The sequence below is a fragment of the Cupressus sempervirens genome, chromosome 6 (genome assembly GCF_028749045.1).
Source record: "Cupressus sempervirens isolate cs-2001-9-10 chromosome 6, ASM2874904v1, whole genome shotgun sequence".
NCBI lineage: Eukaryota > Viridiplantae > Streptophyta > Pinopsida > Cupressales > Cupressaceae > Cupressus > Cupressus sempervirens.
In genome coordinates, this window is record NC_143123.1 from 696,964,431 (window position 1) to 697,036,519 (window position 72,089).

A 72,089-nucleotide genomic window follows, 5' to 3' on the forward strand; every position below is an offset into this window, starting at 1 on the left:
CAACAAATGTGGACATTATTTTCTATGAAGCCATATTCCAACAAAAAGTTCACATACATTTTAAGGTACCTATGGTCTTAACTTTTGCATAACTTTTCCATAGTAGTCTTGCCTTGCTATAAAAATTTCTTTATGACCATGTCACACCAATTGAATTAGATCAACAACTTTAATCTTTGTTAAGTCTTTAGGAATGTGAACCTAAGGCTTTATTATGGAATCATCAATTCTTAAAACATATGACCTTTCTCTTTATATTTAGTTTCTATGGGTTTTATTGGGATTTCTTTTCTTTTCTTCATTTAATTTCAAATGGTTATACTTTTAATGTCCAGTGAATTAGTGCTAACATCACTGTTTCTATTTTTCTTCTTTTTATGTAAATTTTTTTGGAGATGATTAAATAATACTTCATGATTTAGAATGAGTTAGTACTTTGTTACATTTTTTTGTCATTTCATGCTATACTAATAATCATCATATCAAAAAGAAGGGTAATTCATTTCCTAAGGATTTTGAACTCTTATTGTTTTCATAAAGTTAAGTTTCTTTAATTATAATTTTATTGCTTACCCATTTGAGAAGCTAGAAGTCTATTGCCATGATTTCAGTCCCCCGTATTTTTCAAGCATTCAAGTCAAGTGTTAAGTCAATGTTTCATGTCTTGTCTTGGTATAGGTTGCCATTAGGTTTTCCTCTCTCATCTTTTCCTCTGAGTTGCCTAGGTGGAAATACAAGACAAATGCAAATATTTTTAGTCATGCTGGGTGATTAGGATGTTTAGTCATGCTAGGTGATTAGGATGGGAAGGGTAAGTTAATACATTCCCTAGATGAGAAAAAGAAATAGTTCTATTCATAAGAAATCCTAACTTATGATCAAGCGTTCCATTAACAACATGATGCAGATTGAATGAAAAGATTATGAGCATATCCAGAGAAAAATGGAAGTGGAGAATACAAGGACTCAAAATAAATAACATGTTGCAAATGCTTTAAAAAGCTAAAGAATGATCAATTGACTTCAATGTGGAATAAGTACTGAAATATGTACAAGTATGGAAGAATGTAGTCGAAGGTGGTGAAGACCAAATGTGCTCTCAGATTAATGACACAAATCACATTTGAATGTCCACGTCAAAATCTGAAAGGATTGCATGATCACACTTGGCTTTGGCTTAGAAGAATTTTAAGTTGCAATGTAGTGAAAACCTAAAGATCGCATGTTCGCATGGTATTCAAATTAACTCAAGTTCAAGGTCACAAAGATACAAAAGATAGCTACAGTTAAATCAAATAGCTTCTCACACCATCATAGGTGATACAAACAATTGAGTTTTTTAAGTTGCAAGCTTGTGAATGAAGTCAAGGTCAATCTTAAGGAAATAATCATAACATCAGAGGTAGTAATATAGTCAAGAAAAATAGCTGTGAAGATGCCACAAAGAAAATAGAATGGCACATGTTTACAGGGTCCTGTCATATTCTATAGACACCAAACTCTCCAACCAATGAAATAGTGTCACTTGTCTCCCACAATGTAGATAAGTAGAAGATGGACCCACATTCTAGAGCAGAACAAAGAGTTAAGATCTTCTTTTCCTAGCCATCAGATCTTAAATATCAAAATCCGTTGCATGGTCACAAGGGGTTAAACGAAACCTAGAGTTAGCATGGTGACAAAGTGAAAATAAAAGAGTTGCATGGTCGCGGGTGGTTAAGTGAAACCCAAAGTTAGCATAGAGACAAAGAGAAAATATATGAGTTGCATGGTCATAGGTGGTTAAATGAAACTTAGAGTTAGCATGACGATAGAGAGAAAATAGAAGAGTCACATGGTCATAGGTGGTTAGATGAAAACCAAAATTAGCGTGGCAACAAAGAAAAAATAGAAGGGTCGTGTGGTCATGGGTGGTTAAATGAAACCCAAACTTAGCATGGTGACAAAGCGAAAAAAAAAGAGTCACATGGTCGCAGGTGGTTAGATAAAACCCAAAGTTAGCATGATGATAGAGTGAAAGCGTGTATTTGCATCGTCATAGGGTTAAATTTTGAGTTAAGATTTTTAGTTGTGTCCTAATGAAAAATGGTAATAGTTAAAAATTAAAAGATCATTGTAAAGTCATATATGGTTAAACTTAACCTAGAGTTAAGGTTGCAACAAAGATAGAGAGAGATGACAATGGTTAAGGTGAATAGTTTTTGCAAGGTCTCCATTTAAGAAGCATTCAATACATTTTAAATTGTGACCTAGAAAAAGTGTTAATAGTTAAACCTTAAAACAAATAGTCGCATGGTTGTTGGTAGTTAAATGAAACCTAAACTTAGTAGGGGGGAGCTATGAATAGTAAACTAGGATAGTGATCGCATTGTCACATTGAAAGAAGGTATTGTATAAATGACAGTTGTGAAGAAGCGATGAGGGAAAAATAAAGAGTATTGTTATGCTTTAATCATGATCAATGACTTCAGATCGATGGTGAAAATTCAAACTTATAGTAACTATTGAGATATGAAATACAAGTTTTGGTGCCAAGGTGACTATTACAGATTAGAGAGGAATATGAATAATTTTGAAGGTTTCTAATCATTTCTACTTTCTATCTCTAATGTATTTAATTGTACTGATGAATGTTGGATTTTTGAGTGATTCAAGTGCTTTGTTAATATAACTGATGAACTATAGCTGGCCAAGAACCCTAAGAGGGGCCCTATATATGTAATTTTCAAAGTTAATAGAAAGGATCGACAAGTTCCATGGATTTTTTCACCCTATAGCAGAGACTATTGACTAGGAATTGAGAGATGTATAGAATGAAGGATTAGATTGATTTCTATAACTAGATAATGTGATGTTATAATTCCACTTAGAACTAGCATGGCTAGTTTTCTTTCATTATCTCCTTTAGCTGATCTAACATGCATGTAGATTAGTCTTTCTGGAATTGTAGGAAAACTACTTGTGAAGCTGTTAGAATTTGGGATAATTAGAGTATTAGAACAATGTTAATAGTATGGGTAGTCAAAGTGTTATCTTTCATAGGTATTTCTTCTCTTTTCTAGAGCTGCATAACATCTTGCATTTGTAATGTGAAGTTAGGATTGAAGTGTGGTGGGCATTTGCCACTGGGTAACCTTGATTGGTTAGAGAACCACTTAGGGCCATAGATGTCCTTCTTCCATTACATCTCCTTGCATCCTATAGTCTTAGATGCATTTAGGAGTAGAGTTAGTGTTACACCTAAAATGTCACCTAGGTTTCTTATGTCTATGAGTAATCAGGTTAGCCTCTTTTGCTCTCTAGTTAAGAGCATACCCATAGTCACCCTTTTAATCACATACAAACATTATTCCTCGTATATCTTGCATATAAGAGAGTTGTACCTTATAATTTAGAGGGTAGTGATATAATAAATACATTGACCCATTTGTTGGTGACACCCTTTTGTTTCCTCGCATTTGGGGCATCTAGAGTCAAGATAAAGCCAAATTGGAAAGAAGGACAAACTATTAACCAACAATTTTTTGTGACTCTATTGTGGATTGGAATAGAAGACCAATACTTTGGTGTTATTCTCAGAAAGCTAAAGGTTCCTCCTTGAGGATGGATGATGGCCACTCTCTTTAAAGGACTCTACATCTATTGGTTTTAAAGGTCCTACTTGTATTCATGGATTTGGTGATAGCTCAACCCTCTCAATTCCATTTTAGCCAAATTTCTCTATCATCCTATGCAACCCCACCAGAAGGATCAAGAAGACGCTTTCCTAAGTTTTTTAGGAGAAAAGAATGAGGATCCTAAACATAATATCAGAGCCTTGATTATTACATGTGAATTTATTGGAGTTGTGGAAGATAATGTATTTGTAAGGCCCTTTTTTGAGTCTCTTATTAGCCAAGCTACTACATGGTTTCAATACTTTAAAGACAGGTGCATCACAGGAAGGAAGGTGTTAGAAGGAAAATTTCTTGCAAGGTTTAGAGCAGTAGTAGATGTGTATTCATTTCTATGAAGCTTCTTCTGAATCAAAAAAGGAGATGATGAAGGAATATGGTATTTTATAGATCATTTTGATAGAATACTAGCTAAAATCCCTTAGGTTGATAAGACCAACCCAACAAATCAAGTTTCAGTTTTCATCAAGGCTATTTGCCAAAAGTTGGACATTATCTTAGGCATAGTAGGGTAACCTTGAAACTTCCAAACAATAAGCCATTAAGATTGAAGATGAGTTCGTATTATCAAGATGGACTCCATTGAGACCTGTATACGTCATGGAACCAATTCCTATAATTACAAAACCCATATGAGATATTGATGAATAGGCTATCCTTCTTTTCAAATTGCGTCTCTCATATAGAAAATGTTCAAAGTTTTGTCTCTCATTTCAAAAAAGTACCAAAGTCTATCTTGTATGACTAAGAATATGAATGTAGCAATTTTTTATCATGATTATCTTCAAAGTAGGATTGTAAATACTAACCCTCACATAGTCAAAGCATATCATTTTTCTTGTAATGAGGATTCAGACGAAGAGGAAGAAAGTCATGGTTATCTATTACCTCAATCATCTCCTATTCTTCAAAGAATCTTAGTAAGCGAGGAGACTACCATTCATGGTAAACTTTGAGTTCTGGAAATTTCATCCCTGATAATGATTCTTTTATTTCTGATGATGATCATGAGAACTCCAAGACATAAGGGAAAATGAAAATACAAAAGAGTAGATAGCTTCTATCTTGTGTTATGAAATCAGAAGTTTCATTTCAGAAGATGAGGATGAGTTTGCAGTTAAATACATGGCTATGAACAAGAGGTCTGGTGGCTGGTGTAATTTCTTAAATCCTTTGTTTGTGGTGGAAAATGGAGAGAAGGAGTTACGCATCAGAGATAATCTTTTATTTTACTTTCATGGTGATACGAACTATCAAGAAGAAGAGTATGTATTTCTAATAGTTTTTGAAGAAAAAATGGTCTTTGACAAGGATGATGGCATTGGGAGCTCAGTTCATGATCCAAAGATAGTAATTTCAAACCCTACTTTGCATTAGCCATAGTGGATGTGTCTACCCAAGGAGGGCACTCTGAGTCATGAAATGGAAGAAAATCATCCCCCTTTCCTTGCTGAAGAAATCATAGAAAGCTACGATGAAAAGTGGTTTTTTGGGTAGAAATGGATTTTCAAAGAATTGATGCATGCTATTACCAAAATGTTTGGAGTTGTCTTAATGCAACTCTTCATAGGAGCTATGCCATGGAGATGGAATCAACTATTGAGAAAGGGCTCCTATTTTGATGAACCAATAAATGGTAATCTTTCAACTAGTTTCTTTAGGTAGGATTCATGCCACCTCTGTAAGTATGTTAGGCTAGGTGCATGTTTAGTTTAGTTTTTCTTCCTTCCTTTCCTACTTTCTGTGTGTTTTCTTTCCTTTGTGTTGGTTGTCCTACTTCCCCACCGCCCAAATGCATAGCATCTCACTATTCTACTTTAAAGTCTACAAGCCTATGGACTAAAGCAATGATCTTTTTTTTTCTAGTATTTTCTATAATAAAGGAAGTAGGTAGCCTATTGCTTTGTGTGTTTTTGCTGAGATTTTTGCAAAATCAGAGATTGCTAGGTTCTTGCTTAGGCACTAACTTGCCTAGTTTCCTAGTCAGTACTAGTTGTTGCCATGATTATAGTCCCCCATATTTTTTAAGCTTTTAGGTGAGGTGTAAATTTGGTGTTTCATGTCTTGTCTTGGTATAGGTTGCCATTAGGGTTTCCTCTCTCATATTTCCCTCTGAGTTTCCTAGGTGGAAAATAAGAGAAATGCAAGTATTTCTAGTCATGCTAGGTAATTAGGATGGGAAGGGTATGTTAATACATTCTCCAAATGAGAGAAGTAAACAATTCTATTCATAAGAAATCCTAACTCTATGATCAAGTGTTCCATTAACAACATGATGTTGACTGAATGAAAAGATTATGAGCATATCTAGAGAAAAATAGTAGTGAAGAACAGAAGGACTAGGAATAAAGAACATGTAAATGTGTGAACAAGCTAAAGAATGATCAAATGACTTAAATGTGGAATAAGTACTGAAATATGTAAAAGCATGGAAGAACATGCTCAAAGGTTGTGAACACCAAATGTGCTCTCAGATCAACAACATAGATCACATCCAAATGTCTATGTCCAAATTTGAAAGGATAGTATGATCACTCTTGGCTTTGGTTAGAAGACTTTTAAGTCATGATGAAGTGAAAACCTAAAGATCACACGCTTGCATGGTATTCAAATTGACTCAAGGTCGAGGTCACGAAGATGCTAAAGATAGCTACAGTTAAATCAAACATGTTCTTGTACTATTGTAGATTATACATGCAATTGTTTTTTTCAAGTTGCAAGCTTGTGAATTAAATCAAGGTCAAACTTAAGGAAATCATCACAACATTGCAGGTATTAATACAGTCATTTGACAAAAAGTTGTGAAGATGTGACAAATAAAATAGAATGACACATGTTTACATGGGCCCATCATATTCTATACACACCAAACTCTCTAGCCAATGAAATAGTGCCACTTATTTGCCATGATGCACACAGCTAGAAGATGGATGTACATTCTTGAGTAGAAAAAAGAGTTAAGATCTTCTATTCCTAGTTATCAAATCTTAAATATCAATGATTGTCACATGGTCGCAAGGGGTTAAATTAAATCTAGAGTTAGCATGGTGATAGAGAAAAACCAGAAGGGTCACATGGTTATGGGTGGTTAAATAAAATCAAGAGTTGGCATGGTGACAGAGCAAAAATAGAAGAGTTCCATGGTCTAAGGTGGTTAAATGAAACCCAAAGTTAGCATGACAATAGAACAAAAATAGAAGAGTCACATGGTCGTAGGTGGTTAGATGAAACCTAGAGTTAGCATAGTGACAAACTGAAAATAGAAGGGTCACATGGTCATATGTGGTTAAATGTAACCTAGAGTTAGTGTGGTGATAGAGCCAAAATAGAAGAGTCGTATAGTCACAGGTGATTAGATGAAACCCAGAGTTAGCATGGTGATAGAGAAAAAGTGTGTATCCACATCATCACAAGGTTAAATGATGGGATAAGATTTTAAGTTGTGACTCGATGAAAATGGTAACACCTTGACATTAAAAGATCGCTACAAGATCATAGATAGTTAAAGTTAACCTAGAGTTAAGGTTTCAAAAAAGAGAGAGCTAGTAGCAGTTAAGGTGAATATTTTTAGCAAGGTCACTAGCTAAGAAGCATTCAATACATTCTAAGTTGTGACTAGGCAAAAGTTGAACACTTAAACCTTAAAAAAATAGTCGCATGGTCACTGGTGGTTAAATGAAACCCAGAGTTAGCATGGAAAAGTTGCGAACAATAGACCAAGATAGTGATCGCATCATTGCATTGAAAGAAGGTATCGCTTGAATCCTAGTTGCGAAGAAGAAATAATGGAAAAACAAAGAGAATTTTTATATTTTAATCATCATTGTTGACTCAAGATTGATGGCAAGAATTTAACCCTATGGTAACCTTTGAGATATGAAATACAAGTTTTGGCAGAAATGATTGATAAGTTTCATGCATTTTCTACCCCTATAGTAGAGACTATTGAGTGAGAATTGAGAGGTGTATGGAATGAAGGATTAGATTGATGTCTCTAAATAGGTAATCTTATGTTATTATTTCACATAGAACTAGAATGCCTAATTTTATTTCATTTTCTTCTTCGGCTAAGCTAACACGCACGTAGATTAGTCTTTCTAGAATTGTAGGACAAGTACTTGTTAAGTTGTTAGTATTTGGGCTAGCCAGAGTATTAGTATAGTGTTAATAGTATGGGTAGTTAGAGTAGGTATTTCTGCTCTTTTCCAGAGTTGCATAAGATCTTGCATTTGTGATGTGAAGTTAGGATTGAAGTGTGCTGGTAGTTTTCCATTGGGTAACCTCAACTAGTCAAAGAGCCACTTAGGGCCATAGATGTCCTTCTTCCATTACATCTCCTTGCATCATGTTGTCTTAGATGCATTTAGGAGTAGAGTTAGTGTAAGACATAAAACTTCATCTAGGTTGCTTATGTCTATGAGTAATCTGGTTAGCCTATTCTACTCTCTAGTTAAGAACATACCCATAGTCAACCTTTTGATCACATAATTTTTTTTTCGAAGTATATCTTGCATATAAGGGAGTTGTACCTTATAATTCAAAGAGCACTGATATAACACATACACTGATGCATTTTTTGGTGACATCCTTTTGTTTCCTCACATTCTAGGTGTCTATAGGCAAGATAAGGCCAAGTTGGAAAGAATAACAAATTGTTAACCAAAAAAGTCAGAGTTTAGTGTATCGTTTGTTCTAAAGGGGTTAGGCTTTGGTAATAAAGACCTTTCTATAAAATTCATTTGTACTCTTGAGTTCCTAATTATGTCTAACTACATGCATAATAATTTCAAATGAATTACAACTATGTTGGAATCACTTGGACATATTGATGCTAAAACCTTAATGAATTGATAAGGCAAAGAAATGTTAGGATTGAACCTCAGATAGAAATAACAATTACATGCAAAGATAAACAATATCAAAAAATAATATAGATCACACAGAAAATAACACAATACACCAATATTTAACGTGGTTCACCCAAACCTTGGGCTATGTCCACCAAACAACAAGTCCAATATTATTATGATCTAATGATTACAACCTGATTACAATCTATAATCCCTTATAGCTCAATACTATCACAAGAACCAATTTTTGCATCAGCCACAATAAAACAATCCCTAACCCTAAGCCCTTTTATACAAGTATTTTTATTGGTTTAGGGTTATAATTAATAATTACATGTTGGCCCAAAATCCTGATAAAATAGGGCCCAAATTTTTTTTTGGGCTAATGTCCCAAGCCCCAAAGAATTTATGAAGTATGTATAGTACTTCCCTAATCAATCACCACAAACTAGAAATCTCCCTCTTGGGCACTGATTAGACTCCACAGTAGACAACAACCTCCCACTTGGAGACTAATCTTGAAGCAATACTACTAACACATGAGGCTTCCACTAGATCAAACCACCTTGGATTGTGTTGTTCATTTGTTCCTATTCAGTCTAGAAGACAAATCAAAGTTGAAGAGAAATTCAACTTCTCCCTTGTCACTAGCTTTATGAACAAATTTGTTGGATTGTCATCTTATATGTATCTTGTCTAGCTTTAACTATCCATCATCCAAAATAGATCGAATGAAATGGTACTATAACTATATGTATTTATTCTTTGAATGCCGAGTCAAATTCTTCGCAAGATGAATGGCACTCTGACTATCTATAAATAAATAATTATCCTTTTGAAGGTGTCCCAATTCTTCCAAGAAGAACTGAAGCCATATAATCTCCTTAGCTACCTTTGTAGTAGCAACATACTCTTCCTCTAAAGTGGATAAAGCATTAACCTTATGTAACCTAGAAACCTAGCTCACTACTACCCCACCAATAGTAAATACATAACCTATAGTACTCCACTTGGTATCGATATCCCCTACCAAACCTGAGTCAACATAGCCATGTAAATTAGTAGTAGAGCCCCCAAAGTGTAATCACTTACTAGATGTTCCTCTCAAATATCTGAGAATCCATTTAACTTCATTCCAATGCTCAATTCCAAGATGACTCATATACCTTCTATCAACTCCCACTGCATGTGCAATGTCTAGCCTTGTACATACCATAGCATACATCAAGCTACCTACAACAAAAGAATATGGTACCTTGGACATCTTATCCTCCTCTTCTTGTGTCTTTGGACACATATCCTTAGTCAACTTCAAATGACTAGGTAAAGGTGTGCTGACAGCTTTAGCATTCTCCATAGAAAAATGTTGCAACACCTTCTCAACATAATTAGCCTAAGATAGGATCAATTTTCTATTCTTCATATCTATGTAAATATTCATACCAAGGATTTGTTTTTCTGCCCCCAAATCCTTTATAGCAAATTCATGTGGTAACTAGTGTCTCAGTCCCTTAATATGATCCATATTAGACCTAGCTACAAACATATCATCAACATATAAACATAAAATAATGTAGCTACCATGATCCAACCTCTTAAAATAAACACAATGATCTAAATGACACCTATTGTATCCATGCTTATGCATAAAACTATCAAATTTTAGATACCACTATCGAGGTGCTTGCTTCAAGCCATATAAACTTTTCTTCAATTTGCACACTAAGTTCTCCTTACCCTTGACCTCAAATTCCTCTGGTTGTGCCATATATATCTCTTCATCTAAATTGTACAAATTTGCCTTAGGGAAAAATGATACCAAGATCAAGAAGCTCAAGAATGTAGCACAATATGGACCATTAATGTATTATCATAATAACAATATGAAAATGAATAACTAATTTACATGCACACTAGAAGTGCCTACATATAAAGGCATCTAGAATGACTAGGAGTCAGCAAAGTGATAAGTATGACAACTAAGCACACATCCACCAGAAGTAGAATATCCTCCATTGACCACATAAGTTTGTACGATGATGAGAGGATAAGCTTGCATAAGTGTATCTCATGAAGAGATGTTGTAGATACCATGTGCTTAAATTAGTTGCTAACTCCTATGTTGTCACTACGCATACTCCTAGGTGTCTAGATAATGCATTAACCTAAGTAAACTTAAGTAAAGTGTAAATAGTAATTAATTATTTAAACTAACATCCTCCCTTAAGTGCAACCTAGGGGAATGCACTTAAGCTTACAAAAGCTATGATGGGTCCCAACTACTAGGCCATATTAGGTACCCATGTACAAATGGAATGCTATACATACAATGCAATGCAATCTCTCTGAAAATGGAGAAAGAGGGAAAACCTCATTGGAAAAACCCTCTCCCAAAAAGAGAGATATGTACAATAAATAAGAGAAGAGTCATGTGACCCCCCTAGTAAAAAGTCATACACCCCCAAGAGATCTCACAAATGAAGATAGTTTAGCTCAGTGAAGGGCTTGGTGAAGATATTTGCAATCTACTTCTCTGTAGGACAATACTATAATGCAATGACCTACTCATGAATCAGCTCTCTGATCTATTGCAAATGAACCTCAATGTGTTTTGTGTGTTGATGTTGCACTAGTTGTTTTGAGATTTCAATGTCACTAATTATCACAATGTATGACTATGGGTCTAGGTATATCAAAACCAAACTCCTTCAGAATATGCTATAACCAATTAGCTTCTATAGCTGCATTGAGAACTCCTCAATACTCAACCTCATTTGATGAAAGAGTGATAGTGTTTTTCTTTTTACTCTACCAACAAATGGGGCTAGAACCAAGATGAACCATATATGCCGAAGTGCATTTGTGAGAATCAAGATCCCCTATACAGTTTGGGTCTGTATAGCCCACTAACTATAGTCCAATACTAGCTACATAGCATATCCTATATGTATGTGTGTTGGCGCTCAAAATTGCATTCCCATTTTGAGCATCCATTTGAAATTTTCAGAAAGTCAAGCCCTATGAATGACCATAATTGAATGTGTACGCAGCTATCCATTTGAGATCCTTAAGGTGTTCAATGTTTTTGACACTTTTCATTCAGTTTGCCTAAGCCTTCCATGATGATAATTTGTCATTCTAAGTTATATGACAAAGTCTTATTTTGAACAAATCCTAAATCTTCTTTCTACCCCAATTAATATGTAGAATTCAGTCAAGAACTTATTACTTTATACAAATTTACCACGTCCTTTGAAATCCTTTAGCCCCTTCTCATTTTCTTGCTCAGGGCATGCCTTTTTTAAACCTTAGCCAAACTTGAAATAATGTTTTGATTAAATCTATTTTAAGTTTAAGGTAATCATGGTTTACATGTTTTTAAATCCAAAAAGTTGCTTTTCAAACTTACCATGCAAGTCTCGGCGATCGTAGATCTTGTTCAGATCAACAGACCATGCATTCTCGCATTTTCAAAATGTGAGGAAGTTACAAAATGCGGGGAAGTGTGAAGAGGGTGCGTAGAACAGTCTGATTACGTGGATCCAAGATATTTCAAAAGGTTGACTCACCGTTGATCTTGGATAAGATCACCGGATGCCGCTTGCCACCAAGATGAAGATGAGCATGGTTTAAATAAAGCGGGCAAGCACATAAGTGACATAAGTCCCTTATGAAGACACAAGGAGCTGTTTGTACGAGTGAAGAGGACAAGTTATGAACATCGTCGATCTATGAGAGATCGACGAATGAGGCATACCCGCATTTTCAAGATGAGAGGCAAATAAATATTGTCGGCGTGCCACTTTGCGACACGTGGTATAGTGGGACCAAGCGAGGAAGTAATGATCTCATGGGCGCCAAAGTTTTGAATGCCGCAGTCAGGTTTGTCAGAGCGCGTGCAATAAAAGGTGATTTCTCATTGGTCAGGATCATTGTGATGGGCCGCCTAATATTGAAATTCTGAATCACCGTCGATCTAAGCCAGCATCAAGGGCTAGCGTTTGCCCGCATTGTTTTATCTCAGTATGTTTTTATAATGCGGGTAAAAGGATTGTGGACACGTATCGCAATTAACCGAATCATGCCATTTTGAAATGCCATGTGTTTTGTGATGAAGGAACAGTGCAATGGTTATTGAGCAGTTTTTCATCAACCGTTGATCTTCTTTAGATCGACGGAGGGCGCTGGCCCGCTATATCAACATGCAAGGAGATTAAAGAAAGTAAGAATGCGTCGTAAAGACATGTCTCCCCGATGATATCAAGTCCTGCCTTATGAGCTTTCACAGATCTTTCGCGATCGTTAATCTTAGTCAAATTAACGGTCAGCGCATTCTCGCTTTTTGAAAATGCTCGCAAGATAAGAAGTGTAAGAGTGTGCAAACCTGATGCATGGGGCAGACTCAGGTCCTTGATTCAATTCAGATCTGTGGTTCTTGCACGTTTGCATTTCTTAGAAGCAAGAAGTGCCAACTAAAAGATAAATTGCACACATGGCTAATAATGATTGGGTTATTTCGGACCAGCTTGCCTAGTGGACTTTGAAGTCATCATGCTCACAGTTTCAACTTATAAGATCTTCAAGATCGACGATGCATATTTTACTATTGAAGGTGGTATCATTATGCATATTAATGAGACTTGAAAACCTTCACATGTGAAAGTGAAGAACAGAGTGTAACAGCTGAGATTTTCCCAATGTCAACTTGTGTGAGTAGATATTCGTGAGTCACCTCTGAATAGAAACAATTACTGCTAGGATTGAGATAAATTTGGCACGAGTGTCAAGTAGTTGGCTCAAGGATAAAGTGCAGAAGGTACAGAGATAAAAAGAAAAGGCTTCAGGTAAGTTTGTATACCATAGTCTCTGCATTTTTTCAGTCCTGGTGATTTATTCAAAAGATGTTTCTAAAGATTTCACTAAGTCTGACGGTATGGATAGCGGAAGGATTGTTCGTTAAGAGTAGTTGGTTTTGGGACACTGATACTTTGAAAAATGATTTATTTATTTTCAAAGGATGGTTCAGAAAAGGAAAATGGTTAGCTTTGTATGCTTGTGTATGGTTTTTTGATAGAGAAAAGCTAGTAATCAGGTGTCGTAGTCAAGTCACCAAGGTGGTAAGAAGAACAAGGAATAGACTTTGTAAGCTAACAACCTTTTCAGCAGTAACATCATCTTTTAAACAAATTTTCAAAGCATCTTAGTTTGATGCCAAGGTAGCAGAAATATTTGAGACCCTATGCATAGTTTTGGAAGAGGGCGAGGAAGATTTTATACCTTTGGGTATAGTCTTTTTCACTTTTTGTGCGTGTCCCCCCTTCTTGTGTTAGTAGATGGCAAATTTTGGCAAGAACTTGGTTAAGGAAGCAGACATGGATGGGGATCAGAGCATCCCTATTTTGTTATTTTTAATAACCACATTGTTTTCTAGCTTCTGCACTGCATGCTAAGTAATGATTCTATTATTTTTGAAGCCTGGCATGATCAGTAAAGAGTGGGAAGTAAAGATGATTCTCATTCAGTAGTCATCTTGACAAAACCCATGGGCCTAGGTTGGTGCGTATTTTTCAGAGTTGATTTTTTCATTGATGGGGCGATCTTAGCAATTGCGCACACAACAAATCAGTGGTAGAGCCGAATCAGAAAAAAGTGGTAACAGAAAAGGAGCTTACAGGAAAATATCTGATCTACGTGATGTTCTTTTAATCATTTTTCTTCTTTTTTCTGTTACAAAATTGTGATATCTTTTGTAAGGGACACTTGTCAGTTCTCTATGCCTAAAGCTTGTTGCATCTCACAAAATTTAAGTGAGATCCCAGGGCTAGAGAAAGGGTTGTTGGTTGGTTTTCTATTCTTCCAGTTCTTAGAGCTCTGCTCAGGCTGTGAAAGCCACATACCCAGCATATCTTGTATGAACAACATATGGATTTCATAGAGTTCTGATATAGTAGTGTGATCTTTTATCTTGTTTTATGCATTCCTAATGTACTTATTTCAAGGAGATAAATACAATGTGCAGAAGGTTTTGAATTCCAATATAATTCTGTCTCCTTTCTTGTTGAATTTGTAATTTTATATGTTCAAGAATAAAGATCTTGAACCTATTTGCAATTGCCTGGTTGTATGTTTGAATTTTGCTTGCCTTTAACTCAAGGAGTCATATAATTGCTTGTGGATTCAGACAAGGTTGCAGATTCAATTAAGAAGGATGTGATAAAGTATGGGGTTATATTGGATATTGTTGTCTAATTCATGAGGTGAACAGACTGAACATGAATGTCTTAACGTATGCCATATGTTGATTGATGTTCAAGGATGCATAATTCTGGAGTATAGGATTTCCCTAATGGATAAGGCACTGGTCGTTTGTAGGATCATTAAAGTTTTTGCTGCATATTGAACATGTTGTCTTTTCTCAATATAAATCAATCATTTTCCCTTCATGTTGAAGTGGACATAAAAATTTAAACCCTCACTCAGTTTATGAATAATATAGGTTTGCACCTAGCTAATGTAGAATCTATGTTGTTTCATAAACCACTAGGAGATATTAGGGGTTTCATCTGCTTTTCTAGATCCTGAATATGGTTATTGCACTGGTCACATAGTTAGATCTAAAGAGGTTCACCCGCCTAGGTTTTGTAGAGCCTAAAGTGCAGAAGGAGTATAGCCTTATAGTTGGCCTAGTGTTTGAGTGGGCATGTTGATAATGGGAGTTAGCTTCCCCTAGATGTGTCTTGTTCTCACCAGGGTAATTGGAAATGGGTAACGTTTTCAAAGACCAACAAAATGGTGACTCTGCTGGGGACTCTATGAAGAGATTTATTGTTGGAACTACTAGAATCTCTGGTATAAATAGCAAGGTCATGAAGTGTTTTCCATTTCTTTGCTCAAGATTCATGTCCCCCAGTGTTCTTATTCATTGACAGCAGAAGTTTAATTGAATTGAATAATTTGTAATATCAAAGTCACTTGAAGTTTTGATAAGTTGCTGTCAAAATTTAGAGTTAATGTCATGTTCTTTTAGTATGTCAAGAATGTGAAATCCCCCTGTTGTTAAATACAGTTTGCAAATACCAGTTGTAAGTTCTGGACCATCTTGTTTTGTTTTGCAAGTTGGTTACTCTTTTCTCACTAAGTGAGTGGCGACTCTAAGTATACCTCTACACCAGTGCTTCAAAATGTGAAGGTATTCTGAAGGAAACAATAGTGGGAAGGCAAATTTAAAGAATTCATTTCAAGTTCTTGACACTCGGTAGAAGAATCAAATGAGATGTTGTGCAAGGGTTACTAAATCAAGCATGATTTGAATCTGCTATTATTTGCAGGATTGAAATAGTTGCAGGCATCCATATTGAGAGGTATTTTCCACTTTCATGTGTTCTCATTTACATGAAAGTAAGATTTCAAAATTTTCTCCATCAAATGGTTTATAGCATTAAATAGGAGATTGGTTTAGTACAGTTCAACATGCTTTGTGGAAAGTAGATTCAGAAAAAGTGTTTTATATGTCAAAGTATGTTTGAAGTTTTGAACTGGTAGAAAGAACTGCAGATCTGCTATAATTAATAAATTCTGAAAATGTCTAATGGTGAATGAGTCTTGAGTTTGAAGAATGTCAAGTTTCGTCTCACCTAGTATGCAACCTGTTAGTGAAAGTTTTAGATCTATTTCTACCAAGAGGTATATGCCATTAAATTTTAATGGTATCCATGGTTTCCCAAATACTATGCCTTGTAACCTTAGAAAGTATTTGCCTAAGTTTGGTGGAAGCCATAAAAATTCAACTAGTCATCATGTTTAGCTGTTTAGTGACTTGATTGGTGATTTTGAAATTGCTCATGAAGACATTCAGATGAAATTGTTTGTTCAGACTTTAGAGGATGATGCTAGGGACTGGTTTTCATTCCTACCAGCATGTTCAATTTCATCCTGTGATGAATTAATGTCAGCCTTCATGATGTAGTTTGGGGAAAGAGTGAGCATCTCTGATTATTTTGATAAGTTTTTGAAAATGCAAATCAGGAATGGTGAGTTAGTTCCTGAATTTAATATCAGATTTGCAAAGATTTTTAATGAAATTCCTGAAAGCTACAAGCCGGATGATCAAATGTGTTTAGTGGTTTATCTCGGTGCATTTGGTAAGAAGATGAGCTATTTGTTGAGAGATAAAGAACCTAAGATGTTGCATCAAGCATTCATGATAGTGATAGAGATTGAGAATAACATAAAATATGGCTTAACCAAGAGTCACTTCTCTAGGAATGTTTTGCCGGCAAGATGAGGTGCAAAGCACAAGTCAATGTCATAAGGAGTTTTTGATTTTAGATCAGCAAATAAGCACCCCTGCTGTTATAAATAGTTTTGTTGAAGATTCAAAAATAAAAACATGTGAACATGAAATCTGTTTGTTGCAAAAAAGAAATGTTTCCATTCGTGCTGAATTGAATGCACATGTTTATGGTGTTACAACAATGAATGAGAGAGTTGATTCACTTGATGAGTTATGCATGCAAGATATAAATCCAGTCATTCATTTTACCATCGATTATTTGCATTGTGTTGAAAACATAATAAATCAGGAAGAGGAAAGGTATTTATCTCAGTATGAGGATGAAGAACCTGGAAGTGATGTATCAAGTGATAATGATGAAATGGCTGATCCGACATATTGTGAAGAAGCATCATGTGAAGACAATGGCGAGAATTTTTGCTCAAGTCAAGAAGAGGATTGTGATAGTGCATATGTGTCTTCATGTGAATTAGATGCTGATTGGGAAGAAGAAAGTAATGACAGAAGTGAGTTCTCTTTTGCTAGTAAAGGTATGAGTACTATTTCTAAATCTAAAAGTGAGTTTCCATTTCAAAATTGTCTAAATCAGTTTGAGATTGAAAGTGGTGAAGAAGATTTGTCTACACAATATGAAGACAAAGAGATGATCCATAAAGATAGATCACCTAATTGTGTAGAAGAGAGTCTTGAGGATGAGTGCAGAGATGATCAGTATATGATTGATCCTGAGATTAACGCACTAGCACCTATAGTTAAGATAAATGATGATTTTCTTGCAAGACATTTGAATCACCAACATGAAGACAATGAAAGTAACATTGATTTATATTCTACTTGCTTCATTGTTGGAGTAGAAAGTGAGTCCACATGTAGTTATGACTTTTCTTTACATCCTGAAAGTCTCCACGAAGACAAGATGGGTAATGGTTTTAAAGTATATACTAACCCTTTATATGATGATAATATTGATGATGATCAGCCCATTTTTTGTCAAAACGTTCAAAGAAGGTCATTGCATGGAGTTATCAATCCTTTGTTTGAAGAGCACATGGAAATTTCAGATTTGGTTGAGAAATAGTTTAATTATGATACTTTATCCTACTACTATGAGAAATCAAATTGTTCTTCTTCCGAATTTGATAGTGAAACTAATGATTATGATAACAAGGTGTTTAATGAGATGGTTATTGAAAATCTACCTATACCATGCTATGATTTTTATGATGAACTCCCTGATGTAAAGACTAATCTGTTCACTGATTGTGAAGAACCATTTGAAGGTTGTCGATTAGCTTCAGATTCTGACATTGATGATATTTGTGAGTACAAGTTAGAATGTTCATTTGAATATCATCCGGTTATGCATAAGGAAACACATTTTCAAGATATGTGTGATCCTTTTCCCCAAGTTGAATATGAAGCCTTCGTATTCGAAAATGATAGCATGCATGAGTCATTAAATGAAGAGGGTTTTCAGTTTTGGTCTGATATGTTTAAGCATGCTAATAAGAACTTTCGTAATGAGCAAATGTTTGAGGACAAAGTAAGTTTTTATATGCATTATGAAAGTAAGAGTGATGATTTTGTTTTGCCAAGTGATTTATTATATAATGATAATATGATTGGTGAAACTGATAGGAGAAGAAATTTCAGTATACCTCATGAAAGTTTAGATGAGAATCATGTTTATGACAGAGGTAAACAATTTTGTTGAAGTTCGGTGGCCTGGGGTCATCATTTGTAAATAGTAGAAGTATTGTTTCCTTGCTTTCAATAAGCTATTTGAGAGAAGTTTTGTTGTTTCAAGTATGTAGTCTACTTCTCCCAAAGATCTGGAATCTTACCATGCCCACAAGGGACATGCATCCCAAGACAGAGCCACTATTGGCACTCAAAATTGCATTCCCATTTTGAGCATCCATTTGAAATTTTCAGAAAGTCAAGCCCTATGAATGCCCATAATTGAATGTGTACCCGACTGTCCATTTGAGATCCTTAAGGTGTTCAATGTTTCTGACACTTTTCATTCAGTTTTCCTAAGCCTTCCATGATGATAATTTGTCATTCTGAGTTATATGACAAAGTCTTATTTTGAACAAATTCTAAATCTGCTTTCTACCCCAATTAATATGCAGAATTCAGTCAAGAACCTATTACTTTATACAAATTTACCGTGTCCTTTGAAATCCTTTAGCCCCTTCTCATTTTCTTGCTCAGGGCATGCCTTTTTTAAACCTTAGGCAAACTTGAAATAATGTTTTGATTAAATCTATTTTAAGTTTAAGGTAATCATGGTTTACACGTTTTTAAATCCAAAAAGTTGCTTTTCAAACTTACCATGCAAGCCTCGGCGATCGTAGATCTTGTTCAGATCGACGGACCATGCATTCTCGCATTTTCAAAATGCGAGGAAGTTACAAAATATGGGGAAGAATGAAGAGGGCATGTAGCACAGTCTGATTACATGGGTCCAAGATATTTCAAAAGGTTGACTCACTGTTGATCTTGGATAAGATCACCGGATGCCACTTGCCACCAAGATGAAGATGAGCAAGGTTTAAATAAAGCGGGAAAGCGGATAAGTGACATCTGTCCCTTATGAAGACACAAGGAGGTGTTCGTACGAGTGAAGAGGACAAGTTATGAACATCGTCGATCTATGAGAGATCGACGAATGAGGCATACCCACATTTTCAAGATGAGAGGTAGATAAATATTGCAGGCATGCCACTTTGCGACACATGGCACAGTGGGACCAAGCGAGGAAGTAATGATGTCATGGGGGCCAAAGTTTGGAATGTCGCAGTCAGGTTTGTCAGAGCATGTGCAATAAAAGGTGATTTCTCATTGGTTAGGATCATTGTGATGGGCCGCCTAATATTGAAATTCTGAATCACCGTCGATCTAAGCTAGCATCAAGGGCTAGCGTTTGCCCGCATTGTTTTATCTCAGTATGTTTTTATAATGTGGGTAAAAGGATTGTGGGCACGTATCACAATTAACCGAATCATGCCATTTTGAAATGCCACGTGTTTTGTGATGAAGGAATAGTGCAATGGTTATTGAGCAGTTTTTCATCAACCGTTGATCTTCTTTAGATCGATGGAGGGTGCTGGCCCGCTATATCAACATGCAAGGAGATTAAAGAAAGCGGGAATGCATCGTAAAGACATGTGTCCCCGGTGATATGAAGTCCTACCTTATGAGCTTGCACAGATCTTTCCCGATCGTTAATCTTAGTCAAATTAACGGTCAGTGCATTCTCGCTTTTTGAAAATTCTCGCAAGATAAGAAGTGCGAGAGTGTGCAAGCCTGATGCGTGGGGCAGACTTAGGTCATTGATTCAATTCAGATCTGCGATTCTTGCACATTTGCATTTCTTAGAAGCATGAAGCGCCCACTAAAAGATAAATTGCACACATGGCTAATTATGATTGGGTTATTCCGGACCAGCTTGCCTAGTGCACTTTGAAGTCATCATGCTCACAGTTTCAACTTATAAGATCTTCAAGATCGACGGTGCATATTTTACTATTGAAGGTGGTATCATTATGCATATTAATGAGACTTGAAAACCTTAACGTGTGAAAGTGAAGAACAGAGTGTAACAGCTGAGATTTTCCCAATATCAACTTGTGCGAGTAGAAATTCGTGAGTCACCTCTGAACAGAAACAATTACTACTAGGATTGAGATAAATTTGGCACGAGTGTCAAGTAGTTGGCTTAAGGATAAAGTGCAGAAGTTATAGAGATAAAAAGAAAAGGCTTTAGGTAAGTTTGTATACCATAGTCTCTGCATTTTTTCAGTCCTGGTGATTTATTCAAAAGATGTTTCTAAAGACTTCACTAAGTCTGACGGTATGGATAGCGGAAGGATTGTTCATTAAGAGTAGTTGGTTTTGGGACACTGATACTTTGAAAAATGATTTATTTATTTTCAAAGGATGGTTCAGAAAAGGAAAATGGTTAGCTTCGTATGCCTGTGTATGGTTTTTTGATAGAGGAAAGCTAGTAAATAGGTGTCATAGTCAAGTCACCAAGGTGGTAAGAAGAACAAGGAATAGACTTTGTAAGCTAACAACCTTTTCAGCAGTAACATCATCTTTTAAACAAATTTTCAAAGCATCTTAGTTTGATGCCAATGTAGCAGAAATATTTGAGACCCTATGCATAGTTTTGGAAGAGGGCGAGGAAGATTTTATACCTTTGGGTATAGTCTTTTTCACTTTTTGTGTGTGTCCCCCCTTCTTGTGTTAGTAGATGGCAAATTTTGGCAAGAACTTGGTTAAGGAAGCAGACATGGCTGGGGATCAGAGCATCCCTATTTTGTTATTTTTAATAACCACATTGTTTTCTGGCTTCTGTACTGCATGCTAAGTAATGATTCTGTTATTTCTGAAGCTTGGCATGATCAATAAAGAGTGGGAAGTAAAGATGATTCTCATTCAGTAGTCATCTTGACAAAACCCATGGGTCTAGGTTGGTGCGTATTTTTCAGAGTTGATTTTGTCATTGATGGGGCAGTCTTAGCAATTGTGCACACAAAAAATCAGTGGTAGAGCCGAATCAACAAAAAGTGGTAACAGAAAAGGAGCTTACAGGAGAATATCTGATCTACATGATGTTCTTTTAATCATTTTTCTTCTTTTTTCTATTACAAACTTGTGATATCTTTTGTAAGGGACACTTGTCAGTTCTCTATGCCTGAAGCTTGTTGCATCTCATAGCATTTAAGTGAGATCCCAGGGCTAGAGAAAGGGTTGTTGGTTGGTTTTCTATTCTTCTAGTTCTTAGAGCTCAGCTCAGGCTGTGAAAGCCACATACCCAGCATATATTTTATGAACAGCATATGGATTTCATAGATAGTTCTGATATAGTAGTGTGATCTTGTATCTTGTTTTATGCATTCCTAATGTACTTATTTCAAGGAGATAAATACAATGTGCAGAAGGTTTTGAATTCCAATATAATTCTATCTCCTTTCTTGTTGAATTTGTAATTTTATATGTTCAAGAATAAAGATCTTGAACCTATTTGCAATTGCCTAGTTGTATGTTTGAAGTTTGCTTGCTTTTAACTCAAGGAGTCATATAATTGCTTGTGGATTCAGACAAGGTTGCAGATTCAATTAAGAAGGATGTGAGAAAGTATGGGGTTATATTGGATATTTTTATCTAATTCATGAGGTGAACAGACTGAACATGAATGTCTTAACATATGCCATATGTTGATTGATGTTCAAGGATGCATAATTCTAGAGTATAGGATTGCCCTAATGGATAAGGCACTAGTCGTTTGTAGGATCATTAAAGTTTTTCTACATATTGAACATGTTGTCTTTTCTCAATATAAATCAATCATTTTCCCTTCATGTTGAAGTGGACATAAAAGTTTAAACCCTCACTCAGTTTATGAATAATATAGGTTTGCACCTAGCTATTGTAGAATCTATGTTGTTTCATAAACCACTAGGAGATATTAGGGGTTTCATCTGCTTTTCTAGATCCTGAATATGGTTATTGCACTAGTCAAATAGTCAGATCTAAAGAGATTCACCCCCCTAGGTTTTGCAGAGCCTAAAGTGCAAAAGGAGTATAGCCTTATAGTTGGCCTAGTGTCTAAGTGGGCATGTTGATAATGGGAGTTAGCTGCCCGTAGATGTGTCTTGGTCTCACCAGGGTAATTGGAAATGGTTAACATTTTCAAACACCAACAATGTGTACCCTAGATATAGTGTAGTATGCATTTGGCTACCTTCTAGTGAAGTTCATGTGGCTCTTACATGAAGCAAGAAGCCATGCCAACTACAAAAGATATGTCAGGGGGTGTATGTGTCAAGTAGATGAGACTTCCAGCCAAATGTCTATACAAAGTAACATCAACAAGTGGAGTGGAACACTTTGCTTCTAACTTAACTCCTAAAAGAAATGGAGTAGATGCAGACTGTTAGTCACTCATGAAAAATCAAGAAAGTAGATCAAGAGCATACTTGGGTTGTGATAATATGATCCTTGATGAAGACTGGTTTATCTCGATACCAAGGAAATGATGAAGTAGACCAAAATTTGTCATAAAAAATCTGTCCTACAAAGTAGCCTTGACAATATCAATGATGGATGTTGTACTCCCTATAATGATCAAGTCATCAACATAAAGCATAAGTACCAAGTGAGAATCATCCCATTGAGGCATGTAGACATTCGGATCGAATGATATCTGGTGAATCCTGCGAAGAGAAGGAGGGAAAAAGCACAGACCTGTGTCACCCTTTTGCAAAGGAAATGGCTAACAAAAGTATAATTGTTCACCTTCAATGATATAAAATTGGTATTATTATTTAGAATTTGAATATAATGTAAACTAATGAAATGTGTAGAAATGGTTGAAGTTTAGGATTAAAATTTTTAATAATTATTTGGGATAAGAAATGATATATTTTCCTAAATTTTATAGATAATTTTTTAGTTGCTGAAAAATGCTAAAAATTAAGGTTTTAGTTCCCACCACAAAACTATATGGAAATAAACATGTTTCTATTTGAACTCAGATTATGCTATAGATAACACATAGCTAGAAAAATCAAGAATAAAAAATGACTTTAGACCTATATTTTCTCTTTTATAGTGATTCAAATTTCAAGTCAGCCCAAATCGATAGTTTTCATCTCCCACCACATTTTTAGAAACAAATATATTCTAAATAGAAGATAAATTATACATTTTGAAAGAGGACTCTCTCCTCTAGAATGTCATATAATGTTTTAATTTTTTTGATATGACTTAATATTTTTTTATTTCTCAAAATTGACATTTTTCGAGTGTTAAAATACATGCTTGTAGAACTTTTTAATTACAATATACTATATCTAATTAAAACACTATAAACTCTATATGAGAATATTCTTGACTATGAGCTCTATAAAATGGTGTTTTTATTTTACTAAAAAAATATTGTAAAAAATAGTAAGAGATATTGAAACATTAGTTTTCTAAAATAATATTATTTCTTCAGTAATTGGATAAAAACTAGTATAAAACATGCATTTAATAAACATTTCTAATTGGAAAAGTGTGAGACCATATATAACTTAGCTATAATAAATTTTTCTAGATCATATGTTTGAGAAAAATTGATGTTTTGATAGAAATACTCAAATTCAGCTGTTCTAATAACTTAGCTTGAAAGGTGACATAGCTTTGTACTTTTACCCAAGAAAGAATCTATCTTGACATGCCAAGCTCTTGGAGCTTGTTTTAGTCCATAGATAGACTTTTTCAACTTGAAAACCAATGTAGAATCTTGAATGAACCCTTGTGGCTACTCCATATAAATATCCTCATAAAGATCACCATTCAAGACTGCACTCTTCACATCCATCTGATTAACAACCCATCTCTGAGCTATAGTTGTAGCTAGTGTCAAATGAATGCAGTTCATTTTTGCAACTGGTGCAAAGGTCTTAGTGTAGTCAATGTCAGGTACCTAAGAGAAACCTTTTCCAACAAGTCTAGAATTATGCTTGTCCACACTTCCATTTGCTACAAACTTGGTCTAATAGATCCACTTACATTGAACAATTTTTCTTCCCTTAGGAAGAGAGACCAAGTCCCATGTATCATTTCTCATAAGAGAATTATATTCTTCCTCCATTGCTTGATCCCATGCTGGAATCCTTGAAGCTTCTTTGTATGATTAAGGATCAGAAGTAATTGCTATATAAGCATGAGGGAGTGAGTTGTGTTGTGATCTTGTCCTTGTAGTATTTGAAGGATTCCCTACCATGGTCCTACCACATCCAATGTCTGCTGAGCCCATTTAGGTCTAGTGGAAGAAGATGTAGAAGGGATATCCCCAACCTCATCTTGATAATGCCTTTTTTTGGGTTGTGGATGAACATCTTCTAAGTCACTATCATTATTTTCACTCTCTTCAATGAAGTAGGAAGAAGGAGGAGTTGTAGAAGTAAAGTCAAGAAAACTTTCTTCAAAGTATACACTCCTCTCATAGAAAATGCCATGTGTCTTTGGATCCATCAAGTTGTAGGCTTTATGAGAGTCCACATATCCAACAAAGATTCAAGGTTTACTTTGAGGTTCCAATGCCTTGCATTTCTATGGAGGCATTCATGCCAATGCTGGACAACCAAAGACTCTGAAGTGCTTTATAGAAGGTTTCCTCCTAGTCCAAGCTTCAAAAGGAGTTACACCATCCAAAGCTTTATGAGGACTCCTATTTTGGATGTAGTTAGAATAATTCATTTCTTTAGCCCAAAAGACTTGATCAAGAGACTTATGTAGTAGCATGCAAGTGGTAATCTCCTTGAGGGTTCTATTCTTCCTTTTGGCAACACCAGTTTGCTATGGCATGTATGGTACTGAATGTTGAAGGTCAATTCCCTCTTAAGTACAAAATTCTATAAGTCTTGAGTTAACATACTCCCCTCCATTATGTTTTTGAAGGACTTTGTTGGCTTTCTCTGACTACTTTTCTACTTGAGCCTTGAAGATGAGAAATTGTTCAAACACTTCACTCTTATGAGCCATGAATAATACCCATGTATAGAGAGATTTTTCATCAATGAAGGTGAGTGCATGGCAAGATTTTCCAAATGATGGCACTGGAAATGGGCTTTCCACATCTCTATGAACTAGTTCAAGAATACATTGTGCTCTCCAAGACTTCTCCTTGTCAAACATTTTTTCTAGATACTTCCCAAGTGTGCAACCTGAACAAACACCATCTGAAAACTAGACTTGAGGTAGACCATGAACCATGTTCTTACTGATAAGTTGTTGAAGATACCTATAGTTGAGATGTCCAAACCTCTCATGCCACAGTTTGTTTTCTATATTGGAATGCATTAACAAGGCTTGTGCATTAGATTTAGGCAAAAATGAAGAGAAAGTGTAAATCCTTGAATCATGATTATCTTCACCTATTGCAACCATAGAGTCATCTTTGATGCTTTTCACTACCACTAAATTTGGAAGAAATTCAACCTTGTTTCACCTCCATAGTGAGTGATTTGGTAGACTGAAAAAAGGTTGGAGGTAAGATTAGGAACATAGAGAACATCTTTCAATGCTCCATTTTCCATGTCAGCTTCACCTTTTCCTTCAACTTTTGTTTTAGTATCATCCCCTGCAAAGATGTGAGGTACCTTTGAAGGTGTCATGGAAGAAAAATCTCTCTTTGAAGCACCGATATGATGTGTGGCACTTGAGCCAATAATCCATTCTCCCTAACTGACATTGTTTATGAGTAAAACTTGTCTTTTGCTCTTAGAATCTAAAGATGAAGACCCTTTCTCCTTATAAGCATTAGATAATGGAACATTGTGCTTCTTCATGATGTTTTTAAATTGATCAATCTACTTGTGATAACACTGATGTTTTTCATCACCAATTTTTTTACAATAGGCACACTTCTTTTCCTAATTAGTGTCCCCCTTTTTGTTGATATTAGGTGAAGACTTGCCTTGTTGATTTGATGTTGGTGGTGACTTTTCTGTGTCCTCTTGTTTGTTATCTTTCCACTTCTTCTTTTTGCCCTTGTCTTTGTTTGAACTTTCACTAGTTGAATTTTTAGAACTCTCATTGTTAGCCACCAATGCCTTAGACTTTGAAGACTTTAGAATCCCCATTGTTGTCAACTTATCTTTTTCATCCTCTAACAATTGAGCATAGTCATTAAAAGTGATTTTCTGATAAGAAGATCCTAGACTAGCCTTTCTGGTGTTGAAAGAAGAGACAAATGTGGAGTATTTGGATGACAGTTTATTATGAATAAAATAAATCAACCTATCATCCTTAATGGGACTACCACAATCATTAAGTTTTATTCTCAACTCATTCACCTTAATGATAAAATCTTGGACAGAATCAAAGCTCTTAAGATCTAGGGAGATAAGCCCATCTTCAATCTTGTAGACATCCTCCTCAATCACTTTCCCATATAGGTTTTTAAGTGCATCCCAAGTTTCCTTGGATGTATTATATTTTATGATCTAATAGAGGAACTTTTCATCAACCCCTAACCTAATGAGTCCTAGGGATTTCTTATCTATTGTTTCCCAAGCACGAATCTCACCTTGAGATATTTGATCACCTGTTGCTTTTAGATAGGATCCATCTGCATATTGAGAAACTCCATTCATCAATTCACACCATTTTTTAACTGACCATGTGGCATAGTTATGTGGTGTTAATTTTGGAATTTTAAGGTTTACCATAATGCAAGGAAAGAAAGATAACATCAAAAAAAGAGGAACACAACACCAAGAGACACCCCCCCCCCAACAAATGAATGATTTTGGCACTTTATATTTAGTGCAATTACAATAGCCACTTACCAATTTAGGCCTAATTGGACTTTTGATTTTGCTATTTACAACCTCCTCTTGTAGTTCAAATTTGGTACTTAGCAATGTAGCTCAGATATACAACAATTTTGAAGTTTGATCAAAGTAATATAATGCAAAAAAGGACCTATTTCTGAAAGTGGTATTTCTACCCACACAAGCCTATAATTTGATTGTAGATCTAGAAAGTAGACAAAAAATTATGCACTTTCAAAAAAAATCTAACTTGATTATGTGTTCAAATGAGCCTATATAGAGCATTTGAAGTTGCAAAATGCAAGATTAGATAGGTATAGTTACCAAAAATTGACTTTTTTGACAAATCCATGCACCAAAACTAGAAAATTATAGCACCACTAATTTTTTAAAAAAAATTTAGCAATTTTTTTTTTTAAATGCACTTGATTTGGAGTTAGGATGATTGAGATAAGGCCTCCATAAGTTGGATTGCCAAATAAAAACTACATACGATGAGGGGTCTATCCTGATGACATCAGGAAACTCTGGGGTTAAATTTGATGTCCAAATGGCCATCACAATAGTGCAATACAACCTGTTGGTGACAATCAAATGATTGCCAATTTTAGAACCATAAAATGGTGACATCAACCAAAAAACTAATCGATAGGTTGACATGGAAGTAAAGATTGTATAGATGCTGACGTGTCTAACCAAATGAATGACATAATATTTGTGTTGTCAGATGATGTGGTGGAAGGTATAGTGCTAACATAGATGTTGACCTGTCACCATGGGTGACTGATGTGGCTCTAACTAGCGGGTTATGTGGCTACCAAAGGTTATTTTCCTGTCAGTCGTGTTAGAGCTGATGTGGCACCGCGAAGGATGGATGGCAGTGATGGAATATTTCAGCCACTAGGAGTGGAAGACATGATGAAAGTTTCCAACGGGAGGTTGAAGAAGCTGATAGTGAAGTTGTGGTGGCCGATAGTGACAATGATCACTAGCAGGTGGGGGATGTTTAATCCCACATCCGTGGTGTTCTTGAAATTTTTTTTTTTTATAATACCACGGGGCCATAGAAGGTGATTCGGCATTGAGACCATCAATATTGTTGAAGTCATTACTAGATTGTTGGGAATTTTACCGCTATTGGAATGTAAACACCAATTTGTTGTGGTTTCATTGGTGAATATAGAATATTTTGTGGAATATACTAGTCATGAGTGTTGGGGTTTGATCACCTCATTAGCCTACAAAAAATGCTCTCCTATAGCCCTGATGGCCAAATTTTTTTGAAAAAAATGCAGCTCTAAAAAATGCAAAGATGAAAATGAAAAAAATATAGATCTAAAAATCAATTGCACAGATCTAAAAGATCATACCAATTTCACAAATCAGACCTTCGGCTTCCAGTTTGCAAAAAAAATTTCCTCAATTTTGACTATGGCCTAGGGTAAGCAAATTTAAAGTCAAAATTCATTGAATCGACACTCTAGACACAATGGTGAAGTTTTCTTTAGCTCTAGACACTCCCAATAGTTGTAGATACTTTGGAGCTGAATCATGGTCCTCTGAGAGGTGAAGCAAAAATGGTCTCCAATGGCTATGAAATGAAGCTCCCTCAGCTTTGATACCATGTAAGAATTTTCCTAAGGGAAAAATTACACCAAGATCAATAAGCTCAAGAACTTAGCACAACATGGACCAAAAATGTATGATCATAATAATGATATGAAAATGAATAACTGATTTACATACAAACTAGAAGTGTCAGTATATAAAGGCATCTAGAATGACTATGAGTCAACAAAGTGATAAGTATAACAACTAAGCACACATCCACTAGAACTAGATTATCCTCCATTGAGCACAGAGGTTTGTACAATGATGAGAGGATAAGTCTGCATAGGTTTATCACATGAAGAGATGTTGTAGACACCATGTGCTTAAATCAGTTGTTAACTCATGTGTTGTCAACAAGACAACTCATATGACTACACAAACTCCTAAGTGTCTAGATAATGCATTAACCTAAGTAAACTTAAGTAAAGTGTAAATAGTAATTAATTATTTACACTAACATAAATCACCATGAAGGAAGGTTGTTTTAACATCAAGCTACTCCAAATGCAAATCTTCAGTTGCCATAATACTTAAAACAATATGGATAGAACTCATTTTAACAATAGAATAAAATATCTCATCAAAATCGATGTCTTTTTTCTGTGCAAATCCTTTTACAACTAACTTGGCTTTAAATCTTTTCTTACTTCCTTCCTCTTCTTTAAACCTATAAACCGACTTATTTTGTAAAGCCCTTTTACTTGCAAGCAACTTGCATAAATCCCTTATCTTATTTTTCAACAAAGAGTCCATTTCATCTTTCATTGTAGACTCCCACTGAATCTTAGTATTTTCTTGCACAGCTTCATCATAACATTCGAGTTCACCAGCATCTGTTAGTAAAATAGAATACAAAGAAGGAGAAAATCTTTCTAGAGGTCTACTCATCCTTGTTGACCATCTAACATTCATTGGGGTGTGTGGTATTTGTTGTTGCAGTCATTGCACATCATAAGGAATGGCTAGAATATCATCTTTTGGAGTATCATCTAGCACTACATAATTATTTTCTTTCTTCTCATGTTACTGCAATAGATCTTTGTACAACACTTTCTTGTTGAATATGACATCCCTGCTTCTTACAATTTTATGATTTTCAATATCCCAAAGCCCATACTTGAATTCATTAATGTCATATCCAACAAATATACATTTCTTTAACTTAGCTTCTAACTTGGTTCTATTTTCAGAATCTATATGAGCAATTTTTTCACAACTAATTTTTTTGAGAAAAGAATAACTCACCTTCTTACCAGTCCTTGCTTCCTCTAGAATACCATAGCCCAGAGGAGTAGAGGAACCTCTATTAATCAAATATAAAACAATATTGACACCCTCTTCCCACATGTGTAAGGGAAACCCAGCATGCAACCTCATGTTCCTTGCATGCTCCATTATAGTCCTGCTCATGCATTCAACCACTCCATTTTCTTGTGGAATCTCTGGAACAATTTTTTGTCTATGAATGCCATTAGTGGAGCAATAATATTTAAATTCATGACTGTAATACTCACCACCATTATCAAATCTGAGATATTTTAATTTCTTATGAGTCTCATTTCCAACCAAGTGTTTCCATTTCTTAAAAGTTTGAAATACATCAGATTTTTGTCTAAGTAAATAAAATACTTTTCTAGTTTCATCATCAATAAACATAACATACTAATGAGAGCCACCAAGGGAAGATACCTGAGCCGGTCCCCATACATCTGTATGCACAAGCTCTAATTTCTCCTTTTTATTTTCCTTCCTAGTCTTCACAAAACTCACTCTTTTTTAGTTTCCATACACACAACTTTCACAAAAATCGATATTAACACATTCCAGACCTGGTAAAACTTTTTTTGAATGAAGTATTTTCATACCTTTCTCACTCATGTGCTCAAGTCTGTTATGCAATAGCGCTATATCAGAATTTATAGTAGCTATTTGTTCTCCCTACTCAACCGCAGCAATTGTTCTCGAATATTCATTTCTTTTTGAAACAATTAAAGTAGAAAGAACAATATGACTTATACAAAGATATAAGGTGTCTATTTTCACACCTTTTGCTACTATAAGGAAACCTTTTGAAACCTTCTAATTTTTATCATTAAAAGTAGCTACACAATCCTCATCACCAAGTTACCCTATTAAAATTAAATTCCTACTCAGCCTTGGAATATGTCTTACCTCATGTAGTAGCCAATGATTCCCATTCTGCAACTTAATCTTAATTTTTCCCTTTCTACCAATTTGATAGGGTTCATTATCTCCAAAATAAACAAGTCCAAAATCCCCTTGGACATAATCAATGAAATATCCTCTATGAGGTGTAGCATGAAATGAAGCACCAGAATCTAAAACCCATGAATCATCAACACTTTCTAAAGATAGAAGCAAAGCATCCTCTTCGGATTTGTTACTTACCACATTTTTCTCCTTTTCTCTATCTAGTTTATATCCTTCATTTTTCTTTCGAGTCCAACAATCTTTCTTTTTATGCCCTATTTTAACGTAGTACCAACAATCGTTTGGTCCTCTCAATTGAGACCTCCTCTGATTTGACTTTCCTCTTGATTTCCCATGATTTTTGGAATTACTTCCTCTCTCAGTCATTCTACCTCAACTTTGTGTGTTCAAAGCACTTCCTAATGTAGATCCACCTGAGGTTTTCCTACAAAATTTCTTACTCAAAATAACACCAAACACATCATCATATTTTAGGGTACTAGATCCAGATATAGAATTACTCACAGCCCTTACCAAGCCATTCCATCTTTCAGGCAAAGAACACAAAATCAAGAGAGTCCTAATTTCTTCATCAAAATTAATACTTACAGAAGATAACTAAGTAGTAATAGTATTAAACTCATTTAAATAATTAGCAATAGATCCACCTCCTATCATTTTCATATTAAATAAATGCTACATGAGAAATACCTTGTTTGAAGCAGAGGGCTTTTCATACAATTTCTTTAGGGTTTCCATCAGCTCTTCTGTCATCTTTGCTTTTGTAATATTAAATGCCACCAATGGTACTAGGCATAATTTAATGCTTCCAAGTGCCTTTCTATCTAAAAGATCCTAGTCGTAATTTGACATAGATCATTGATTATTGGTTTTTCCTTCCAATGGCTTACATAAATCCTTTTGATAAAGATAGTCCTCCATTTGCATCTTCCATAACTAAAAGCTTTGCCCATTAAACTTGTCAACCCTCATCTTACCCTCGTCTTCCATCACTCCCACTCAACTGTGAGACTTTCCTATAGAGGATAATTGAAAAAACATCCTCACTCTCATACCACTTACTAGGATTAAACCTCAGACAAAAATAATAACTACATGCAAATATAAACAATATTAGAAAATAATAGTGCACACAGAAAAGAACACAAGACACCAAGATTTAACATGGTTCACCCAAACCCTAGGCTACATCCACCAAACAACAAGTCTAATATTGTTACGATCTAGGGATAACAACCTGATTATGATCTGTAATCCCTTACAACTCAATATCGCTACAAGAACCAATTTTCACATCACCCATAATAAAACAATCCCTAACCCTAAGTCATTTTATACAAGTATTTTTACTGCTTTAGGGTCATAATTAATAATTACATGTTGGCCCAAAAGCTTGATAAAATAGGGCCCTAAAGAATTTATGAAGTATGTATAGTACTTCCCAAAGCAGTCACCACAAACTAATAAGAAACTATAATTTACCACCTACTAAAATTACTAAGGTTCTCTAGTGGTGTTCAACCACAATAAATAACGGTCACAATAGTAATGTTCTCTAGCGGTGTTCAACTGCAATAAATAATGGTCACAACTAAAGAATTTCTTGGGTTTCTCCTTTAAATAGTCATATTATCACCATGATATAAATATAATTCATGACTTATTATACAATGCACAATGATTTCAATAAAAAGGTAATTGTTCCAAGATACCTCAATATTTAAAAGAACAAAGGATATAAAGAACATGTCGTGATGAACTTTACATTGACACAAAATAAACTACTACTATTGTAAAGGAATGTTGTTTCAATGCATTTATAACTCCAAATTAAAAATAATAATTACTTGAACTCAACACTTTCTTTCCCTAGTCCACATCACTACAACCATCACAAATATGGCAGGAACTATGATGCTTTGCATTTCTTGTTATGACTTTTTCTCCTACATATATTTTCTTTTAATATATAAAAAGGAATGCTATTATAATTTATATAATTTTATACATTTACTTCCAAAATTCTTTCTTGTTGTCGATGGTTTGTTTGTATTGGTAAATGTGGTATATATATCACCCATGTACCGCTACGGGTCATGCCTTTTGACCCATGGGCCATTCATGTATTTAGAGGATCTATATTTGATTACTTAGAATCAGAAGTAATCACTTTATGCATAAATGGTTATTAAATTATAATTAGCTGATATTAATATTAAATGTTGATATAAGTTTATAAATGTTATGAATATATATATATATATATATATATATATATATATATATATATATATGTTGACTAATTCAATTAGTAATATTATTTGATCCAATATCATTTAATGGTATATTAATAATTTATATTAATTATTGTTGTTTGATGTTATTTTGTTATATTAAAAATCAATTTTTGTATGGATTAATAGATTTAATAATGAGTATTATTTTTCTTTAAAGAATGCATTATTAAATAATTTGTTAATATTTTATTCCTAAAAAGATATATTACCATGCATATTGAGTCATCGTGAAAAATTAAAACAAATCTAGGATTATCATCATCATCGGACTCATCTATTGCACTAACAGATAAAATCCCTCAAAAACTAGAGAGACGAACAATATTTCATCGAAACAAAAAAATGGAATAAAAGAAATGGCTAAAATTAAATCATAAGAAAAAAGGAACTAACAAACTCAACCATGTACCATTGTAACTGAACCAAGCATTCAACTGCAAGATTTCCTTCTGTATCAGTTCTCATTGGATTCTTGAGAGTTTTTGTTGAGCTGGAAAAATGAAAAGTTTAAATTTGATTTAAATCCAATTCTAATTTCAATTCCAAGTCTAAAAATCTTCATTTCGGATCAAATTGAGAATTTGAAACTTATATTCCAAATTTATTTTAATGCATCCAAATTGAAGATTATACTTTTTTAAAATTTGTTCCTTCCAAATCCAATTCAATGCCAACAAACAAATAGGCCCTTCTGGGTTCAAGAGGTACCATCTAGGTTCAATAACCCCAATTTAAAAGTGTCATTCTTTGAAATTATTGTCTGATTTTGAATAATCAAGGTACCTAATGAAAGAGTATCCATACCCTCGACTGGACTGGGGCAACGTCTATACAGGCACGAAAATGCACTTCCTTATGAAAGAAAGGACTCTAGAAATTTTTTTTAAGAGTTTGAAAAAGCAATATAAAGGAAGTGCATTTTCGTGGCTGTATAGCCACGGGCCTCGACTGCACCACCACAACTTTATATTTGAATACACAGTGCAGATACCAAAAATAGAGCGAAGAAAATCCCCTCTCATTTCGTACATCCCTAAAGAGAGGCAAAGAATGTCCTAGTAGCGTGAAAACTTAAATAGGTGGTAAAGTGGAAATTTAATGTTGTTTGAGCGTAGGAAAACTTCGTTTCATGTGATAGTTGCGGAAAGGCGTGGAAAAATGTTACACGACAAATGAGTTTAGATAATTTAATATACATCTAAAACTCAGTCGACGTAGATCGAAAAGTAATAAATAATGAATTCAAGCTATTAGTTGATATAGAGAAGAGATAGAATGATGAATGGTCAACGCAAAAAGAGCTTCAAGGCGTTAAATTTTTTAACTTTTCGTGCCAGCTAACTTTTGTTTTTTCCATTCCACAGCGCTTGAGAAAATCAATTTATTAAATTTCTATATATATATATATATATATATATATATATATATATATATATATATATATTTTTTTTTAATAAATGGATTTTCTCAAGCGCTGTATATATATAGAAATTTAATAAATGGATTTTCTCAAGCGCTGTGGAATGGAAAAAACCAAAATTAATATTTAATTTATATATAAAGGTACATAATATTTAATTATGAATTATTTATGTATTCAAGAAAGATGATAAAACAAAAATTAATATTTAATTTATATATAAAGGTACATAATATTTAATTATGAATTATTTATGTATTCAAGAAAGATGATTGAACCCTATTTATTTTGTATAAAGTAGTATAATACGTAGATATAATGTTTGATGGTATATTTTATTAGATAAATTATTAGAGTCTAGAATACTATTGTATTCATTCTACCTAACTTATAATATTGCTATTACAATTCAATTGTGTGGTTTCTAAATCAAATTCAGTGAGAACTATTTTGCGAGTAGTGATTAACAAGAATCCATTTCTTGCATAGGGGTGGATCACTCAGGTTCTTGTGAGGTCACAAATTCTTGTATTGCTCCTACTCAAGCATGTTTAAGTAAATATTTTTCTCCAAGGTTAAATCCGCTTGGTTGTTGTCTTGTTTTCCAAACTTTCATCAAGTGTTGTATCTTATGAAACATTCAATACAAAGCTCATTTATCTCATCAATTGATAAATATGAGGTATTAACATAACAAGTTAGATTGTGATATTACTATTATGATTCAACCATGTAGTTTCAAGTTAAATTCATTTGCCCACTTTTCATAAGTAGTGAATCACAGGAACCCATCTCTTGTAATAATGAATGGAACACTTACCACTCATTACATCTAGATGATGCTCACAACACATACAACATTTTTTTAAATAACATAACAAATGATTGTTAAAAAGTAAAATATATTTTATTATAATTTATTTATTTTTTAAATCTTAATTTATAAAATATCATTTATCTTACTTTCTATTAATTTAGACAAGAAACAAACATTATATATATATATATATATATATATATATATATATATATATATATATATATATATATATATATATATATATATATATATATATATATATATATATATATGTATATGTATGTGTATGTGTATGTGTATGTGTATGTGTATGTGTATGTGTATGTGTATGTGTATGTGTATGTGTATGTGTATGTGTATGTGTATGTGTATGTGTATGTGTATGTGTATGTGTGTATGTGTATGTATGTATGTATTTTATTTTGTATACATTTAATTACTCTAATAGAAGGCTAGCATAAATTTTTATTTATTAAAGGAGGCAAGAAAAGGGTCATGAATCCTAGAAACAACAAGAACAAATAACTTTGCTGCCTTGGACCATTACAACCAAGCAACACTAGAGAAAATACCATCACTAACACAAACTATTTGAGGAGCTCCACAAACCAAAACTTAATAAAAAAACATAAGTACTACTAATACTAGAGTCTAACTTATTGACCAAAACCTTGTTGATAACCCCAAAAGATAACTGAGTCTAAGAGTACTCCGAATTAACTTAAACCAATTTAAAGATAACAATATTTAAATTATGTCTCAAAACTACAAGCAGGAGCACGATAACCTATAAAAGTACTATAGTAAGTGTCTTCTTCATTAAAACAAAGGGGAAGTCAAGGTGTAAAAATGCTAGGCATGTTTAATGTTCTCCCAGTCCTCGACCAGGTACTTGAGATCCTTGGTCCAATTGTGAACATCCTCCATGCTCTTCATTTCCACATGAATGTTGTTGTTTTGCATACTAGCTTTCTTGAGTTTTCTATGACCCATGATTTTTCCAAAGATGGTCTTCCTTGTCATCTCTTTCTGGACCCTACACATAGTCGAGATGGCCACACCCAGCTCAATACTAGTAATGGCAATGTCAAACTTGTTGTTATGAGATAACATTTTTTCATTGAGGACCTTGATCTAATCTTCTAGGTCTTTTTTTATCTTTATAACCTTACTTTCCTCATTAGTAACCACATTTTCCAAGGCTTTGATTTATTCTTCAATAGGGTTGTCGACATTGGGGACCTCAACATCAGGCCCTATAACAACCTCAATATGGACTTCCCAAGATTCCTGCTCAACCTCCTATGACTCTTCGCCATTTTCTTCATCTTCAAAATACTTCTCAATGGAACTATTCTCAACTTTCTCTAGAGTTTCTTTGACCTCAATATCATAGGTATCCTACTCATTTTTGTCTTAGGTTTCCTCTCTACTTTCTTCCTTATAGTTCTTACCTTTTTTCACCCTCAATCTTTCTAATATCCTTTCTCTGGAGCTAGACTCAATAAACTAACCTAGAGCCTTTAATTTCTTGTCTCCTTCATCCCCATTAGACTCTTCTAAGTCCTAGTTATCCACCTCAATAATTTCCTTTTAGATTTTTCTCATCTTATGGGTTCCATCTGGGCTAGTTTTGTTGGAAGCATTTTTATGTTTAATTGGGGTTTCCAACAATAAGGACACTTTTGATTTGGTTTCTCCCTTAGAGTTTTTTTCATTTTTTCTTGGGACTACCATAGTCTCCAAGCTCAACAGGAGGGGCTTCTAGGTCATTTTCCAACTTAATTTCTTCAATGACAACTAAGTTCCTAGGGGGCTCCAAAGAGCTCTCTTTACTAGTAAGACACCTACCAAAACTTGGGTGATGTAAAAACATATGGTGTTAAAGAACAAAAATCAGACCCTAGTGTATGGATAGGTTGTCCCCATATTTAATACTATTGACCAAGGAAGAGTACAAAAAAAAAGGAATGTCAATCTTTTCAGCATGTCTTAACATATTAAGAAGCGAGAAGTGGTAACCATGATAAGTGGAAAATGATTCTTCCAATATATATTAACACATAACCTAAAGGAAAACAATGGAAAAGGGATGAGGGAGGGAAGTACGATCATGCCCACTTCTAGACTTAATCCTAACCAACTAATATGTGCCTTCAAAAATATTATGCTTGAATTTAATGTAATCTCATGTCCCCTTCCTCCCAAAATTCTCCCCTTTGCATTTCAATCTCGTTGCCTCACCAGTCAACTGGAGAGTTACAACAAACATAACACCACTGATGGTGACCTCACCTCTATACCTAGAGTTGGCAAACTTAGCTTAAAGCATAAAATTGTGACCTTCAATTGTCACAATGAAACTAATCATCATTACCCTCACAAAGTAGTTCCATATTTCCTCATTCTACAAAAAATATGTATAGCTTCTTGACTCAACCTACTTCAGAGGAATCCCCATCGTATAAGCCTTTTCAAAAGCTTGGGCTTCTTCAAATAGAGCAGTGTTAAACTTAATAGTTCCCTAACTCACAATGTCTTTTTGCATTATAACTTTCCTCCTAGAACAACCAAAGGAAACAAGACAATAAGATTTTGTAATAGAAGAGAGTCAATCACTACTACATCTGATGCCATTTTTCGACCATTATTGGTCAAAAATTTGACCCAATTTTCGACCAAACTTCAACCAACTTTGACCAACTCATTGGTTAGAAATTTTTCGATCGAAATTTTGACCAACCTACTGGTTGGTCAAAAAACTCCCATAGCCATAGTGCAAGTTTTGCCTGGAATTGGTCAAAATTTTGACCAATGAAGATATAAATTTTGACCAATAAAAGTAGAAATTTTGACCAATGTAGGTAAAAAAAATTGACCAAGAAAGGTGGAAATTTTGACCAATAAAGGTAGAAATTTTGACCATTGAAGGTAGATAATGTTGACCAAGAAAGGTAGAAATTTTGAACAATGATGGTAGAAAATGTTGACCAAGAAAGGTAGAAATTTTGACCAATGAAGGTCAAAAATTTTGACCAATGAAGGTAGAATTTTCGACCAATGAAGGTAGAAATTTCTACCAATGCCTGGGTGTAATTTTTTTTTTCAGGCATTCTATAAAACAGTTCACATGCTTTGCATATGATATGACATTTTGCATGCATCCTGCATTTTGCGTAATCCATCATCCGACTGATAATGGATTACGGAGAGTGATCTGAAACGATGATGCTAAAAAACACACAATCAAATCCAAAATGAACTTGCATTACAAATGGATTGTGGAAATCTGATATTGTTGATTTTGCATGCATGTCTACCAAGACAATCACAACTTAAACATATATGTTTAAGTTGTGATTGTCCTGGTAGACATGCATGCAAAATCAACAATATATGTTTAAGTTGTGATTGTCCTGGTAGACATGCATGCAAAATTAACAATATTAGATTTCCACAATCCATTTGTAATGCAAGTTCATTTTGGATTTGATTGCGTGTTTTTTAATATCATCATTTCAGATCACTCTCCGTAATCCATCATCAACCAGATGAGAGAGTGCAGGATGCATGCAAAATGTCATATCATACGCAAGACATGTGAACCATTTTATAGAATGCCTAAAAAATATCGACAATAACTAATCAAACTATCATAAACACTGATACTAACTAATATGCTTCTTCATTAATATGCCCGATACAATAAGCAAACCTGGCAACTATGCACAACAAGTTATACGCTAAAAGGAAATCATTTAGGAGATACAAAATTTGAACAACCATATGTTAAGATTCTACAATTTGTATCACTTGCCTAAGTCTGACAGTTGAGAATAAGTTTGTCATCCTCCCTACAGTATGTTTCGATGGCCTGCACATCCACAAAAGTTCCAGCATCTCGAATTTGTAGAATAAGAATTTTTTGGTAGCGAATGGACATGATTGACAATAAACCATCATATAAAAAGACTCCCATGTGAAGCATGAATAGAAAAGGAAATGAATATGGGTGATAGGAAAGAGAATTCAACAATAGAGGCTTTTAACTTTAGTTATATATAGTCATGATATGGGTAATGCACAACTGCCTCCTGGATTCACGTTCCATCCAACTAATGAAGAGCTCATAACACATTATCTCATTAGAAAAGTTTTAGACAGCAATTTCATAGGAAGGGCCATTACTGAAGTGGACCTCAACAAGTGCGAGCCTCAGGGACGGTTCAATTCCCTCCTTTATTATTTACTGTGCATATAATCCCACACACCCATTTGATCTCAAATGATATGTACTAAATGCTGAGTGTTTGTGCTGAGTGCTTGAAAGCCATCCATTTCATGCCTACATCTGTACACAATGTCTTTCTAGTTTCTTTCTACTCGCACACCCATTTTATTTCATATGATCTTCTAAAAATTATGTCACTTTAAGCTCTCAACTATTTCCTCTTGATTGATCATCTCATAATTGTTGAATGAGAGCTTTAGGATAAGCTATAGGCATCCATCAAAGCATAAAGGATTTTGTCAGATAGTGTAGATGAAGTAGTAGCATTTATCTTGGGAGACATGCTTGCAAAATGGAAGCATAGATAAGTCATGTGAACTGTTTGACAAGATGCCTCAGAAAGCTCAGAATAATACTTATTCTCCTTTATCTAATTTTGCATGTAAGAAATATGTCTTGTAAAAGGAAATACCAAAAATAGTTCTAAATAAATAAATCACTTAGTTTGTCCCTTATATGCTAGTCATATAATTTTTTGGTTTGCAAAGTAAATACATAAACAACAATACTTAAGAATGTTGTCAAACATTGAGAAGATTTGAATTTTTTTTTTAGAGCTATGACATGCAAAAGCTACTCATGCTTAATAAAGATACTATAGGAGAAAATGATTGATTTCCTCCTTCAAGTAGGACAATCTTCCTCACAGTAATCTAAGTAGTGATATAGAGAGGATAGTGGATATAAATCTTTCCTATAGGACCTATGTGTATGTTTCCTAAGTAACAGAATTGTATTCATTATTATATATTTAAATATGCAAAGAAATATACCAATTTATATTTGGGTCAAGTAAACACACTGCATGGCAAACACTAATTAACAGTAATTAAATTTCCTAGTAGTAAATAAAGTATTTGTAAAGAGTAGAGAAAGTGCTAATGGTGCAAGGGATTTGCTGAGAAAAATGCCCAAGTACTTCTAAACTATAGGAGTGACCAAGCTCAGGGAACTTAAAGCAATTCATTTAGCTTCAAAAGACTATATCGATCCTTGATTCTCGTGATCAAATAGTTAATATCAATGGTTCAAAATCTGACATTGGCAGCAAAAATCTAAATTGCTATCAATGATTAAGTATGCACCAGTGACCACCCAACTAACCTTGGCAAGGAGCTTTTCAAAATGCATTCTTCCCCCCATACATTTGCAACCCTAATGAATCAAATCTAGCAAAGTAAATAACTGAAAATGTTTTTCATGAGGTCATCTCAGGTTCTACAAATGAATTTCATCTACAGTTCTGGGCATGCATATTAATACACCATAAATGGAACTCTCTGTGGAAGATTTCTATGTCCCTATGGTTACAGCAACACATGATCACCACAGGGTGGATGGTTCATCTAGACATAGTCTAAGTATGTTGAAGTTTAGTGGGCAGTAGCTTGTAAAGGGAAAACCTCTGCATAAACATTTTAAATGACAAATGAATTTTTTTTTTGCTTTTGGGCATTTTTTTTGGGATGTGCTTCCTATGTGCACCAAGAGAACACCAACATCTCCACTCATCTGCATCTGGGAGGTCTAGGAAAGCATCTAGTAAATAAGATCATATCTATATAATAAGTATTATAAGGCAAGTAATCCTTCCCATTAATCACCAATTCGGTTATTTTATGATGATTATAAAAAATCCTATAGATTGCTCACTTGAATTGCTCTTTTGAGTTGGTACTTGCAGATTTCAGGATTGAACTGAAGACTACAATATATAAACATACTCTCCTTGGATGAGTCATCCTCATCATGCTCCAATGTAGCCTAAAACAACATATTAGGCTAAGTTTCATAGGTGGTGGTGGTGTTGTTCCAAGCAGTTAGGACTTCCATGGGCCTAGAAAGTGGAAGCCGGTTAACATTGATCCTCGAGTTGCATGAATCCCTATCAAAACTAGGATTGGTATTGTTATTATTTCACTCATAATACATGCCCTCCATGCTCAGAGGCACTGAATCCCTATTGTTGGAGTACTATCCTAAGAATTCCTCCAGTTTAGGGCTCACATGCCCTCCTTAATTCTTCTGAGACATGCCATATTGTGGTGCAGAGCACCTAATCAATTTTTTTTTAAAAAAATTATGCAATGTAATAAGGCCTTAGGATTGACAAAAACGTCCTCAAGGCCATCCACCATTTTTGATGGACACAGAGACCCCAAGGTGACAATATGAACCTGGGCATCGATTGGTCCAAAGGTGGAATTTGATTTAGATTTTGTTTTCTAGGTTGGTTTAGTAGTTTTGAGTCTTAGAATGATCACTTGGAATGGTTAGAACCCATTTAGGTTGGAGGTTAGTTGGAATTCCAAAAATGCATAAAAATTGCAACTTGCATTAGCAATTTTTGCAACAAATTAGCAACTTTTTGGAAATAACCATAAAACTATCATTGGTCGGTTAAAACTATTGGAAAATGCCTTTATAGGCACTATACACTCGAATGAGAGGGCAAGAGAAGTTTTCAAATGTATTTTGCTTCCAAAATCTAATAGAAAACCTGTTGTTACAACATTTTCACTCTGATTTTCTGTACTGTATGGATTTTTAATGGTTGTAAGGTTGCTATTTTGCATTGTTCAGTTGGAGGTTGTATTTTAGAGAATTTTGGCATTGTTTTGGAGGATAGATCAATCTCCATTTGAAAGTTACACATTTTTCTTGCTCACTGCCTGTGAAACCCTCAAAATAAGGGTTTGGCCAAAGAAATGGCTCTAGTTTGAACTCCCACTATTGGAAATCCTTCCAAATTTGTATGGGGCAAGCTAGGGCAATGGACTTCCATATTTTGAAGGTTTGGAGGCAGGAGGTTGCAACAAGGATTTATGGGAGCAAGCCCTAGGTCTAATATGCCCATGTATTAGACCTTATTTGATGCAATTTGATGAATCAGTGTGAAAGAGGGAAGTTGGGACTTGGTGTGAAGAAAAAGAACCTTTATTTGGACTAGAAGCACACTCTAAAGTTGGGAGTTTGATCCATGAATCCATATCATGGCCATTTTCCTTGTAGACCAAGCCTAAACTTGCTAATTAGGCTTGAGTGCACAGTTGGGTTAATGCATGCTGGAGTGGAGTCAAGGTTCCAAACTTTGGAGTCTTTTAGCACTTTGAAAAGGGTATTTGAAACTAGTCTTAGATTGCCAAGTCCTTTGTAACAAAATTAAGTGGTTGGTGAAAAATAGTGTTGAGAGACCTAATTGCCTACTAGGTCTATGGTATCAATGTTCATTATTTGCTGGCTGTAGAGATTTAATCAGTGGTATTCCTTTTTTGGATCATTATGAATGTGTCTTAAACCATCTTTGGTGTTTGGAAGTCGTGAGGTGTCAAAATCCCACTTTTGCTACTTTGTGAAACAAGCCTAAATGTTGCATTCTTATTTGGGTGCTAACAACAATCAAGCTGCTCGTAAATCTGATCACTGTTTGGTATAGTTTTCTTTTGTTAGATGTTTTCTAGGCCCCTGCTATTGTTAGAAGGTTTGAGGGGGTTGAAACCACTTTGTTTTAAGTTGAGTGTGGAGGGAGTCTTGCTTGGTGCAAGGGAGAAGAAGTTGCGGTTCAGCCTAATGTGGAGTATTGGGTTGTGAAACCTTTTGGACAGTGGTGAACAACAATATAGTCCCTTTTGATGTGAGCCAAACACTGAATAACCCTATGGTGTTAAGGAAATTTGGAGTAGCAACTTGATTTTTCTTGATACCTCCAAGGTGCTTAGACTTGTTTAGTGCTTCCAAAGTGCTGCCTCTGCATCATATTGTGTAGCCTGTACTCTTGAAAGCCTCTCATCCACTGTGTTTGTCGACTGAAGGCTTGTTGGTTGCAGTCAAGGGGGCTTCTAATCATTCCAATCTACAAAACCAAAAGATAGGAAAAAAATATGGTTTTGGCAATACATAATATTTACAAAACCAACTCCAAATAATCACTCTATAATCCTAAACTAATCCAAGTTCATGTTTAAAAGAACTATTCATTCCTACTAGCTTTTTCAAGAGCATTAGATATTCATGAAGATAACCCATAGGTTTTGGTTATGGACTTGTTGGCTACCGTTTCTTTACCTTCAGTTTGGGACCTACTGAGAACCTCCATGATAGAGAGAGAACCATCAGACCTCAAGGGCATAGTAGTATAGAATGGCCCCCCTCCACCTTGTCTGTAGCTGTGATGAGTTATACTTGAAAGAGGATCCCTACCCCCTAAATGGGGTGAGAGGGAGAATGCAAGCCAGCTATTATTGTTAGTGTTATTCATGGATTTCACTAGGTCTTATCACACAAACCACAATGCTTCAGCACCAGTGTAAAGAATATAGCCAATATGCTTATGATTTCATTGCAAAAACTTCATCTAACTTAGAGAATTTCATACGTTAATCAATGCAGGTTAATCAATGATTTCATTGCCAATATTGTGTCAATGCAAATATAAGACAATTCTATGTTAAGAATTTATTTATATGTCAAGTTAAAATTATAAAAAACATGCATCCAATACATGATACAAACCTGCATGGCCAATACAAGGAAATAAAGAACATAATGATATTTTCCCAAGATAATCGACTTCATGTCCAAACACGCATGAAGCAAAGTTATAATACCAGCTATTGCAGAGCTACAAATCAATTTAGGTTTTTGATTAGCAAGACACGAAACAAATAAATAGAAAAAGAGTGCAAAGAACCTGGTATGCCAATTATATAGATAACAAGCTGGTAAAGTCCCAACATATCCAAATCAATATAAAACAAGTGCAAAGAGTGAAGCAAATTGAATACAAGCAGATGGATTCAAAAGTTTGCAATTTTAAAATGCTGCTTCAGGAATGCAATATGTAGGTACTTACTATGACAACAAAAAGTGGTCTAAATGATATGGACTCAGTGTTAACAACCCTTTTCCTAAATGAACCAAACCTTGAGGAATGTAGACCTGCAATATATCTATTTATGTCAGATTTCCTGAATTAAGATTTGTTAGACATTGTTAAACCTAGAAAATAAAATTACAGCATCAACATTTATAATTGGCAACATAGCATACACTGAATAGAAGGTTGAGATCTTTGTAATAATAGTTCGATAGATTTTGTAGCATGCCAGCTATTCGAGCATTATTTGTTCTAGCATCAATTAATCCTAGAGCCACTCTTCCAGCCTATAAATACACATTGTTATTTAGATTGTCAAATTTTAAGCAGATTCATAAGAAAAACCTTTCTGGTGGAAATTGGAAAGATTACAAAGAAATATTATAACAAATACCACTCACCATAGCAACTTCTGAATCGGTATCATGACTAAGCCTACTCAAAGTATCCATCACATTGACCTAATATAGATGTTTACATGTCATATTTCAACAGTAAACTTCTATCACATAAATAATCAAGAAAATTAAGGGGCCAAGAATTGAGTATTTAAGAAAACGGAAGGACAAAAAAATGAACATTACTTTTGGATTGGATATTAACAATAGGCATAGAGCCAATGGGACTGCTTTTGAATGTGACAATCCTTCGTTTATGTTGGTAAGGTATATTTGTGAAATTGTGCATTGAATAACAAATCTCAGACTTTATCACTGTTGTCACGTTGAAATACACAGTTTGCATTGTTTTCCATGGAGAAATGAGAGTTCCATCCTATTTGTGTACAACTAATCCATAGGATAGAACCTATAGTGCTAACATGTCTAGCTAACCTTTAATATGCAAGAAGAATGAAGATTTTTAGGCTAATATGAAGAATATGCAAGGTTGAGTGGTGGAAGGATTGATTTGGGTACCCAAATGAGTGCTAACTGTTACACAGTCGTACATCTGGCTGAATGAGGTATATATTTTGTTTGATATTCTTTGTAGACATGATGAATGCATGGTGAATCCTCAATTTGGAGTTCTAGAAGTGAGAGAGAGTAAAATTCAATCAGAAAGCCGCATGTATTGCTTATCCAAACTAGATATATACATATGATAGAGCTTTTACATATAACTCTCAAATTTGCATTCAAAATAATAGTCATGAACTATTTCAATGTACATTTGGCAAAAATCAATTACATATAGGAACAGTGTAGTATAGTTGTACCAACCACCACTAGAATGAAATCAAAACTAATTTGGTAAACGGAGAATAATGCAAATTAGTACATCAATTATAACACACACAAAGCAGTTAAAACATATTTTGACTTTCAAAAGTATATTGGGAGCTTTTTAGACACATTTCATATCACTTATTCTACTCTTTCAATTCCCAATATAGAAAACAGTTGAATGCATAAGATATTTTGGACTCTAGATTGGTAGTACATTCAAAAATGGAGATATTTGAAACAAAATTTTTGACTATCAAACAAAGTAATAATAGAAGATTCATCAGCAACTTATACCTCCAAATTAATGACTCCTCTAAAATGCCTTTCTTCTAGTTTTCTAGTGTAACCATGCTATGAGAACATCAAACCCAATTCATTAAGATGTATAACTTTAATTGAATAAATTACAATTCTATTGTACACATCAAATGCAACAAACCTTTCCGGATTTCTCATTCAAAACAAACCACTGCCGACTCCAACCATTTGTTTTTGCACTTTTCTTCAGCAAATACCCTGACATCATCAATCAATCTTATTTAAAACCTCATATAAAATTCAAGAGTAGATTACCATAGTGATGGGAAATTTCTTTTGATTCATACAATTGTACATAAATTTATACTTCTATAAAGAATCAGATAAACAAGCCCCAGCATACCAAAACTACATTACTAAAAGTAATTTTCATAAAACACATAAAAATATTAGAACTTTGATGCTTTATAATGTTTCTAGACTACTTATAATCCAATGCATCTCTCGTTTGCATCAGAAATGTAGAACCAAAATTCAAAAAACTAGAATATTCTAAAAGCAAGCTTTACTCTGATTTGGTTTTCAATCAACTATTTCCTTGTAATTCAACTTTTTTTTTGATTGCATGTCTAATCAAAGGTTAAGTTAGACAATTTATGTCAAACCCTAGAGTGCAGAGTCTACATACCATACGCTAAAGTTTAACATAAATGAATAGACAAATCTTACATTGTGGCTATCAATGACCAAGAAATAAACTTGAAATAACAAGGAGCTTCTGGATATGGATACTTAAAAAATGAGTAAACAAAGTTTTCAGCTAGGCATTGGCCTACAATTTGAGTTATTAGCACATGTCTCACACACGTCTCAGTTTGAATGTGCTAGCTAGTGGGTTACGCTATTAAGAATTAGTGAGAATGAAACCTAATAAGTAATAATGTTGTGCATATGAATATGACTTATCAACCAAAACAAAAATGTTATTAATGAATATATTCATCATAAGGTTAACCACTAAAAGAGACGATAGAGTCCTCAAGGCGGAAAAAGGATATTAATTCTAAATCAGTTGAACATATCAAAAAAATTGGACCTTTTAATGCTATTTAAAGTACACATGGATTTCCAAGCTAGAATTTATTCTCGAGCATGATCATGACGAAAAAATCTAGGAGTATAAAAAATTTCTAAGTCAAGACGGAAACATTTCCCCTTTAGACTTCTACCTATCAGATTAGTAATATCTTGCATTTTTACCTTAATTTTTACATTTTTACCAAGGAATTGACCTAAAATTATAGTTGCTCACTTTCTAGAAGCATCTCTTTGTGATCAGTTTTTGGGATTTGGCATCACAAAAAAAGATAATAAATAAACTATTTTGTGTCATCCTAGTGTATGAAAAAAAGAGTCCAAATTTTCCTTCTCATATTCTATTCAACCAAATAGTTAAGAATTATGGGATGGAAAGGAGGAGACATCATCAACATAAAATAATAGAGCACAATTACATAGTTTGATTTACTCATGTTTAATAGAAACAAACCCATGGGAATTAGGGCATACAACAAAATCTACTAGCAAGGATCCCTTACTGCTATTCCCTTCTTCCACAATAATGACCAATTGAGAGCACTCCTTTTTGATGAACTAGGCTCCCTCTAAGAGTAATAGGGTCCCCTCAATAGCTTGTTTGAATGTCCTAACTATTGACACAACAATATATACTCTAAGAATATATCTTTTCCAATTCATAATAAGTGATTTGAACTATCGAGTTTACTCTATGGTTAAACCCACTTTGCTTGGAACCCTATTTGCAAAACCTTCACCAAGTGTCGTGACTTATGAACCATTCATTAGAAATACCCTTAAGCTCATCAACTGATAAGTAGGAGATATTTTTCCACAACAAGTCAAATTGTGATATTGATATCAGGATTTAACTATGTTTTTGAGTCAAACTCATTGACCCATATTTTACGAGTAGTGGTTCACTGAACCCATCTCTCATTAGAATGAATGGAACACTTAGCACTAAATGGATCTAGGTGATGCTCATAGAGGTGAAGCACCAAGACTTCCTAGGAGGTCACCCATCCTAGTATTACTTTAGCTCTAGCGCACTTAGCTATGGAGTTTCCTCCATGGTTAAACCCACTCTACTTGTGACCCCATTTGCAAAACCTTCACCAAGTGTTGCACCTTATGAACTATTCATTAGAAAGCCCCTTAAGCTCATCAATTGATAAGTAGGAGATATTTTTCCACAACAAGTCAAATTGTGATATCACTATCAGGATTTAACTGTGTGAGTTTTGAGTCAAACTCATTGACCCATATTTGATGAGTAGTGGTTCACCAAACCCATCTCTCATGAGAATAAATGGAACACTTAGCACTTATTGAATCTAGGTGACGCTCATAGAGGTGAAGCACTGGGACTTCTCGGGAGGTCACCTATCCCAGTACTACTGCAGCTCGAGCACGCTTAACCATGGAGTTTCCTCTAGTTAAACCCACTTTTCTTGCAAGGTTCCCCATTTGCAAAATCTTCACCAAATATTGTGCCTTATGAACCATTCATTAGAAAGCTGCTTAAGCTCATTAATTGATGAGTAGGAGATAATTTTCTACAACAAGTCAAACAAAGGAAAGATACTCTTACAATGTATGCATAAACCCACAAGAGCAAACAATGCTCAAGATGGGGCCATAACATAAAGAAATAATTTCTCAAAGATTGTTTACTTAAAATCTAAGTTACTGGCCTTTGTAGTGGTTTGGGTTCAAGTTCATAGGTCTTGTTTGAGGAGTTTATAAAAAAGAATCTGGTGTTGAGTTCGTCAATACAAAAACATATAAAATAAAATAAATGTATATTTGCAGCAATATTTCAGTTTAAAATACTAATGATATATTAGTGAAACTCAAATGTTATAATATATATTAAAATTAAATTATAATAATGTCAATTGTCAACAGTGAGTCATCATTTTTTTCAAAAAAAATATGGGACTTACAAAACATCATCACCATCTATATTAGATGATATAGGTAGTGGTAAATTAGAAGAACCACAAATAGGGCTCCACTAGCATTGGCATTGGCACTAGCACTCCAATGCCCACAAATTTTCCCATAGTCATCATCAACATCAAGTGCAACAAAGTGGGAAGTGGAAGATCCAAGTCAATATGTTATGGGTTTATTATCTCAATCCCTTGTGTCCCCTCTTAGCCACTTTTTTTAAGGAGCAGTAGATTTGAATGCAAGTAAACCAAGTCCTTTTCCTTTTTTCAGTGTAGCCAACTGCACTTTACTAAGCAAATCCAAGAGTGTATGATCCAATTCCTCACAAGTGTAGATGAACTAGCAAGCTATTGTGACAAAATATAAGGGTTAAGAATTTTTTTAAAAAATTATTATATTGCTATCAGGAAACTTTGTAGTTAAGTGTGCTCGAGCTATAGTATTAGGATGGGTGACCTCCTGTGAAATCCCAGTGCTCCACCTCTGTGAGCATCACCTAGATCCAATGAGTGCTAAGTGTTCCAATCATTCTCATGAGAGATGGGTTCAGTGAACCACTACTCATGAAATATGGGTCAATGAGTTTGACTCAAAAATCACACAGTTAAATACTGATAGCAATATCACAATGTGACTTGTTGTGGAAAAATATCTCCTACTTATCAATTGATGAGCTTAAGGGGCTTTCTAATGAATGGTTCATAAGGCACAACACTTGGTGAAGGTTTTGCAAATCGAGTTGCAAGCAGAGTGGGTTTAGCCATGGAGGAAACTATGTAGTTAAGCATGCTAGAGCTGGAGTAGTACTGGGATGGGTGACCTCCTGAGAAGTCTTGGTGCTTCACCTCTATGAGCATTACTTAGATCCAATGAGTGCTAATTGTTCCATTCCTTCTCATGAGAGATGGGTTCCATTCATTTTATTAAATATGTATCAACGAGTTTGACTCAAAAATCAAACAGTTAAATCCTGATAGCTATATCACAATTTGACTTGCTATGTTAAAATATCTCCTACTTATGGATTGTATCTTATCAATCACCGTTTCAGACATAGATTATACATTTTATAAATGCTACCTATTTATGAATAGGCATTTATTGATTGTAGCAGCAATTGCAGAAGAACAGTCTTGGTTCATTTCATTATAAAAATATTTCTTCTTTAGTTGGGTCATAATATTCATCTAGCAACATGTGGTCATTTTTCCTGTCAACATTCTCAACAGCAAAACAAAATCATGCAAAATCTTTGTGTAAGTCACTTGACCTGATTTGAATGAAGTTCTTATGTAGTTCATCAGATTATCATGTGTTGTTTTTCAATTGATTCTAAGTCATTTTTCTGCTTTTTGTTATTGAAGATTCATTTCATAATTTGATTCATCCTCACTGTGATCACTGTTGATGTATTGGTAAGAATCGTCAAATTTCTCTCTACCAAATTATTATTATTTGTGGATCAAAAGTATTTAATGCTCATTCCTTGATTGTAGAGTTAATGATGACATTTTCATTTTGTTTTTAAGTTTAGAAGTTTGACATTAAGAAGTTTTGAGACCCCAATTGAGACCCCCAAATCACCTTGCCAACTCATGAGGGTCATTGTTCAAAAGGCACTTAATTAGTTTGGAAACAGTCAATTCATTTAAGCAGTAGCTATTTGACTTTTGTAATTGGTCTTAAACCATAACAACAACAGATTGATGACTATATGAGTCTTACTCATTTCAATGTTAGTTGGATTTGCTTTAGCATTGCTGATGTAACAAACCCGAGCAGTTGAACTTAGTAGCTCTAAAAGCATGTGTAGTAGGTTAAGATATGGGCAACCTTAACTTGTAGGTTGATGTATGGTAGTAGTTTCAATATTATTCTAGCAATATATGTTAATCTTGCAGAATAAATACTAGATCAGATTTGAGTTGCACCTTGGATTTCAGGCATATTGCATGTATTATGAGTTAAGTTGAATTTAAAAAATCTAGTTTTGTATAAAAAAATCTAATGTATATTGTGATGTAAACATAGATAGTCTATTCTAGTTATTGTTTTGTACAATTTCAGTTAAAGACACACAAGTCAACAAACTTCTTGTTGATGTACTTTGTTGGATTAAGTGAAAAGTTAATAATCAATTGTATTTGTCAACTTTTAATAAAGAAATGAAGCAAGGGCTAGACTGCATTTAATATGACTATTTTCTTTCATTTATTGATGATTTTTTCCCATCATTTATTTACAACATTTTTATGACTTTTCCCTATCATTGGTTAAAACTAAGGACGAAAGATGTAGAATACATATAATTTTTTTAAAATTTAAGTACAACATAATCCTAATCAATAGCATCACTCTTGTAGTCATCCCTACCTCACCCACTGTGATAGTTTGAAAAGTGGTCTACAAGTTGCAATACATATAAAGTTCAGGTTATGGCTGTCAATAAATTGCATGAGGAAGTAGATGCTTTTTCTTGTTTTGTAGAGTTGTTGAGTAATTTTTTGGACCATTTTTCCTAGAAACTAGACAATATTACTATAGGCATCCATTCTATAATGGTACGAATGAAAAAACTTTTGAAGACACATGATGAAGAGTTGTGGCACCATCTTGATGCTACAACCAAGGTATGGATTTAACAAATCAGAAGAATACTAAGCAAAATTTAACTAGTTAACATGAAAGTAGGCCTTAATGTGCTCAAAAGTATACAAATGTAAGGTGCAAATACAATTCTAAAAGCAATATGAGGGGCTTTCAAACAAAAATTATATGACAGAAGAAAGTTATGCAGTAAGTAGGATAGCTAAAAATTCAACAAACATTTTTGCCTAAATAGAGAGGTCAAACAGATTCAAAATAGCAGAGAGTGATTAATCAAATGTCAATCTATAAAACAAAACTTCAACTCACCTTTGTAACACTGGGAAGGAGACTCTTCAACATTTCTAGGTGTTATTTAATCCTTTCACGTAACCTTCTTTCTAAAATCTCTTTCAATGTCAACTTTGAAGCATTCACGAGCTCTCCTCTACTACAATCAAGTACCAAAGAACCCAAGATGTCAAACCCTATTGGTTCTGAAGCTATAAAACCCTTTTGGCTCGTACTCCTGGCCACAAAATGTAGTGTAGAAAATGGTTGAGTGCATGAGCTATCTTTCGGGTCGTGTAACAATGAAATTAGGGTGGCAAACAGTGCTTTTTAAAATTTTGACATAGTGTGAGCCCGTATTGGTCAAAATTTCGACCAACACGGGCTTGTATTTAACAAAAAGTATATGTTTCCTTGCACATTTCGACCAAATTGACCCCAATTTATTAGATGGTCAAAATTTTTGGTCAAAAATTGGGGTCAAATGTACTAGTGAATGAACACAAACAATAAAGTGTATAATTTCTTTTTTCTTTCCAATTGCTAATGCAAGAGACTATACTTGTCAAACAAGTTTCCATAATTATCGAGAGAGCCTTGCCTTTTTAAATGACAAATTTTGTTCCCTTGAAATGATAGGGGTCATTGTAATATGTTATGCCATAGTCCTCATACCATAAATAGGGGATGTAAATTTGATGATTCATCAAGATAGTATTAGCTTTTGAAATGATTACAATATAATGTAGCATAGTCTTTAGCATTATAACTTTATACCCAAAAAGTTTTACGATTAATATGAAAAAGGTGGCTTTGGGAATTTTAGCAATGAAAACTTTATAAAGATTGGTAGTTAGAAAATAACAATTCTCACCAAATTTTCCACTCAACACTTTATTGGGACTTCTTATGAATTTCCCCATCCTCAAGATATTTAATGACAAAATCAAGACAAAAAACCTTTAATTTCCTTTAACAATGATGTTGATGGTAGAAGAGTACTCTTTTCAATCATATCTATTTTTGCACTTAAGGATACCTTTGATCATTTAATACTACTATTTTTAACTCCTTTAGGCATTGAAAATGAGAAACGTGTCTCCAATTTTGAAAATTAAGACCCCAATTAGCCATTTAGTTCAGTGCTTTATTTGCTTCTCTTAAGGTATGTCAGATTCTAACATTGTGAAAACACTAGAGGCACCTTTTACAGTCATTCATGAGACTTTGGATGTGCCAAGGAAAGATAGCCTTATTTAGAAAGACATTAGTGATGAGTTTTGAGTCCCCTTAAATTTCTATATTTATAGCTCCATAATCTTGTAAGAGTTTAACTCCATCCAACATAAAAAATCCTTCAACATAGTTAATAGAGTTAAATACAAGGTTTTTAACAAGACCCATGATAAGTAGACCATTATTATTTCTTATGATACCACCTATCCTAGCTAAGCCCAAGTTTCCTTTAGAGAAACCATCTACATTACACTTAATCTAATCTTCCTTGGGAGGTTTCCATTTACAATGCTTTCTTTTCCAGATGTTATTCCAGATTATATTTATCAAGATTTGTGTAGCATTCCATTTTTATTTGATTCTTAGATTCATTAATCTAGGATAGAACTTCACTTTGGGGAAGCTCACATTATCTTTTCTTTACCTAATAATTCTCTTAGTAATATAGAAAATAGGAAGAATACCATTTTTTCTTCTCTTTGTCTTAGCCAAAGACTTTCCAGGTCTAACAATTTAGCCTTTCCATTTCTCCAAACATAGTAAAGTTCCACTTTGATACTATTGGAGTAATTAAGTATTTACTAATTACACTTTACTTAAATTTACTTAGGCTTTAATCTATTATTTTATTATTTATCATATAGACACCTAGAAGTATGCATAGTTAGATGACTTGTCTTGTTGACAAGACAGGAGTTTGCATAATGATTTGAGTTGTCATGTAGACAACACAATTGTTCGTACTCTAATTAAGCACATGATGTCTATAAAATATCTATACAAGATACACCTTGTCATACTTATCCTCTCATCATCACACTAACTATTGTGCTTAATGGAGGATAATCAACCTCTGGTGGACGTGTTCTTAGTTGTTGAGATTTTCTCTTCACTTACTCCTACTCATTCTAGAGGCCTTTATGTATAGGCACTTCTAGTGTGTATGCACACAATGATATTCTATTTATTATTATTCTTATCATACTTTATTGGTCCATATTGTGCTAGCACTTGAGCTTCTTGATCTTGGTGTGATTTTTCCCTAAGGAAAATTCTTGCATGGTATCAGAGTTGAGGGAGATTCTCTTCACATAGCCATTGGAGACCATTTTTGCTTCACCTCTCAAAGGACCTCGATTTAGATCCAAAGTATCTGTAGCTATTGGGAGCATCTAGAGCTAAAGAGGACCTCACCATTGCATCTGAAGCATTGAATCAATGAATTTTGACTATAAATTTTCCTACCCTAGGCCATAGTCAAAATTAAGGAAATTTTTTTTGCAAACCGGAACCCGAAGGCCCGACTTGCATAATTTGGTATGATCTTTTCGATCTATGAATTTAATTTTCTGATCTACATATTTGCATCTTTGTAATTATTTTATTTTTCTAGATCTACATATTTTGTTTGAAATTCTTTGGCCTATTAGGCCTATAGAGAACTTATTTTGTAGGCTAACTAGGTAGTCAAATCCTGGTGCCCGCAGAATATTCTTTAGAATATTCCTTCTAACCAATAGATTTCAATACAAGGCTGGCATAATTTTCAACAACTGGCATTCAAAAATGGGTAACCAGCTGACCACACATCACAAATCGGGCAACAATATATTAGTAACCCTTTAAATTGATTCACATTGGCAAGTTCTTTGTTTTTAAACACAACCAAGTTTTAAAGTGTGATGCATGTGGGATAAATTCCCACATACCACTGGTAGCATTTAAAGCCAGCACTGATAGTACCATTACTAACATTCTTGTCTCCTCTATTGATCAATCAGACTCTTTCATCCACTTCCCACTGACGTTCATCCTCCGGTGCCACCATTTTTTGCTCTGGCGATTGTCAAATTTCCTCCTGCCATGTCCACTCCATGTGATGACACTCAACCAATTCAAAGGCCACGTTAGCCCACCAGCTCACAATCTACCACAACACTTGATCTACCATGTCAGATGACACTTAGCCTGCCACGTAGTCTGAGATGAGTTCATACAATTCCATACAATCTATATTGCTACATTAGCCAGGCAGGCCCTTTTTTGTTGATGTCACCTTTTCACGGTCCTAAATTTGACGATTGTTTGACCATCATTAGCAGGCCAAATTGCACTACCATGATGGCTATTTACACATCAAACTTATCCTTTCATTTTTTTGATTAGACCCCTCGCCATATGTAGTTTTGAATTGACAATCCAACTTAGGGAGGCCATATCTCAGTCATTTGGACTCCAAATCAGGTGCAATATTTTTATTTTGGTTAGATATTCTTGAATTATTTAGTGATGCTATTATTTTCTAGTTTTGGTGCATGGATTTGTAAGAAAATTTAGATTTTGGTGACTGTACCTATCCAGTCTTGCATTTTGCAACTTCAAACACTTCGTACAAGTTCATCTGGACACATTTTTAGGTCCCATTTTTTTGAAAGTGCATTTTTTTTGTCTACTTTTTAAATTTGCAATTAGATTATAGACTTGTGTGGGAAAAATACCACTTTCATAAGTAGGTCTTTTTTTTGCATTTTAATGCTTTGATCAAACTTCAAAATTGTTGAATAGCTGAGCTACATTACAATGTACCAGATTTGAACTCCAAAAGGAGGTTGTAAATAGGAAAATCAAAATCCCACTTTTGTCCATTTTGACAAGTGGCCTATTGTAAATGCACTATATATAAAGTTCCAAAAGCATCACTTTTGGTTGGGTTGTTTGATTGAGCGAATGGGGGTGTGTGTCTTGTGTTCTTGCATCTCTCTTATGCTCTTTTTATTTTTTTGCATCATGGGTTCACCTAAAACTCCACATTTAACTTCACACAATTATACTACATTGAAAGATATTAGATGGAGTAGACTAATGGAAAAAGGTTTAAATCTATATGTTGATGGTACAATTGTAAAACCCACTGATGCTAATGCACAAGTTCATTGGCAAGTTAAAGACAACCAGGCTTTAAGAATTATTAGGATTTATGTTCATAGAGATCTCTTTGTCCACATTTCCAGCGTTAAGGATGCCAAGGGTGCTTGGGATAAACTTGAAGGGTTGTATGGTAAGGTGGATGAGGAAAAGAGATTCCAAATTGAGGATGATATACTTCTATTGGATCCTAAGAATTTTGACAGAATTCAAGACTCTCTCAACAAAGCCAATGAATTGAGAGTAGTACTTAAGGTTTTTGGTAATCTCATGAAGGACAATAGATTGATTCATCACATCTTGAAGAGGCTACCCTTAGAGTATGCATCTTTTGTTTTGAGTTGCAACACTCACAGGTTGCCCATGGGAAGTGCCTTCACTAAGACTTCATTTGATGCATTTGTAGAAATGTTGATGTTGGAACAATCCAAGTTGATAGATATGGGAACTCTCAAGTCATCCAAGTCTACAACATTGGTGGCTAGTAATGAGAACCAAAAAAATCAATGCAAAAAAAGTTTCACCAACAACAAGAAAAAGTAGTTTAAGCTCAAATCACAATTAGAGACACAATAATCTTCCTCCTCACAACAAGGAAATTCTTCTTCCAATAAGAAGGGAAACAACAACAACAAGGATAAACTATTTTGTGCATATTTCAAGAAACCAAATCATGATGAGCATCATTAAGGGACTAAGAGAATAGATGATTTGGAAAACTTAATTAGGAAGAACAAAATCAATGTGCCAAATGCTTCCAAGCATTCAAATCCATCCACTTCAAAGGAAGAAGGGCAAGCATTTATGGCAAGTTCATGTTCTTCACGGGAATGGATTATTGACTCAAGTACCTCACATCATATGGACTCTTCAAAAGGACATTTTTCTTCATTGAAGCAATCTAAGCTACCTCACATCTTTGAAGGAAATGATACACAAGTGGAAGTGAAAGGGAAAGGAAAAGTTGAGATGGAAAATGGAGAGTTCAAAGATGTTCTCTATGTTCCTAACCTTTAGCTCTAATCTCCTTTCAATCTACCAAATCACTCACTATGGAGGTGGCAATAAAGTTGAGTTCCTTCCTAATTTAGTAACGGTGCAAAATCTTAAGGATGATTCCTTGGTTGCAGTGATTAAAGTTAATCATGACACAAGGCTTTATTCTTTCTCCCACTTTGTGCTTAAGTCTCCTTCATGTGCCTTGTTGAAATATTCACAATCACAAATAAATTATGGCATGAGTGGTATGGACATCTTGCTTTCTGCTATCTTCATCAACCTAGCTTGAATAATATGGTCAAAGGTCTACATACAATCAACTTTTCTAAGGGTGAAAGTTCAACTTGTTTAATGGATATGCATCTAGAAGAGAATTTTGACAAAGGGAAGTCTTGGAGAGCATCATTTGTTCTTGAGTTGGTTAACATTGTTCTTGCAGGCCCTTTTCTAGTAAAATTAATTAGCAAGGGTCACTATGTCCTCACTTTCATTGATGACTTTTCACGCTACACATGGGTCTACTTTCTTGATCATTAGAATGAAGTGTTCGATAACTTTCTAGCCTTTATGAGTCATTTTGAGAAGCAATCAAGTAAAGCCATTAAGGTTCTTTGTATGGACAATGAAAGTAGATATGTGAACTAAAGACTTAGAGACTTCTGTAAACTTGAGAGTATTGATCTTCAGAATCCTATACCATTTAGACCACAAAAGACAAGTGTTGTAGCAATGAGGATTATAACTCTTAAGTCAATGGCAAGTTGCATGATTCAAGCTAAGTCTCTTGATTTATCACTTGAGGTAGAAGCTATAAGTAGTTCCAATCACATCCTTAATTAGTATTCTCATAATGTCTTAGATGGAATGACTCCTTTTCAGGCATTGTGCAAAAAAAAAAAAAGTTGTGAAACACTTTAGAGTTTTTGGTTGTCCAACATGGGCACACATATCTTCAAGTGAATGCAAGGAACCACCACCAAGGCCTTTTAATTTCATTGGCTATGATGAAACTATTATGGCATATAGACTTGTGGATACTGAGATTCATGAGATATTCATAAAGAGAAATGTTCACTTTGAGGAAAGTTCACCTATCTTATCCTCTAATCCTTTCCATACTTCATACATTATGGAAACTGATAGTGACAATTGTGATAGTGATTCAACAAGTTCAGATGTGGAGAATCCTTTTGATAGATGAAGAAAAGGGTCACAACATCAACACATTCCAAATGCATGCATTGCTATAGTGATAGGTCCATGTAATTTAGTATAGATAGGTGAACCTTGTCTTCCAGTTCCAACATCAGGGGATGACTAATTGAAAAACATTTCAGATTTGGTTGTGGAGTCCTATATAGCAGATTTGGGAGACATTATTGATGATATACATATTCTCTTTGATGGTGAAGATCCTTCTTCGGTTGTTGTGAGGGAAATCTTTGATCCTCTTGTCCATTCTCTACATGATTAGGTTTACAAGGTTGATATGATTGTGGATCCTTATGTATAGCAGTTGTAGGAGGTCTCTTTATTATTTGAGGAGATAGTTGGTTCTTTGGGATATGTTCTACATCCATCCTTGCTAGATCTAAACTTGTTCTTTTCATTAGTGTTGGAAAGAGTGACCGTCAGTATTGACATAGGGATAGGTGAGAAGTTTTTAGAGACACCATTCATCTTTAGGATTCTTTCTACACATTGAGAAAGCATCTCATATGTACCTATGCCATTGTTTCTTCCTAAGGGGAAGAACATTATTTAGTAGTCATGGATCAGCTTCTACATTCATCTTGGAGTAGCTATCACTTATGGGCATTCTACATTTGGGGGAGGGGGAATACCTTGTCTCCTTTTTTCTACATCTTCTCTCTTATTGGGGTGCCATTTTCCTCTTATGGGAATGTTTTCCTCTCATACTTCTCTATTGTATATACATGATGTATGTTGTAATGGGGGGTCTTGATTACTACATCCATCCATGCATCTTGGTTTTTCATCTCTCTTTTTTGGGGGAGGGTTTTTCCCATGTGGTTTTCCCTCTTTCTCCATTTTTAGAGAGATTACATTTTATTATGTACATGGGTATCTAAAATAGCCTAGTTGTCGGGACCCATCATGCATTTTTGTCTAGCTTTTGTGAGCTTAAGTGCATTCCCCTAAGTTGCACTTAATGAGGGTTGTTGGTGTAATTAATTATTTATTAATTAAACTTTACATAAGTTTACTTAGGTTAATGTGTTATTTTATTATTTATCATATAGACACCTATAAGTATGCATGGTTAGATGAGTTGTCTTGTTGACAACATAGGAGTTTGCATAATCATCTGAGTTGTCATGTAGACAACACCATTATTTGCACTCTAATTGAGTCCATGGTGTCTACAACATCTCTATACAAGATACACCTTGTCATACTTATCCTCTCATCATCGCACTAAATTTTGTGCTTAAAGGAGGATAATCCACTTCTGGTGAATGTGTGCTTAGTTGTTGAGCTTATCTCTTCACTGAATCCTACTCATTCTAGAGGCCTTTATATATAGGAATTTCTAGTCTATATGCACACAATGATATTCTCATTATTATTATTTTCATCATACTTTATTAGTCCATATTGTGGTAGTGCTTGAGCTTCTTGATCTTGGTGTGACTTTTCCCTAAGGCAAATTCTTACAAATACCTATAGTTGTCATGAGCTAATTCTCAAGGTCTTGGTTAACAATCAACTCTTAAAGTGGGGTATTAGTAGCCAAATAATCATACTCGAACAAAGTATTTCATCCATTCCACAAAAAAATTTTCCTCCTCTCTTATGAATCCCTTTAGATTTCTTTACGTTCTTCCACAAAGTAGATGTTCCATTAATAGGTTATGTTGATAATAGGAGGAAAGAGAGGCCATTTGCCAAATATTTAGCTCTCATGATCTTTGTCCAAAATTTTGAAACCTCCAACACCATCCAAAGAAACTTTTCAAGTAAGGATTTGTTCATCTTCTTGAAATTTCTAATCCCTAGACTACCTTCCTTCTTAGGTTTACAAATTTGATTCTAGTTGATCAGGGATATTTTCCTTTTATCTTTTATTCTAGGCCAAAGGAGTATTTTTCTAAACTTTTCAAGGGATTTAATCACCTTAGTAGGTATAAGAGAAAATTCATAAAGTAAACTAGAATACTTTGTAGGCATGCTTTTAATAGAAGAAGTTTCCCTCCTAGACTTGGAAGCTTACTTTTTTAACTAGCTAATTTTCTTTCAAATTTCTCAATAATTATATTCTAGTGAGACCATTATAGCTTAGCCAGAGACAAAGGGAGACCAAGATAAGTATCAAGCATGGTACTACATTCTAGAAGTCTCAAAATACTCAACAAACCCTCCTTGCTAGTGTTAAAGAAGAATATTTTTCTTGTATGAAAATTAATGTTCTATACTGAGATATCATCATAGTCATTGAGAAAAGCTTCCAAGCAATAGCTTTTGAGAGGAAATCTTCTCCAAAGAGTAACATGTTATCTACGAACTATTGATGGGTAGACTGAGGAAGTATAGAGGTTGCTTCAACACCTAAGATAGGATTAGCAATGAAAAGTCTAGTTAGGTTCCTACCCAAAACTTTAGCTACCAGGATGAAAAGATAAGGAGAAAGGGGGTCCCCTTGCCTCGACCCCTTTCTTGTAGAAAGGAATGCAATAGGATTCCCATTAACCATGAAAAAATATTTAGTGGTGGTAACAAAACTCATGAACATTTTGTGAAATTATACTTTAAATTTGAATATAATTAGAACTTTATGCAAGAAAGACCATTTGACTCTGTCATAAGCTTTGGAAATGTCTAGTTTGAGAGCCATTAATTTCTTATTGTTAACATTCATTGAGTGTATAAGTTCATAAGTAGTTATAAAATTATCCATTATGTTTCTACCTCTAACAAAGCCTTTATTTTTATTTTTAGAGACAATTTTATTCAAAAAAACATTTCATTCTATTCACCAATACTTTAGCAATAATCTTATAAGTAGTGTTAACTCTACCATAACATGCATTCTAAAGAATTAGAAAACATCCTTGAAAACATCTTTCCCAATGACATCCCAATACTCTTGAAAGAAGGTAAGAGGAAACCCATCTAGACCTAGGGATTTGAAAGCATGAAAATAAAAAGAAGTGTCTCTTACTTCTTCTCTTTTCACTTAGGAAGATAGCATAACATTCTCTTCCTCTATCATAGATAGGGGGATACACCCAAAGAAGTGACACAGTGCAAGGCAAGTGAATCACCAAATGAGATGTCCTATCCCCCAACTATACAATCACATAGTAGAAACACAATAACAATGCAAGATCTGATACCAAATCACAAATCTTTATTCATAAAATAACTATTACATCCAATGTGTTAGGCTATAAGGCTTTCTCAGTTATAGCCAAATATAAAGTAATTACAATAATAGTTCTGCAAGATCCCTCAAGATCCAACCCATACACTAGCTAGTCTAGATCCACACTCTGGTAGAAACCTCTAGGATCTCAACTTGTGCTTGCAAGCCACCAAGCTACCTCCTTGTTTCTAAACTGCAACCACTAGCTCTTCTCATAAACTCACAACTCTACAATAATCCTACTATAAACTGCCTCACATTCGGTGCTCTATCCATAGACTTAGGAAAACTTTGCTCCTCTACTTCCTCCTTCTCTCCAAGATTTTGCTAAGAAGAGATCACACCTTGAAGCTTAATTAGAAATGCTCATATGCCTTGCTTAAATAGGCACTTTCTACCCAAGATGTTACCAACACAACCAATGTGGGCTAAAAGGTAAATGCAATTACCTTTCAACAATATTTAATTCCCACCCAAATACAACTAAGCACCACCACATGGCTGAAAAAATATTAAATGCATGATTTAATAAAATATCCACAAACATCTAAAATTCCACCTACACACCTTGATAAATGGAATGACAACCATTTTTATTTATTTTTCTATTTATGCCACCTATCCACCTCAAAAATAGAAATTCCTTTTTTTCTCCCTTTTCCTTTTTTAAATTTATTTTTTAAAATTTCCTCTAATTTTCATCACTTTCTCTCTCCTCCACAATTTTCCCATGCAAAATGCTCCTGCATTAAGAAGTCATTGGGGTCATCTAGAACTTGATCCCTAGGACCATTGTAAGTAAAAAAGTAAAATTTGGTGTTGATATTTTCCTCTTCTTTGACCTCCATGCCATTAGAGAAAATAAGGGATGTAATACCATTTCTGCTTCTATGTTTCATTATAGTTTGGTGGAAAAACCTAGTGTTTTTGTCTCCCTCCTTTAGCCATTGTATACAGGACTTCTATTTCAAGAAAGTCTCTTCATGGATGGATAGAGATATCCACTAGTCTCTAAGTGACCTTTCTTGCATGCTTAGGACAAGATCAAAATAATTTCTTTCTAGATGCCCTTGAACCTATACCAACCTTCTCTCTGAGGTCTTCTAGTATCAAAGATGTTTTTGAATGAAACCTTGTTACACTTTCTAACTTTATCCCTTACTTCTCTCAATTTTATCTCAATGTTCATTATTGGGGAATACTTAGCTATCTTATCCCACCAAGATTGAATATGATCTCTTAGGTTGTAATTAGAAAGCCACATATTCTCAAATCTAAAGGTTCTAACCACCTTTTTACCAACTTTCCACTCTAGGAGAAGAGCATTATGATGTAACCCAATACAGGGTTTGGCTTCCTGCAAAAACTCATTCATATTAGTCTAATTGAGAGAGAGAGAGAGAGAGAGAGAGAGAGATATTTTATGTCAAGTCTTACTTGGATAAGGCTAGAACCTTGTCTTCTATTAGTCTTAGTAAAATCAGCCCCCATTAGATCCATATCATTGAGACCCAAATCTAGGAAAAATTCACCTAAATAGGCAATGCTTACTAATAATTTTTAAGTTCCCCCAATATTTTTAGAAGGATGGAGGGGGGAATTGAAGTGACAATTAACCATCCATTTAAAGTTTCTAGTATTGATCTAAGATTTTCAAGGTTGTTCCATATAAGTTTGGTTTGTCCTTAGTTATTCAAGGCATAAACATTGACTAAATTCTATGAGCATCAAACAAAGATCATGGAAAGTAGTAATAATGATATTACTAGAGGAATTAAAGATAGTCCCTGACAACTTACTCAAATTATATATGATAGCAAGACCTCCCAAAGCTCTGTGAGAATCTTGGAATATCCAAGTGACATCTGGACAAACAAAATTCACTACCTTTTCTATACAATCTTTATTAATTTTAGTTTCATATATGAGAAGAATATCCTCTTTTAGATCTTGAAGAGAACTCTTCAACATATGCTAATTCAAGTGACTATTCATCCCATTGAGATTCCAAGATAGTATTATGACCAATTAAAATATAATATAGTACTAAAACATAGCCTCCTAAAGCTACATCCAACAATATTGATTAGGTTTTGACCTCCATGTTTGGACAATCATTCATAGTAGGGGCTTCATGGATTCCCTTGAAATATCTCTTGGGTGGTCGGTTGACTTTCTTGCATACTGGCATGCCATCTTTACCTTCTCCATCATCATGTACTTTCTTTTATTCTTCTTAATAACCATGGTCCATTGAATTTCCTCGATAATATCATTCTATGAGACAAGATTAGCATCCCAAAGAGTAGTAGGGTTATTAGACCTCAAAGGGCCTTTAATCATTTGATTATTGTCTTCCCATGAAAGATATTTAGGTTAGAGAAGAACTATGAAAATACCCAAACTGATATTTAAGGGGGGGAGGGGGGGTGGGGTACTAACCAATTTTTTACCCAATTTAAAATATTCATTTCGCTATTGAGGTTCACATGAAGTCATTTTTCAATTAAATTTTTTTATAATCCTTTGAAATGGTAAGATGGGTAGTGGTTATAATTTCATATGAACATAGCATGCTAGTTGATTAATTATCATGAATTCATGGAATTGAAAAGGCAATTAGCCATTATGATCATTTATGCTTAATAACTTGTTATGGTACTATGATTTAACTCTAGAGAATTTCTTCATAGGGAGCACTTCAAAGGGGTGGAAGCATAGAAAAGAATTGGGCACAGAAGCATCACCATCACTAAGAAAATGGGTATGAATGTTGAATCACCATGGTCTAGGACCTAGCGACTACAAAATAGGATACACACATTAGACACACACGAGTATTAGAAAATTTTTAAAACATTAAACATTTTATCTTAATCAAGTACATACCTTTAATGGTTTATGATTGACATTCTCATCACTTCAATATAATACATACACATCGATATAAAAATAAGGTGACACCATAGTAGTAATTTATACAAGCTTATATCTAATAAAACACATATATCTAAATATGCGCACACCTAGACAAGATATGGAGATAAATAATCTTCCAAGTGATACACATATTTAGATATGCATACCTTAGTGGGGTACAACCTTGGATAAATATTAAATATGATGCAATCATTATATATATATATATATATATATATATATATATATATATATATATATATATATATATATATATATATATATATATATATATATATATATATATATATATATATATAATTTATCCTTTTGAATAAGTAACCTTTGAGTTATTTTCCATATTTACTTATTTCCTTATAAGAGATGAGAATGTACACTTCAAATTTTTTATCAGTGACTGAAGAAGATGATTCTTCTTCTTTTTAATAACTACTCAAGAATCAAGCTTCTTGAAAGCTTGTATCATTTTCCAATGCCTTCTTATATATACAAGTCAGGAGAACCAATAATTGATATTGTGCATTTTATACCTCTACTCTCCTATGTTTCTCTTATTTTTATTTGATGTGAATGACTAAGGAAAAGTCGTATTCATTGTTACTCTGAGATCTACACTTTGGATTTCTCATGTCAAGAAGAGTCAGTTGCAAGGTAACCTTTAAGAAAGCCACCTCCAAAAAGAGATATAAGATATTGGTGAATCTTTCACTATTTTGAAAAAACATTTAAATTATTTCTATTAGCAAATCTCTCAATTTTTTATTCTAAATATGATTAATATTGGAAATTATTTTTGAATAAAAAATATTTTGTATAAAATATTGACAAGCACCATGGAATATTACAAATCTAAATTGAACTTTTTTTTACCTCGTGGAATAATATGAAGATCGCTACATACAATTTAAATCAATAGTGAAAACTAAATACTGGTGATATATCCCTATAGTAACTAATAATTATTTGTTAGTTTAATTTAATTTTTCTCTATGAATTCCATACATTAAAATTGAATTGCAATATCAATAGACATTTTATGAGTCCATTCTTTCCATGTTAAGTCGAGATCAAATGTATATGATACACTCAGATGTCTCTATTAATGATGGATTTCAGAATCAAACTATTTTCTTTGTAAGTCCATTAAAAGAAGTTCTTGGGTCATAAAGAATTTTTTATGAAAATACTAAAAAATATATAATATTATTTACACTAGATGAGGTTCAGTAGAAAGAGTTGGATTACCCTAGGATGTGAACACCTGGGGCTCACATGACTATATGGCCAAGCAAGAGGGTGAAGAGGTGAGAGAAAAACTTACAAGAACATGAAACATAATAAAATGTGATATAATAAATATATTATTTTAAAAGAATCATTTAATAGCTCATGCATGTCCACTTAACTCATCCTATTGTCAAGTTGAGTGGTGGGATTTAGTACCAAGATGCTTAGTGGCTATCAAGATGTTCCATGTCTAATCTGGGTAGGGAGAGCCTTTCTAGTTAGAGAAAGTGTGGGAATAATTTTAAGGTTCATGGTTGGGCCGTTAAGCCCTTGACAATGTTTCCCCTCTCCATAAAATGTTAGGGCATGCATTAGACAAAGATAAGTTAGGCATTCAAACATTTATTGGTAATAATTGTTTTACTTTTTATGATGTTTACTTAAATAGAAGATAAGTTGTATTGTGTTACATCATCATTTCAGTTATTTCTTTAAATAAAATCAACTCTTATCAGCAATGTAATTGGCAAATAGTTAGATCGATTGATCTTCCAACTGGATATGGAATATATCTATATGCAAGAGATAGGTTTATTTGATGGATTGTTATTTTATTCTTCCATTTATTTGAATAATGAATATGAGTTTATTTTCCTAACCAAATGTTATTTCCCTAATCGATACAGTGGTATGTAATGCCCTAGATGATCCAATGACAATTGATATCCTAATTGATACAATGGTATGTGATGCCCTAAATGATCCAAGGGTAATTGATGCCCTAATTGATATAGTGGTATGTAATGCTCTAAATGATCCAATGGTAATTGATGCCCTAATTGATACAGTAGTATGTGATGCCCTAAATGATCTAATGGTAATTGATGGCCTAATTAATACAGTGGTAATTAATGCCCTAGATGATATATTGGTAATTTTCATTATGATAAAGTATTATAGCTATTTGTTCCTTAAGAGGTATTTTATGGACTATCTTGGTTTTTTCAGAAGCATCCCTCGATGATTTTCAATTTGAATTCTACGGTATGTAGATTTTAATTTCCTTGATAAATTCATTAATGATGTCTTCAATTGTTAGTTATTAGATTTCTATTAACTAACTATAACCATTAATCTCATTCCCATGAACATAACTATGTTCCTATAACTATAAAGTAATAATTGTATTTCTTTGATATGTTAGTTGTTAGTTAAGAACTATTAAAAGTGGTTGTTACATATGGTATCAGATTGTTGGGTTGGACACTGAACCTTGGACCCAACACTATTTTCGAGAAACTAAGAATGTAATGTTGAAAAAGATTTATTTTATGTAACTATATATTTTACAATCAAGCTAGAAAAATCACATCGTGTAATCATCCAAAATAGCTAGGAATGGCTGAGATCATGGTTTGGTCCATCTAAAATGGACAGATGAATAAATGACAAAATCATAAAGATGAATCAGAACTATGGAAAATGACATGATTGGAAAGTCAAGCAAGGGGGATCCAAAGAGCTCTCTTTAATAGTAAGACACCTATCAAAACCTAGGTGATGTAAAAACATATGGTAGTAAAGAACAAAAATCAGACCCTAGTGTATGGGCATGTTGTCCCCATAGTTAATACTATTGACCAAGGAAGAGTATAGGAAAAAAAGGAATGTCAATCTTTTCACCATGTCTTAACATATTAAGAAGAGAGAAGTGGTAAACTATTCTTCCAAGGAAAATTAATGCATAACCCAAAGTAAAACAATGGCAAAGGGATGAGGGAGGTAAGTATGATCATATCCACTTCTAGACTTAATCCTAACCAATTTCTCTATGTCTTCTAAAAACTTATGCTTGAATTTAATGTAATCTCATGTCCCCTTCCTCCCAAAATTCTCCCCTTCTCATTTTAATCTTGTCACCTCACCAATCAACTAGAGAGGCCCAAGAAATATAACACTACTGATGGTGACCTCACCTCTATACTAGGAGTTGGAAAACTTAGCTTAAAGGATGTAATTGAGACCTTTCATTATCACAATATAACTAATCTTCCCCACAATCACAAAGTAGTTCCATATTTCCTCATTATACAAAAAATATTTATTACTTCTTGGCTCAACCTGCTTTAGAGGAGCCCCCATAGTATAAGCCATTTTAAAACCCTATGCTTCTTCAAAAAGAGCAATGTCAAACCTAATTGTTCCCTAACTCACAATGTCTTTCTACATAATAACTTTCATCCTTAAACCACCAAATGATACAAGACAGTAAGAATTTATAATAGCAAAGAGTTAATGAACAAAAAATGACGAAGTGTAGAATTTTTTTTTCTTTCCAATTGCTACTAAAAGAGATTGTACTTGTAAAACAAGATTCCACAAATATCAAGAGATTCTTGAATTTTAAAATGGAAACTTTTGTGCCCTTAAAATGATAGGGGTCATTGTAATATGTTATGCCACATTCCCCATGCCATAAATAAGGGATGTAATTTTTATGATTCATCGAGATAGTCTTAACTTTGGAAATTATTGTAATATAAATGGCATAATCTTCAACATTATAACTTTATACCCAAAAAGTTTCATGATTAAAATGAAAAAGGTGGCTTTGGGAATTTTAGCAATGCAAAATTTATAAATATTGGTAGATAGAAAATAATAATTCTTGCCAACTTTCCCATTAAACATTTTATTGGGACTTCTTATGAATTTCCACATTCTCAAGATATTTAATGACAAAATCAAGACAAAAAACCTTTAATTTCCTTTAATAATGATGTTGATGGTAGAAGAGTACTCTTTTCTATCATATCTATTTTTTCACTTAAGCATACCTTTGATCATTTAATACCCTATTTTTTAACTCCTTTAGGCATTGAAAATCAAAAACATGTCCCCAGTTTTTAAAATTAAGACCCCAATTAGCCATATAGTTCAGTACTATATTTGGTTCTCTTTAGGTTTGTCAGATTCTAACAAATTGAAAAGACTAGAGGCATCTTTTACAATCAATCATGAGACTATGGATGTGCCAAGGAAAGATTTCCTTATTTAGAAAGACATCAATGATGAGTCTTGAGTCCCATTCCATTTCTATATTTATAGCTCCATAATCCTATAAGAGTTTAATTGCATACCTCATAGAAACTCCTTCAACATAGTTGATAGAGTTAATTCAAGATTTTTAAGAAGACCCATGATAAGAAGACCATTATTATTTCTTATGTTACCACCTACCCCAACTAAGCTTGGGTTTCCTTTAGAGAAACCATCTACATTACACTTAATCCAATCTTCCTTAGGAGGTTTCCATTTACAATTATTTCTTTTCTAGATGTTATTCCTTTTCAAATTTATCAATATTTTCATGACATTCCATTTTTATTTGATTCTAATGTTCACCAATCCAAGATAGATCTTCACTTTGGGGAAGCTCACATTATTGATTGTTTCCCTAATAATTCTCTCAATAATATAGAAAATAGGAAGAATATCCTTTTTTCTTCTCTAAATATTATGTTGTTTATTTTAATTCCAAATAAATTAGGCTAGAATAGGAGGAATAAGAATCCAAAGGTTGTTAATGATAGGGTGGAGTCTAGAGAATTTTCTCCATTTAAGTATGAGAAGTTTGATTGAGCTCAGCATCACTATATTAGCCCTAGTCTCTTGCAAAGCAAGGCTCCAAAGTTCTCTAGTGAAGGAACAATGAATGAATAAGTGGTTTATAGATTCAACATCTTTCTCACATAAAACACATCTATTATCAAAACTAAACCCTCTTTTGTTAAGGTTATCTAAAGTCAAGATCTTCTCATGAGAAATCACCCACTAGAATCATTTAATCTTATAGGGGAAGTTAATAATCCAAACCTCTTTCCTTAAATGAGTATCTTCTTCTACAAACTCCAACGTGGCATCAATAGAATTGACCAGGAAGAGTCCATTGTTGTTATATTTCAAAATCCATTTGTTCTCCTATTTAATGTGAAATAGAGAAGGGTCTAAAAGCCAACCTTTTAGAGTGTACACTTCCTCTCTTCTAATACCTTCAATTCTCATTCCCTCCATTTGTCTTAGCCAAATATTTTCTAGGTCTAACCATTTAGTCTTTCCATTTCTCCAAACAAAGTAGTTTTCGACTTTGATAGCTATAGTAGTCATGAGCCAATTCTTAAGGTCTTGGTTAATAATCAGCTCTTGAAGAGGGGTATTAGTAGCCCAAGAGCCATACTAGAACAAATTATTTCTTCCATTCCCAATAATTTTCTTGGCTCCTCTCTTAACAATCCCTTTAGATTTCTTTAAGTTCTTCCACAAAGGAGATTTTCCATTAACATATTATGTCAATAAGAGGAGGAAAGAGGGGGCCATTTGCCAAATATTTAAGTCTGACGATCTTCCTCAAATATTTTGAACCCTCCAGCATCATCCAAAGCAACTTTTCAAGTAAGGATTTATTCATCTTCCTAAAATTTCTAACCCCTAGACAACCTTGCTTCTTAGGTTTACAAACTTGATTCTAGTTGACCATGGAGATTTACCTTTCATCTTATTCTAGGCCAAAAGAATATTTTTTGGATCCTTTCAAGGGCTTCAATTACCTTAATAGGTATAAGGGAAAAAATCATAAAGTAAACTAGAATACTTTGCAGGCATTCTTTTAGCAGAAGAAGTTTCCCTCCTAGACTTGGAAGATTACCTTTTTAACTAGCTAATTTTCTTTGGAAGTTATCAATAATGCTATTCTAGTGAGACTATTATAGTTTAACTAAAGATAAAGAGAGACCAAAATAATTATTAGGCATGGTACTACATCTTAGAAGTCACAAAATACTGAACTAGACCTCTCTGCTAGTGTTAAAGAAGAATGGTTTTCTTTTATGAAATTTAATGTTCTATCCTAAGATATCACCATAGTCATTAAGAAAAAAATTCCAAGCAGAAGCTTTTGAGAGAAAATATTCTCTAAAGAGTACCATGTTTTCTGCAAACTATTGATGGGTAGACTGAGGAAGTATAGAGGCCAATTCAACACTCGAGATAGCAATAGCATGTAAAAGTCTAGTCAGGTTCCTACCTAGAACTTTAGCTACTAGGGTAAAAGAGATAAGGAGAAATGGGGTGCCCTTGCCTCAACCCTTTCCTTGGAGAAAAAAACCCAATAGGATTACAATTAACCATGAAAACATATTTAGTGGTGATAAAAAAACTCATGATCATTTTGTGAAATTCTCCTTTAAATCTAAATCTAGTTAGAACTTTATCTAAGAAACACCATTTGACTTTGTCATAAGCTTTGGAGATGTATAGTTTGAGAGCCATCAATTCCTTATTGTTAGCAATCTTTAAGCATATAAGTTCATGAGTAGTTATAATATCATCCATTGTGTTTCTACCTCTAAAAAACCCTTTGTTTTTATTTTTACACACCATTTTATCCAAAAAAAGGTTTCATTCAATTCACCAATACTTTAGTAATAACCTTATAAGTAGTGTTGCATAGGCTTATGTTCTTACAGTCATTCTAGAGGAGGGGTCTCTTCATTTAGAAATGAGGGAAATATTAGTCTGGTTGGTTAACTCTACCATAACATGCATTCTAAAGAAATGGAAAACATCCTTGAAACCATCTTCCCCAATGACATCTCAATTCTCTTGAAAGAAGGCAAGAGAGACCCATTCAGACCTATGGATTTGAAAGTATAGAAATAAAAATAATTATCTCTCGCTTCTTCTCTTTTCACTTGGGAAGTTAGTATAATATTCTCTTCCCCTATTAGAGATAGGTGGATACACCCAAGGAGGTCATTGGGGTCATCTAGAACTTGATCCCTAGCACCATTCCGAGTAAAAAAATTTAAAACTTTGGTGTTAATATCATCCTCTTCTTTGACCTCTATTCCATTAGAGAAAATAAGGGATGTAATAAGATTTCTACTTCTATGTTTCATTGTAGTTTGGTGAAGAAACCTAGTGTTTTTGTCTTCCTTCTTTAGCCCTTGTATACGAGACTTCTATTTCTAGAATGTCTCTTCATGGATGGATAGAGAGACCTATTAGTCTCTAAGGGACCTTTCCAACATGCTTACAATGAGATCAAAATAATTTCTTTCAAAATGCCCTTGAACCTTTGGAAACTTTCTCTTTAAGGTCCTTTTAGTATCAAAGATATTTCCAAATGAAATATTCTTCCACTTTTAAACTTTATCCCTTACTTCCCTCAATGTTATCTCAATGTTAATTGCTGGGGAATACTTAACTAGCTTAT

General features: G+C 34.1%; 1 protein-coding gene across 1 annotated transcript; it reads right to left on the bottom strand.

Moving 5' to 3' along the window:
* Positions 1-12,690: 12,690 nt before the first annotated feature.
* On the bottom strand, positions 12,691-45,652 carry LOC149554116 (26S proteasome non-ATPase regulatory subunit 2 homolog A-like). Its single transcript, XM_089790417.1, has 7 exons — positions 45,619-45,652; positions 45,286-45,347; positions 45,103-45,162; positions 44,875-44,988; positions 44,678-44,763; positions 44,338-44,446; positions 12,691-12,933 (listed from the first exon to the last, which is right to left on the bottom strand). The coding sequence occupies exons 1-7, from the start codon at positions 45,650-45,652 to the stop codon at positions 12,691-12,693; spliced, it is 708 nt and encodes a 235-aa protein (XP_089646543.1).
* Positions 45,653-72,089: the final 26,437 nt, after the last annotated feature.

What these genes read in the sequence shown, in the direction of transcription:
- LOC149554116 (XM_089790417.1), bottom strand. Translation starts at nt 45,652, where the DNA reads ATGTACGACTGTGTAACAGTTAGCACTCATTTGG. An exon ending in TGTTAATATCCAATCCAAAA is followed by an intron (nt 45,163 to 45,285) that starts GTAATGTTCATT and finishes CATCTATATTAG; the next exon opens with GTCAATGTGATGGATACTTT. An exon ending in ATCTCAACCTTCTATTCAGT is followed by an intron (nt 44,764 to 44,874) that starts GTATGCTATGTT and finishes GATATATTGCAG; the next exon opens with GTCTACATTCCTCAAGGTTT.